This window comes from Hemiscyllium ocellatum, chromosome 18, assembly GCF_020745735.1.
Source record: "Hemiscyllium ocellatum isolate sHemOce1 chromosome 18, sHemOce1.pat.X.cur, whole genome shotgun sequence".
NCBI classification, from domain to species: Eukaryota; Metazoa; Chordata; class Chondrichthyes; order Orectolobiformes; family Hemiscylliidae; genus Hemiscyllium; species Hemiscyllium ocellatum.
Window position 1 is genome coordinate 60,529,683 of NC_083418.1, and position 72,089 is coordinate 60,601,771.

The 72,089-nt window shown below is 41.5% G+C and overlaps 1 protein-coding gene across 2 annotated transcripts; it reads left to right on the top strand.

The window, feature by feature from the left end:
- Window positions 1-4,116: 4,116 nt before the first annotated feature.
- On the top strand, window positions 4,117-23,411 carry slc35c1 (solute carrier family 35 member C1). Of its 2 annotated transcripts, none has more exons than XM_060838574.1 (3): window positions 4,117-4,194; window positions 4,318-4,823; window positions 21,663-23,411. In XM_060838574.1, coding segments are annotated over exons 1-3 (1,068 nt in total). In that variant the 5' UTR covers window positions 4,117-4,192; the 3' UTR covers window positions 22,223-23,411. The 2 variants fall into 2 exon arrangements, with proteins under 2 accessions (XP_060694557.1, XP_060694556.1); XM_060838573.1 differs by having other exon boundaries at window positions 4,124-4,227.
- Window positions 23,412-72,089: the final 48,678 nt, after the last annotated feature.

The window sequence follows — 72,089 nt, forward strand, 5'->3', positions numbered from 1 at the left end:
ATGTAGGTTTGCTTGCTGAGTTGGAAGGTTTGATTTCAGATGTTTCATCACCATACTAAGTAACATCATCAGTGAGTCTCCGGATGAAGCACTGGCGGTATGGCCTGCTTTTTATTTATGTGTTTAGGCTTCCTTGAGATGGTGATTTCATTTCCGATGGTGGTGTCATTTCCTGTTCTTTTCCTCAGGGGGTGGTAAATGGGATCCAAGTCAATGTGCTTGTTGATAGAGTTCCAGTTGGAATACCATGTTTCTAGGAATTCCCGCATATCTCTCTTTTGGCTTGTCCTAGGTTGGATGTCTTGTCCCAGTCGAAGTGGTGTCCTTCCTCATCTGTATGTAAAGATATCAGTGAGAGTGGGTCATGTCCTTTTGTGGCTAGTTGGTGTTCATGTATCCTGGTGGCTAGTTTTCTGCCTGTTTGTCCAATGTAGTGTTTGATACAATTCTTGCAAGGTATTTAGTAAATGACATTAGTTTAGCTTATTGTCTGTGCTTCCAGTTCATTAGCTGGTGTTTTAGTGTGTTGGTGGGTTTGTGGCTACCATGGTGCCAAGAAAACTGTGTAGTCTGGCAGTCATTTCCGAGATATCTTTGATGCGGGAGAGAGTGACTAGGGCTTCTGGACATATTTTGTCTACTTGTTTGAGTTTGTTGCTGTGAAATCAACGGACTGTGTTCATTACGTACCTGTTCTTTTTGAATGCACTGTACAGGTGATTTTCCTCTGCTCTTCATAGTTCCTCTGTGCTCACAAGCCAGGGAACTATAGACCGGTGAGCCTGACCTCAGTGGTGGGCAAGTTGTTGGAGGGAATCTTGAGGGACAGGATGTACATGTATTTGGAAAGGCAAGGACTGATTAGGGATAGTCAACATGGCTTTGTTGTGTGGGAAATCATGTCTCACAAACTTGATTAAGCTTTTTGAAGAAGTAACAAAGAAGATTGATGAGGGCAGAGCAGTAGATGTGATCTATATGGACTTCAATAAGGCGTTCAACAAGGTTCCCCATGGGAGACTGATTAGCAAGGTTAGATCTCATGGCATATAGGGAAAATTAGCCATTTGGATACATAACTGGCTCAAAGGTAGAAGACAGAGGGTGGTGGTGGAGGATTGTTTTTCAACTAGAGGCCTGTGACCAGTGGAGTGCCACAAGGATCGGTGCTGGGTCCTCTACTTTTTCTCATTTACATAAATGATTTGGATGTGAGCATAAGAGGTACAGTTAGTAAGTTTGCAGATGACACCAAAATTGAAGATGTAGTGGACAGCGAAGAGGGATACCTCAGATTACAGCAGGATCTGGACCAGATGGGCCAATGGGCTGAGAAGTGGCAGATGGAGTTTAGTTCAGATAAACGCGAGGTGCTGTATTTTGGGAAAGCAAATCTTAGCAGGACTTATATATTTAATGGTATGGTCCTAGGGAGTGTTGCTGAACAAAGAGACCTTAAAGTGCAGGTTCATAGCTCCTTGAAAGTGGAGTCGCAGGTAGATAGGATAGTGAAGAAGGTGTTTGATATGCTTTCCTTTATTGGTCAGAGTATTGAGTACAGGCGTTGGGAGGTCATGTTATGGCTGCAGAGGACATTGGTTAGGCCACTGTTGGAATATTGCATGCAATTCTGGTCTCCTTCCAATCAGAAAGATGTTGTGAAACTTGAAAGGGTTCAGAAAAGATTTACAAGGATGTTGCCAGGGTTGGAGGATCTGAGCTATAGGGAGAGGCTGAACAGGCTGGGGCTGTGTTCCCTGGAGCGTCAGAGGTTGAGGGGTGACCTTATAGAGGTTTACAAAATTATGAGGGGCATGGATAGGATAAATATGCAAAGTCTTTTCCTTGGGGTTGGGAAATCCAGAACTAAAGGGCATAGATTTAGGGTGAGATGGGAAAGATATAAAAGAGACCGAAAGGGCAACTTTTTCACGCAGAGGGTGCCATGTGTATGGAATGAGCTGCCAGAGGATGTGGTGGAGGCTGGTACAATTGCAACATTTGAGGGGCATTTGGATGTGTATATGAATAGGAAGGGTTTGGAGGGATATGGGCCGGGTACTGGCAGGTGGGACTAGATTGGGTTGGGATATCTGGTCGGCATGGACGGGTTGGACTGACGGGTCTGTTTCCATGCAGTACATCTCTATGACTCTATGACTCTATTAATTAAGGAATATTATAACCCCAAGCCTCCTCTAATTTTGAGATGCTATTGGTTTTGCTCAGCAATGCAAGAACCATGGAAATCCATATCAGGATTTATGACTCAGTTAAGATGATTGACAGAGCAGTGTAACTTTGGTTTAACCCTTAATGAAGCTCATATTCTGTAGGGTCCACCTGGCTGACTTTGTTATAATCAATATACTAGACTGTCCCAAAACAGAAACAGCATTGACACATCTATCCTGTCAAGTTCTAAGAATTTTGGACATTTCAAAAAGGCTGCCTCTCATTTTTCTATACTCAACCTGCTCAACATCTCCTCATAAGACAGTGCCTGTGTACTTCATATCAGCCTTGTCAACCTTCTCTGGGCTGTATTCAATGGCAGTATATCTTCCCTCAGATAAGACTCCCAAAACTGTTTATAGTATTCCAGTCATAATCTGACTCGAACCTGGTATTGATTTTGCAAAACCTTCTTACTTCTGTAATCTATTCCCTTTGAAATAAAGGCCAACCTTCTATTTACCTTTTCAATTACCTGCTGACTTGGATGTTAACTCCAGAAGCCAAATATCTGAAGCCAGGTTGTACTTGTAACTTGTTGCAGTGTGTACAATTTGCAGATGTGTCTTCAGACCCTATTTCACAAGGAACTATGGGCAATATTTAATGGAGGTGATAGTGAAATCTCACCCACTGCCTGGAGAATTGCAAATTCAAAACTCTCTTTGACTGCATGGGGCCAGGACAATTTAGCATATTGATCCAAAATGGCTCAATGGTAGGAACAGGTGATGGTTGAAAGGTATGTTTGTGACTGGAAGCCTTTGTCTGTAGCATACCAAAAGATTTGATACCACTTTCCCTGCAGCTTGTTGTACATTATTTATCTAGACATTAATGTTGGAGATGTGATCAGCAAGTTTGCAGGTGAGATGGAAATTGGTGTGGTAAAAGGCGAGGAGGAAAGCCTTAGACTATCAGATGATATAAATGACATAACGTAAATCCTTCCTTGGAAGTACAAGCATCAGAGATACCTTAGTTCATATGTCTACAGGTCCCTAAGGCAAGGGACAGATAGATCAGGTGTTTAAGAAGGCATATGGGACACTTCCTTTTGTAAGCCAAGGAACAGTTGGAAATATAGTATGTAGGTCTGGTCACCACACTATAGGAAGAGATTCACCAGGCTGCTAACCGGGCTGAAGCGATTCAGTTACGAAGAGAAACGAGAAATGCCGGGGTTATTTTCCGAAGAGCAGAGAAATCCGGATTGGGCGGGGGGGGGTGGTCTGATTGAGGTGTACAAAGTTCCGAGGGGCATTGACACAATATAGGGAGAAATGTTTCCCCTCGGTAGAGAAGACAAAAACTAGTGAGTACAGTTTTAGCGTAAGAAACAAAAGGTTTTCAGGGGATTTGAGGAATATTCTTTCCACCTAAAGAGTTCTAGATATCTGAAAATCACTGAGAAGGGCTCTGGCCCGAAATGTCGAATTTCCTGTTCCTTGGATGCTGCTTAACCTGCTGTGCTTTAACCAGCAACACATTTTCAGATCTGAAAATCACTGCCTGCAAGAGTGGTAGAGACAGAAACCCTCAAGAAAAGTGTTTAGATGAGCACTTGAAACACCACAGCACATAAGACTAGATATTATCTGTTTCTGTTTTTAATTGTATCCAAGCCCTTCATTGTGTCTCCGTACAAAACCAAATATTCTCTAACCTGGGACAATTTTAGTAAATATTTTCTGCGCTCTCCCTAAAGTCAAATGCCAGAAAATGGGGCTCGAATTAATGGACAGAAGGGCCTCTTTCCATGTTGTAAAATTCTATGACTCTAATTGTTGGGCAACGGTCGTCATCCGAAGGCGGTGCTGGAACATGGAACGTTGCTACATCTCCAGTTGCTAAGCGACCGAGGGAATGAATACACGGATGGAACGTTACCCGGAAATGCAGCGTACGCGAGTCCAATAAGCGCCTTGTTATCCGTTTTGCCGGGTTGGCTCTTTGAATGTGTGTTCATTATTTGCCTTCTCTCTTTCATCGGTAAATGTTATTTTAATACTAATTGCAAAGTACTTTAAAAATATTGCATGTTCTTTAATTACATTCATTTCTGTTGCTCACCATGAACAGGACTCCGCTGAGACGCTCGAATATCCTCAAAATGGCGTTGTCCAACTTGGAGCAGGGCAGTTACGAGACTTTTGTAACGAAAGCAGTGAGAATTGCCTGTGTGGTGGCTATGTACTGGTTTACATCGATTACGATGGTCTTCTTAAACAAATACTTGTTGGGCAGCCCGGATCTGAAACTGGACGCGCCGCTATTTGTCACTTTTTTCCAGTGTTTGGTGACAGTGTTACTTTGCTGGCTGCTGAATCTGCTTAGCGCCTTGTGCCCAAGTGTGGTGGAGTTTCCTTCAATTGGGTTCGACCCCAAGATTTCAAGAGGGGTTCTTCCTTTGTCCCTAGTCTTTATCGGAATGATCACTTTCAACAATCTGTGCCTCAAATACGTCGGAGTGGCGTTCTACAATGTTGGGCGTTCTTTGACTACTGTGTTCAATGTCCTGCTGTCCTATGTGATACTGAAACAAACTACATCACTCAGAGCCATATTGTGTTGTGGGGTCATTATAGGTAATGGAGAATATTTTTTACATTCAGCTTTATGGTCGTGATGCAGCCGATAATTGCAGCAGGGGGTTTTATAATACTGCAGTTTATTATTTTTTTGTGCATGCCAGGTAAAAAGGTTTATTTTAAATTCACGGGTGTCACTGCATTTATTGCTGATCACCCAAAAGTAGGTGGTGGTGAGCTGCTGCCTTGAACTGCTGCCAGAGTCCTTGACACATTGGAACATCCACACTGCTACTGGGGAGGGAGTTCTAGGAGTTTGAACCAGTGACACAGTAGGAACGGTGTGTGACTCTCTGAGTTGGGTGGGTAAGGGGTTATTTTGAAGGTAGTGCTGCTTCCACATGACTATTACCTTTGCCCTTCTAGGTGACAACGGTTGCTGATTTAGAAGGTGCTATTGAAAGCATGTTGTTGTTGCAAAGTATCTTGTAAATGGGATGTACTACTGTCATTGCATCGGTGGTGCAGGAAGTGAATGTTAAAAGTGGTGGATGGGATGCCAATCTGCTTATTTCCAGATAATGTCAAGCTATGTGATTGTTGTAGGAGCTAAGCTAATTCAGGCAAGTGGGGAGTATTTCATTACATTCCTGACGTATGTTGTAGATGGGGAGTCAGGAAAAAGTTGCCACTGAATTCCCAGCCTCTGACCTGCTCTTGTCGTCACAGTATTTATATATGTGGGAATGTTGTCAAACATTGACAGTGTCAATGAAGAAAATAGGAGGAAACATGACCCAGGTGAGCAGAATCTTAAAATGATTGAGAGTGAGGAAGAGAGATTGAGGAAGGAAATTTCAGAGCTTAGAACCAGACAACTGTTGACATCATTAAGGAAGTGGGGATCTTTAATCACTTGAGGGATCATTACCACTGTTCTACTGGGAATCTCTTGCTACAGCTGAGTTCCAAGTAGTCCCATCACTTTGGTAGTCCAGTGGGAGACACCATCAATATGTCTTGCTGAGAAATGAGTTTTGAGTGATGAGTACCTTGATGCTGCGCTAGTTGATTGGGGAAAGGGTACCCCTGATATGAGTAGAGACAAAAGCAGAACAGACACTATAAACAGATGAACTGTTGACATTCTTACAACTGAGAAATAAAGACTGCACCCAGATTTCTGCCATTTAAATTTAATGTACAGATGGTGATAAAATGCTGCATACTTTGTAGCAGATTGAAAAGAAAATGTGCACTAAACAATAAAACAATAAATTGAGAAGAAGAGCTGAGACATTTCTGGATTTCAGGTACACAAATTCTTCCAATGTGGCCAGACAAACTGATCAATTGATACAAAATATATAAATGACTGTAATAATTCACAACATCAAATAGCACCGATGAAAAATATTTGACTCAAACACTGTGGCCTTTTTAAAGGATTTTTCGATTAATCCTATGTTCCTTCTTTTACTCCCTAGCCCTGTAGATTTATCCACTTCAAATATATTTCATTTACCTTTTGATATAAATGATCTGTTTCTGTTTTTAAATGTATCAAAATCCAAAACAACTTTGAACATTTCTATCAAAGCTACCTTAAACCTTCTCTACTTCAAAGAGACTAATCAGTCTCTCCACAAAACCAACAAACTTTAACCTGGGGACTATTTTTACAAACATGTTCTGAGCTCTCCTAAACTCATGACATCCTCTAGGGATGTGACTATCAATGGCAAGACTGTCAGGCTTTACAATTACTCTTGATAAGGTGATGGCGAACCACTGCGGGAGTTGTGCTACTAAGGAGGGAGTTTGAGGATTTTCATCCAGAGAACAATGTATTTCCAAGTCAAGATGGTGTGTGAATTGGATAGGATCTTTTAGGTGGCAGTGCATCTGATGCCTTTGTTCATATCGGTGATACAGATCGGGATGGACAGGCATTGGCAAAGGAGCATTGGCAAAGGAACTTTGGCAATTTAGCTGCAGTGCATCTTGTTTATGGCACACACTTTGTAACAGTAGTGGTGGAGGGAGTGAATATTTAAGCTGGTAGAGATGGAGCCTATTAATATGTCTGCTTCAATGCCTAGTAGGACGAGCTTCTTGAACCTTGTTGAAAGTGAACTTGTCCAGGCACATGGAGAGTATTCATCACACCCCTGACTTATCACATAGATGGTAGATGGGCCTTGGGCAGTCAGGAGATAGAGTCATAGAGATGTACAGCACAGAAACAGACCCTTCAGTCCAACCCGTCCATGCCAACCAGATATCCCAACCCAGTCTAGTCCCACCTGCCAGCACCTGGCCCATATCCCTCCAAACCCTTCCTATTCATATACCCAATATTGCAATTATACCAGCCTCCACCACTTCCTCTGGCAGCTCATTCCATACACGTACCACCCTCTGCGTGAAAAAGTTGCCCCTTTGGTCTCTTTTATATCTTTCCCCTCTCATTCTAAACCTATGCCCTCTAGTTCTGGACTCCCCGACCCCAGGGAAAAGACTTTGCATATTTATCCTATCCATGCCCCTCATAATTTCGTAAACCTCTATCAGGTCACCCCTCAGCCTCTGACGCTACAGGGAAAACAGCCCCAGCCTGTTCAGCCTCTCCCTATAGCTCAGATCCTCCAACCCTGGCAACATCCTTGCAAACCTTTTCTGAACCATTTCAAGTTTCACAACATCTTTCCAATAGGAAGGAGACCAGAATTTCATGCAATATTCAAACAGTGGCCTAACCAATGTCCTGTACAGCCACAACATGACCTCCCAACTCCTGTACTCAATACTCTGACCAATAAAGGAAAGCATACCAAACGCCTTCTTCACTATCCTATCTACCTGCGACTCCACTTTCAAGGAGCTATGAACTTGCACTCCAAGGTCTCTTTGTTCAGCAACACTCCCTAGGACCATATCATTAAGTATATAAGTCCTGCTAAGATTTGCTTTCCCAAAATGCAGCACCTCGCATTTATCTGAATTAAACTCCATCTGCCACTTCTCGGCCCACTGGCCCATTTGGTCCAGATCCTGTTGTAATCTGAGGTAACCCTCTTCGCTGTCCACCTCCAATTTTGGTGTCATCTGCAAACTTACTAACTGTACCTCTTATGCTTGCATCCAAATCACTATGTAAATGACAAAAAGTATAGGGCCTAGCACTGATCCTTGTGGCACTCCACTGGTCACAGGCCTCCAGTCTGAAAAACAACCCTCCACCATCACCCTCTGTCTTCTATTTTTGAGCCAGTTCTGTATCTAAATGGCTAGTTCTCCCTGTATTCCATGAGGTCTATCCTTGCTAATCAGTCTCCCATGGGGAACCTTGTTGAACGCCTTCCTGAAGTCCATATGGATCACATCTACTGCTCTGCCCTCATCAATCTTCTTTGATACTTCTTCAAAAAACTCAATCAAGTTTGTGAGACATGATTTCCCATGCACAAAGCCATGTTGACTATCCCGAATCAGTCCGTGCCTTTCCGAATACATGTACATCCTGTCCCCCAGGATTCTCTCCAACAACTTGCCCACCACCGAGGTCAGGTTCACCGGTCTATAGTTCTCTGGCTTGTCTTTACCGCCCTTCTTAAACAGTGGCACCACGTTTGCCAATCTCCAGTCTTCCGGCACCTCACCTGTGACTATCGATGATACAAATATCTCAGCAAGAGGTCCAGCAATCACTTCTCCAGCGTCCCATGGAGTTCTCTGGTACACTTGATCAGGTCCTGGGGATTTATCCACTTTTAACCGTTTCAAGACATCCAGCACTTCCTCCTCTGTAATCTGGACGTTTTGCAAGATGTCACCATCTATTTCCCTACAGTCTATCTTCCATATCCTTTTCCACAGTAAATACTGATGCAAATATTCATTTAGTATCTCCCCCATTTTCTGTGGCTCCACACAAAGGCCGCCTTGCTGATCTTTGAGGAGCCCTATTCTCTCCCTAGTTACCCTTTTGACCTTAATATATTTGTAAAACCCCTTTGGATTCTCCTTAATTCTATTTGCCAAAGCTATCTCATGACCCCATTTTGCCCTCCTGATTTCCCTTTTAAGTATACCCCTACTTTCTTTATACTGTTCTACGGATTCACTTGCTCTACCCTGTCTACACCTGATATAAGCTTCGTTCTTTTTCTTAATCAAACCCTCAATTTATTTAGTCATCCAGCATTTCCTATACCTACCAGCCTTCCCTTTCACACTGACAGGAATATACTTTCTCTGGATTCTTGTTATCTAATTTCTGAAGGATTCCCATTTTCCAGCTGTCCCTTTACCTGCGAACATCTGCCCCCAATCAGCTTTTGAAAGTTCTTGCCTAATACTGTCAAACTTGGCCTTTCTTCAATTTAGAACTTCAACTTTTAGATCTGGTCTATCCTTTTCCATCACTATTTTAAAACAAATAGAATTATGGTCGCTGGCTCCAAAGTGCTCCCCCACTGACACCTCAGTCACCTGCCCTGACTTATTTCTCAAGAGTAGGTCAAGTTTTGCACCTTCTCTAGTAGGTACATCCACATACTGAATCACAAAATTGTCTTGTACACACTTAACAAATTCCTCTCCATCTGAACCTTTAAACACTATGGCAGTCCAAGTTGATGTTTGGAAAGTTAAAATCCCCCACTATAACCACCCTATTATTCTTACAGATAGCTGAGATCTCCTTACAAGTTTGTTTCTCAATTTCCCTCTGACCATTGGGGGTTCTATAATACAATCCCAATAAGGTGATCATCCCTTTTTTATTTCTCAGTTCCACCCAAATAACGTCCTGGATGTATTACCGGGAATATCCTCCCTCAATACAGCTGTAATACTATCCCTTATCAAAAATGCCATTCCCCCTCCTCTCTTGCCCCCCTTTCTATCCTTCCTGTAGCATTTGTATCCTGGAACATTAAGCTGCCAGTCCTGCCCATCCCTGAGCCATGTTTCCGTAATTGCTATGAAATCCCAGTCCCATGTTCCTATCCATGCTCTGAGTTCATCTGCCTTCCCTGTTAGGTCCCTTGCATTGAAATAAATGTAGTTTAATTTATTAGTCCTACCTTGTACCTGTCTGCCCTGACTGTTTGACTCACTTCTGTTCTCAGCTGTACCCGTCTCAGATCGACCTCTTTTCTCTTTATCTCCCTGGGTCCCATCACCCCCCCCCCAACCTTACTAGTTTAAATCCTCCCGAGCAGTTCAAGCAAATTTCCCTGCCAGTATATCAATCCCCTTCCAATTTAGGTACAATCCGTCCTTCTTGTACAGGTCACTTCTACCCCAAAGAGATTCTAATGATCCAAAAATGTGAATCCTTCTCCCATATGCCAGCTCCTCAGCCATGCATTCATCTGCTCTATCCTCCTATTCCTGCCCTCACTAGCTCATAGCACTGGGAATAATCCAGATATTTCTACCCTTGAGGACCTCCTTTTTAAATTTCTGCCTAACTCCCTGTAATCTCCCTTCAAAGTCTCAACCTTTTCCCTTCCAGTGTTGTTGGTTCCAATGTAGACAATGACCTCCTGCTGGCCCCTCTCCCCTGTGAGAACATTCTGCACCCTCTCAGAGACATCCTTGATCCTGGCATCAGGGAAACAACACACCATTCTGCATTTTCTCTGGGGCCACAGAAACGTCCGTCTGTGCCTCTGACTACAGAATCCCCGAACACAGTTGACCTCTTGGAAGCCGAAGTACCCCTCGTTGCATTTGAGCCAGTCTCACTACCAGAAAGTTGGCTGTTCGTGCTACGTTCCCCTGAGAATCCGTCACCCCCTACATTTTCCAAAATGAGTTACTCAGCAGAATTCCAGCCTCTTCCCTGCTCTTATAGCCACAGTATTTATGTGGCTCATCAAATTTGGTTTCTGGTCAACAATGAGATAAATCCAAGAATGCTTGAGAGAAGTGAGAATTGAAATCACTGAAGCGCTGGTCACAATTTTCCCACATGGACTTGTTAAGGACAAATCGAGTTAAACTAACTTGCTTAAGTTTCTTTGAGATAACAAACGATTGGTGAGGGTAATGCAACTGATGTATGGACTTTAGGTTTTGACAAAGTGCTACACAATAAACTTAGCTGACTGACATAAAACAGAGTAGTGGTCAGTAATTATTTCAGCAGGACTCAGCCGGGTTGGTGAAATGAGCAGACAACTAACAAATGAAATGTAATACAGATAACTGAGAAGTGATTAATGTTGGTAGAAAAAAGTGGAGAGATAATGTAAAATAAATGGTGCAGTTCCAAGAAGCAGAGAGATTGGGTGTATCTATACATAAATTGTTGGAGATGACGGGAAAGTTGAGAGAGCAGCGCTACTAAAGCACATGCTGTACTAAGGTTTATCAGAAGGGACTTGGGTTGGAAAAGAAAGGAAGTGTTAAACTTGTTTAAAACACTGATTTGGCATTAACTGGAGTGTTGCATCCACTTCTGGGCACAACACTTTAGGAAGGATATAAAGATGCTTACAGTGAGGGTGTGGAACAGATTTGCAAGAACAATTCTAAGGATGGGGAACTTCCATTACATAAAAAAAAGTTCTGTTTTGTGAAAATGAGAAGATTCAGGGAGATGTGATAGAGATCTTCAAAATCATTTGGGGTCACAATATACAGATAAGTAGAGGCAGGTTTAATCTGGAAGCAATTGTATTATTACCTGATAGAAAGGATGGCAATAACATTCAGTGAATTGCCCTTTCAAAGGATGGCACAGTCACAGTGGGCTAAATGGTTCATTTTGTGCTGTAGTCATTTTACCATAACTCTGAGGATGTAGAAATAATAATGTCATTAAATGTTAGGAGGAAACTACTAAATCCTTGTTGGAGATAATCGTTGTTTACACTTGTGGCATGAATCTTGCTTATAACTTATTAGTCCAAGCTTGAATGTTGTCCAAGTCCTGCTGCATGTGGCCTCAGATTGCTTCAGTGTCTCAGGAGCTGTGAGCGGTAAATGACACTATGCAATCATCAGTGAGCATCCCAACTCCTAACCTTCTGATGGAGGCAAGGTCATTAATGAAGTAGCTGAAGATGGTTGGGTCTAGAACACCACCCTGGGGAACTCCAGCAGTAATGTCCCAGATTGAGACAATAAGTCTCTAATAACCGTGGCCACCTTCCTTTGTGCTAAATATGACTCCAACCAGTGGAGAGATTTCCCCAGTTCCTATTGATTTTAATTTTGCTCAGGCTGTTTGATGCCATATTTGGTTAAATACTTCCTTTGCGTCAAGGACAGTCATTCCCCCTTCAGTGGAATTAATCTCTTTTCTACCATGATCATAAACATGGATAATGAGATCTGTAGTCAAGTGGCCCTGTTGGAATCCAAAACTGAGCGTTGCCAAATAGTGTATTACTGAATAAATACTCTCGAGCAGTGTTATCAACAAGACTGTCCATCGCTTTTACTGATATTTGAGAGTCGACTGACGGGGTTGTAATTGGCTGGGTTGGATTTGTCTTATGTTTTGTTGGACAGGAAACACCTGGACTGCCTTTCACATCGTCAGGTGGACATTAGTTTTACAGCTGTTCTGGACCATTTTGCTGGGGGTATGAATAGTTCTGGAGCCTACGTCTTCAGTACTAAAGCTGGTGAGTTTTGAGGGCCCACAGCATTTCCTGACTCCAGTGCCTTCACCATTTTCTTGATGTAAAGTGAATTGAATTGGCTGAAGTCTGACATCTGTCATGCTAGGAACCTCAGGATAATCATCAACAAATGGTTGCAATTGTTCCACCCTTGTCTTTTGCACTGGTATGCTAAGTTCTCCAAACATTGGAATTGAGAATGGAAATGCTATTGGAGTTCACTGTTCCAGTTAGTTATTTAATTGTCCTCTACTGGCGGAACTGTAGCATCAGATCCATTTATTGTGGGATCACATAGTTCTGTCTGTAGCCTGCTGCTTTTGCTGTTTAGCATGGATGTTCCATGTTGTACCTTTACCAGGTTGACAACTCATTTTTAGGTATGGTTGCTGCTGCTTGTTAAACCAGGGTTGGTTTCCTGGCTTGATGGTAATGATACAGTGAGGGGTGTACAGTGCCATAAGGTCATAGATTGTGGTTTAATACAATTCGAATGTTGCCAGAGATTTTCTGAATCTATCCCATTCAGTTCAACAATAACACGACACGGTAGGATAAATGTATCCTCTCTGCAGATAGTACTTCATCTCCACAGAGATTTTGTATGGTGACATTCCTAGTAAGGCTGTAATGGGTAAATTAATCTGTGACAACTGGTGAGAGTAAGATGATGTAGGCATTTCCTTTGCATTGGGCCTGTGCCAGGTGTTAAGTAAACCAGTCTGGCAGATCTATCCTTCAGGACACAACCTGCTCGGTCAGTACTGATGCTGCCAAGTCTTTCGAGTTGCTGGTTATTTAAGTGCTCAATTGAGTGTAGATTCTGTACCCTCGATGCTTCTTCCAACTCGTATTTAATATGCCAGTTATTGCCGTCCCACAACTGAGCAATTAACAGGAGACTTCATAGAAACACAGGAGGAGACCATTTGACTCCGAGCCCACTTCACCATTCATCACGTTCATGGCTGTTCATCCAACTCAAAAGCCTAATTCCTGCTTATTCCCTAAAACCTCTTGTCCCATCCACCCGAAGCGCTATGTCCAGTCACCCTTTGAATACATTTGTTTTGGCATCATCTAAATTAAACTCCATCTGCCACTTCTCAGCCCATTGGTCCATCTGATCAAGATCTCGTTGTAATCTGAGGTAACCTTCTTCGCTGTCCACTACACTTCTAATTTTGGTGTCATCATCAAACTTACTAACTATACCTCGTATGCTCATATCCAAATCATTTATATAAATGATGAAAAGTAGTGGACCAGCACCAATTCTTGTGGCACTCCACTGGGCACAGGCCTCCAATCTGATAAACAACCCTCCACCATGACCCTTTGTCTTCCACCTTTGAGCCAGCTCTGTACCCAAATGCCTAGTTCTCCCTGTATTACTTGAGATATAACAGCTCCCATTGGGAACCTTGTCAAACACCTTACTGAAGTCCGTATAGATCACATCTACCACTCTACCCTCATCAATCCTCTTTGTTACTTCTTCAAAAAACTCAATCAAGTTTGTGAGACATGAATTCCCAAGCACAAAGCCATGCTGACTGTCCCTAATCAGTCCTTGCCTTTTCAAATCCATGTACATCCTGTTCCTCAGGATTCCCTCCAAAAACTTGCCCATCACCAATATCAGGTTCACTGGTCTATAGTTTCCTGGCTTGTCCTTACCACCCTTCTTAAACAGTAGCACCACGTTAGCCAACCTTCAGTCTTCCGGCACCTCACCTGTGACTATTGATGATACAAATATCTGAGTAAGAGGCCCAGCAATCACTCCTCTAGCTTCCCACAGAGTTCTAGGGTACACTTGATGAGGTCCTGGGGTTTTATCCACTTTATGCATTTCAAGACATCCAGCAATTCCTCCTCTGTAACATGGACATTTTTCAAGATGTCATTATATATTTCCCCACATTCTATATCTTTCATGTCCTTTACCACAGTAAATACTGATGCAAAATACTCGTTTAGTATCTGCCCCTCTCCTGCAACTCCACACAAAGGCCGCCTTGCTGATCTTTCAGGGGCCCTATTCTCTCCCTAGTTACCCTTTTGTAGAAACCCTTTGGATTCTCCTTAATTCTATTTGCCAAAGCTATCTCATGTCCCCTTTTTGCCCTCCTGATTTCCCTCTTAAGCATACTCCTACTGCCTTTATACTCCTCTAAGGATTCACTTGATCTATCCTGTCTATACCTGACATATGCTTCCTTCTTTTTCTTAACCAAACCCTCAATTTCTTTAGTCATCCAGCATTCCCTATACCTACCAGCCTTTCCTTTCACCCTGACAGGAATGTACTTTCTCTGGACTCTTGTTATCTCATTTCTGAAGGATTCCCATTTTCCAGCTGTCCCTTTACCTCCAAGCATCTGTCCCAATCAGCTTTTGAAAGTTCTTGCCCAATACTGTCAAAAGTGGCCTTTCTCCAATTTAGAACTTCAACTTTTAGATCTGGTCTATCCTTTTCCATCACTATTTTAAAACTAATAGAATTATGGTCGCCGGCCCTGAAGTGCTCCCCCACTAACACCTCAGTCACCTGCCCTGCCTTATTTCCCAAGAGTAGGTCAAGTTTTGTACCTTCTCTAGTGCAGTTCTGGTACAGAGCAGGCATTGACACTATAAGCTGTACGTTTTGGACGGTGGTCAGTTTAGTTTTAGCATGAAGGCAACGCAGATAAAGTAATTCCATCGAGACTATTTGTAATCGTAAAACAACAGAGCAGTTGATGCTGTAGAGTTGAACTGAGTTATAATGCCCACTTAAGTGCCTCACCCTGCCACCACTGGTATTTACCCAGCAATGTGTATATGTGGAGGCCTTGCCATGCGGGACCCCAGCTGTTAATCCTGTGCAGTCCAGCCAACAGTCTCCCACAGTGAAGGGCTCAATCAAAAGCACTTTGTTCCTGATCAGAGAACGCAGAATGGCCTGTTGAGTACGGACACCTGACTTCATTGCTGACCACCCTTGTCACCTGGGACCCCAACTATCATCCTGCAATCTCTCAGCAGTCACCTATGTCTGTTGACAGTCCCCACCTGTACCACTTCCTTGTGATGCCACCAATCAGTACAGGGAACACCTATGATTAGTAGCTAATTCTCAGCAAGCAAGATTTTTGCCTCTGGGTTTCTTGATCGTGGGAAAGGCCTGCTGTCAATCTGTCAAGTGTCTGAATGGCATGAGTGTGGGGAGCCTTCCTGAAAAGATGTAATGTACGGCTAAATCCTACTATCCAGATGGTGGGTAAGCATCATTACCTCCATTAAATACCCATCATCTGGGGGGTTTCCTCAGCTGTAGAAACTAGGTAATTTGGGAGAATATGTGTCTCAATATTCTATTCAGTGAGCAAGAAGGAAATTCCTCAATAACTCCTGCAGCATGATTTCTTTCCCTTCATGAGGATCATTACAAATGTTACTTTTCTGAAGTCAGCATGGAGTTCATTTGCCTTTTGTCCATTTGGCTTGGCCTGGACATGGATTCAGATAAAGTTGCTTGTTATGATGGTCAACATATTGTTGGATCTCTTGGGCTTTTCCTTTTCACCATGTCTCCTTTACCTTCTAGTTTTGTCTCAGGTATCAGACTTCAGCTTTTGGAATGTTGCCGCCTTGACTTATGACCTTGGGTTGTTCCGTCTGGCTTGTTTGTGTTTCAGGAAATCTCTCTGTTCAGCATTTTCATTAAACCAGTTCTGGTGATAATGCTTGTACCCAGTGGCCCATTCAAAGGAGTCTAGAACAGCTGACTTTATTTTATCTCGCTGTTCTGGAACTAAGTTGGATGTGTGATTTTTCTAGACTGGTCAAAAGTTGCACTTGGAATTCATCTCTTCATTTGGCCTGCTTTAGGACTGAAATAATTATCATAATTTGTTCTTGAATCTTTGGGTGTTATACTTCCATCTAGCACAAAGACATTGTAAGTCAATGATCTGTCCAACATGTACCAATCCCCCAAATGGATCGAGTGATACAGATACCACTTAATCTTTGATGTGAGCAATGACATAATCCAGGAGGTACAAATGCTTGCTTTCTTCTAGAATGTGTCTATGTGGTTTTATGTTGTCACAACCCACTGGAGTGGCAGTGAAAATCAAGCCCAGCTATTCCCAGAGTTCTCAGAAAATATCTTAATGTAGTTTGCAAAAGTTCTCCAATTTACCCATCAGTTTAGACCCAGGCAGACAGAGAACATGCAGCAGATTTCTCTACTTAACAAGAGTTATTATTTATTATAAATAAATAGATTCTAGCCATTTAAACAACAATGAACTGTAGACACCTACCTCTGTTAGTTAAAACTCTAGTCTTCATCTAAAACTCTCCCCACATAGACAGAAAACATCAGTGTCAAAGGTGAAGGGGGAATAGAAAGGGAAAGACTGTCCAATGAGCCCTACCCACAAGGTTTGCTGAGATGGTCCCTTTGGTTTACTGTTCATTAATTCTTTTTCTTCAGGTTATTTCTTTACTGTTTCGCAGAAGACACAGGTAACTGGTACAAGTTGCAAAGTGTCTCAGTTACTCTTTAAAAGCCACAACTGGTAAAGGAAAATAAAGTGGCTTTCTTCAGGTTCATTTTTACTGGAGAGAGGAAAACACGATGTCCCCTTCTAGAGGTTCAAATGCTTTTGGCCATGTCATTCATACCCACAAGCTGTTCCATTACCAGGAGCCAATCATATAGTTGTTGTCAAGCAGGTGGTCTTTGTCATCAAAAGCTGTTCACAAATCCTCAAACTGAGGGCATTGTCGCTAAATTTACAGATGACACAAAGATAGGTGGAGGGACAAGTAGTGTTGAGGAAGTGGGGAAGCTGTAGAACAACTTGGACAGGATAGGAGAGTGGACAAAAAAGTGGTAGATGGAATAAATACAATGTGGGAAAGTATCAGGTTATACACTTTGGTAGGAAGAAGAGAGAGAAACTGTTTTCTAAATGGGGAAAGGATTCAGAAATCTGAAGCACAAAGAGAGTGAGTTCAAGATTCTTTTAAGTTTGACATGCAATTTCAGTTGGCAGGAAGGCAAATGCAACGCAGCATCCATCTCATGAGGGGTAGAATACAAGAACAGGGATGCAAGGCTAGGTAATATGCTGGTCAGACCATTTTGGAATATTATGAGAAGTTTTGGGCCTCCTGTATAAGGAAGGGTGTGCTGGCCTTGGTGGGGGTCCAGAGGAGATTTGCCGAATGATAAAGGGCTTAACATATGGGGAGCAGTTGAGGAATCTGGGTCAATACTCGATGGACTTTCAAAGGATGAGGCAGGGATCTGATTGAAACTTACAGAATACTGCGAGGTCTGGATAAAGTGGATATGGAGAAGTTGTCTCCACTCATGGGCGAGACTAAAACCTGAGGGCGGGCACAGCCTTATTGTATAGGGGCAACCTTTTAAAGCTGAGATGGGGAATTTCTTCAGCCAGAAAGTGGTGAATCTGTGAAAATGATTGCTACAGAAGGCTGTGGCGGCCAAATCATTGAGAGTATTTAAAACAGAAGTAGATTATTTTACCTAGATTATTAATTAATCTGGGGATTAAAGGTTACTTGGAGAAGGGAGAAAATTGAAGTTGAGAAGCATATTAGCCATAATTGAATGGCAGAGAAGATTAATAGGTCGAATGGTCTAATTCTGCTCACGTATCGTATGGTTTTATGGTCCCAGATGCTGTTGCCCAAAAGACACTTCTGTTCCAACACAGATGTCCAACAACCTTCATGCATCTACCACCTGCATACACATTCTTGATTTAGGGACTGCCCTCTGTTGTCACAGGACTTGGCAAATTAAAAAAATCCCGATGTTTGTGATTAATTGCCCTCGATGCAACAGGCTGTTGGAAGCCTGTATGTGGTTTCGTTTAACCTTGACGTTCTAACCTTGACCCCGCAAAATTGACGGGTTGGTGATTAAATTCCAGTGACATGGCAAGCCACGCTGACCTGGATCCCCTTACACTGCAGACTTCTTCCATCTTTGCAGCCAGTGAGACATGCAGTTTTCCTTTGCTGGGTGTGCTTTTAAGAAATTTTTGGGCTGCACTTTGTCTGGTATCTGCCCTGACTTTGCCATCACGGCATTGCATGGGATCATCTGAGCTTACGAACCACGCCACCACGTCAAGTTGGTGATCCCTGGAGAAGCAGTGAGAAGAGTGGTTTGATACATTGAAGGTCTTATTCAGCCATTTCTGAGGGCAGTTCAGAATCGACCATCATGCTATGATGTCATCTATACGCCAGACCAAATAAAGATGGCAAATTTCATTCCCTGAGGTTTTTAGGACAGTTCAGTAGTTTAAGGATTATTGAGACTAGATTTTTCTTTCAAATTTAAGATCCAGTTGGAGTTAAATTCACCCGGCTGCTGTGGTGTGATTTGAACTCATGTTCAAAGTTTGGGAGAAGATTTGTAGCTCGGGTGCTCGTTGTTGTGGTTCTGTTCGCCGAGCTGGGAGTTTGTGTTGCAAACGTTTCGTCCCCTGTCTAGGTGACATCCTCAGTGCTTGGGAGCCTCCTGTGAAGTGCTTCTGTGATGTTTCCACCGGCATTTATAGAGGCTTGTCTCTGCCGCTTCCGGTTGTCAGTTCTTGTTGTCCGCTGCAGTGGCCTGTATATTGCGTCTGGGTCGATGTGTTTGTTGATAGAATCTGTGGATGAGTGCCATGCCTCTAGGAATTCCCTGGCTGTTCTCTGTTTGGCTTGCCCTATAATAGTAGTGTTATCCCAGTCGAATTCATGTTGCTTGTCATCTGCGTGTGTGGCTACTTAGGATAGCTGGTCGTGTCGTTTCGTGGCTAGTTGAACTCATGTCTCTGGAGCACAAGGCCCCTGGATAACTCATCCATTCTTTACTGAAGACAGTTGGAAAGTATTCCTTTAATACATCGGCCATGATCTTTTGCTTTTCCTTTTTATGATTCTACTGAGTCACCTCTTTCCTTTTTTGTTGTACCTATTTAATGTTTATGAGAGATATTTGCATTCCCTTTTTGTTACTAATTTTATTTACAAATGTACACTCATGACCCTTCCTCTTTTTTGATTTCCTCTTCAGTTCTCATTGTACTTGTCCAATTAAATTGATGTTCGACTGAATGATTGGAACGTTTAATTTTAATCTCCATCCATAATTATCCAGGTAGCTTTAGCTCTTATAGAGTGTTTCCAGTCTGCGTCTGAACTATTTCCTTTTTAAAGGCCCCGCATTACTCATTTGCTGCTTTATCTGTTAGTCTTTGATTCTGATCCACCTGGGCCAGATTCATTTTCAACTCTGTAACATTAGTCCTGCTGTTTGAGTATTTTCACACTTAATTGTTCCTTTTCTATTACTACTGTAAACCTAATGATATTATGATCACTGTTTCCTGGATGAAACATGTTCAACATACCTCCGCCCCATTCCAAACTATAACTAGCACTACTTCCTTCCTCATTGGGTTGGAAACATGCTGAGCAAGAGTTCATTCATGTGGAATCCCTCCCTCCATTTGCCCTTCAAATTATTATTTTCCCAGTCTGTATAGATAACCTGATTCCTCCTTTATCAACAGTTCTTGCATCTTTCAGAAATGTACTTGCAATAGGCTCCTTTCTGGTCTTTACATCGTTTGGTTGTACATACCCAGTAGCATAATAGCTTTCAGATCTTCTTCAACTCCAACTAAATAGATTAAATCTTCATGTGCATTATCCATTTCTAGTGCTGTAACAGTAAATTTGAGCAAAGTGCCAACCATCCAATACAATTTGTATTATTGAAAATATGTTTAAACCTCTAAATAGCCCAACACACGCACACACACTTACACTTGAGGTAAAGGAGGGAGAAATGGATTTATCTGTCTGCAGAGGTTGACTTTTTGAAAAAAATACTTTCTGGTCAAGGGTGGTTATTCTTAAAAGCAAAAGGGATGCAACATAGAATGTTCTGAAGTTTGTTGATCTGGTGTATTCTTACATAAGTAGTCAGTCACAAATCATACATGGCTGACTCATGACCACAGTGACTTTTGTTTAAACCAAGCCAGATGTCCATATTGATCTTGAAATAAATCAATTTTTCTTTAATCCATCAAAATGCAATTCCTCCAAGAAATATTTAATATGAAATGTCTTCATAATGTCCTGCAGTCTGTCCATGATGTCTTTTACTCTGACAGCAAGGTGGGAACAACCCATCAAGATTCATGTTGACTTTTGCAGAAAACCCCTGTCTAAAGCTCTGATCAAACCACAATCATAGCTACATTTCCAAATTGTTTTGTCCCGTGATGTTGCGAAATGCTCTGGACTGCACTCTCCCAAGGTGTTTCTGCACTGAGAACCTATTTGAGAGTGCCATAATCCCAAGGAAACTTCACTTCCTGCATCTTCATACCTTGTTAGATGACCACCCAATTATCATCCTCCTAAAATCTCTGGAGTTACAGGATGGCCTCCTCCTGGAATGTGAACGCCAAGAAATACTTAGTGTCCTGGGGGCCCTGCAGTGACTCCACCCGCTTTTGCTCTGAAACCCTGAGTTTAAGTGAGAACAGCTGTGGAGTATTTCCTGCACGTGTGGCTACAAGCACGCGCTGTATCCTGGAGACCCCACATGTCCAAGAAATTATAGATACAGATCTCGAATAGAAGCAGGGAGTGCAGGAGCAAAGAGACAATGTCAAAACCTATTCAAGTAAATAGCCATTTAGCTTGCCTTACTACAAACAATGCATCAAACATAATGAAAGAAGACAGGAGATACTTTATGAGAGTTATTAGTTAGGAGGAGAGATTGAAATTTTTTCACTAGAGCTGGGAAGGCCCGAACAAAAGGCCCAGAATTCTAAGGAGTCTGGGCATGTCAAATTTCCATTGATGGGTGAATTGGCATTGATGAGGAATTCAAGGCATACCTGCAACTTTTGGGAATGTGAGGGTTAAACAAGAACACAACTTCTCAAATGGAATGCCAGCCCTTTTTTTTTTATCATTTCCTTGTTGCCATAAATGAATAAATGAATTGTTTGAGGCTCCTTACATTTGTTTGAACAAACTGGCTGGAAGTCACAACCAGTTTGAAGGACTCTAACTTGGTGCAGATTCCATTATTGTGTCAAGTACTCCATAACCAAAATGCTTCGTGGTCTAAGTCGTTGAAGCATACTATTATTAAAGAAGTAGATTTTTCTGCTGCTTTATGGATTTTATCATTTCTTTTCTACAGGTGGTTTTTGCCTGGGATTAAATCAGGAAGGTGCAACAGGCAGTCTGTCCTGGGCTGGAGTAATGTTTGGTGTGATTGCCAGTTTGTGTGTGTCCCTGAATGCCATATACACAAAGAAGGTATTGCCAGCTGTAGACGGCAGCATCTGGAAATTAACCTACTACAACAATGTCAACGCCTGTATCCTCTTTATTCCATTAATTACAATCAGTGGGGAACTGAAAACATTGTATCTCTTTGACAAAATAAGCAGCACTAACTTTTGGGGTGTAATGATCTTGGGTGGTATGTTTGGTTTTGCTATTGGATACGTCACAGGACTGCAGATTAAATTCACCAGTCCCTTGACGCACAATGTCTCTGGTACTGCTAAAGCATGTGCACAAACTGTTCTGGCAGTGTTCTACTATGAAGAACTAAAGACCTTTCTCTGGTGGACTAGTAACATACTGGTCCTTTTTGGATCCTTTGCATATACCTGGGTAAAGGGATTAGAGATGAAGAAAGTGCAAGATGAAACGGTGAACAGAAATCGTGAGAAGAATGAAACTGGAGTCTAAAATATGGATATTCGGTTACACTTTGTCTACAGTGGAAGCTTGATTGTCTGCCATAATGGAGGAGAGTCTGGGTGGTCAGAGAATGGAAAGTGGCAAATATTCAAAGTTGCATAATAATCATTTTTTGGAGCACTCCTTCCTCACTTAATGTGAGCTGACCTCTTCCAAATTCTTCTCTCTGCTGCCAATGACCAGAAGTAGACACTAACAGCATCATGTGCTCCATTGGAGCAACCACTTCAACCTCCACAGTGCCAATATTAACAACTTGGAAGAGAATGGAAAGTTGGCTTATTTAACTGTACTGTTGAAATACCACTCATTGAATGGTTGATGATTGTCCTTCAGGAACTGGATTTGTCAGCAGATGCACTAACACACCACTGCTGCTGTACAAGTTCATAATTATTTCTTGAAATCCTTGTGGGTAAAAGGAATTGTACTATGTATTAGAAAAACTCCAGGAAATACTTTTTCATACAAAATATTGTTCATTGGCTATTGGTCTACAGCATTTGTTCATTTAGCGTTTTCAAAAATTGATTGTCTCTGACTGGTACACTCCCAAGGAACTCTTGTAAAAGTTGTAACTGCTTTTCGTCTCATTCAGTGTTTTATGTGGAAAGTCTTCATCCCATACACTGCATATACTCCTCTAATGCCCCCTTAAATGCAGCTATATTATTTGCTTAAGCCACTCCTTGTGATAACAAGTTCTAATTTCTGTTCATAAAGATGTTCCTATTTGATGTCTTGGTAACCTTTTAATACTAATGATGTCTAATTTTGTTCTTTCACATAACTAGAAACAATATGTAACATGTTCAATGTAACATTCGGAGTGTTCTGTGGTGATGGTAGGGGTTTCAATAGCAGTTTAAAAATTGGAAGAGGCACAGGGTGATCAAAACTTCTTTTTATTGTTTGAGATGTATATTTTTAGACATTTGTCAGGATAAAGAGCATCTTAATTATTGAAAATTTTGCCTGAGGTAATTTGATTGTAAAAATTATTTTATTTTTTCACTTTAAATGTAAACACATTGTGGCTGGGTGAAAAGTACTGTTTGACTGTTTTGGGGGTTTTCTGTAAGTACTGTGCAATGGGTCTGAACCTGCCAATTAAAATACTGTATATCTAAAACATCTTTGATACTCTGAAAATAAATAAAATCTTTTTAATCACCAATTTTATACTCATGTGGAAGTTAATTTCAAGCATGTAACAAAATTGTTAATATTGAACTTGACTAAAAGCAATGTATAACTTTACTGTGTTTAATATGCCCTGGTTTGCACTTTTCATATGCAAACATGAAAACAGAATATAAATGAACACGGGAATGCACAAAACAAGCAGATTTACTAAACCTTCTTGCAGTTCTGTTGATCAAACAATAAATCCTACAAAACCAGAAAGGAAATGCCTGTTTTGTCCCAGAACAAAGATAGGTTTTGAACAAATATGTACGTTACTGTCAAGTTTTCAAACACTTTGATTTCAACTACTTGTTTAGTATGATCATCTGCGGGATCCAAAGAAAGGGTCACAGCCAATATTATGACTTGTGGATTTAAGCTGGATCTACAGATAATAATAGGAATCTTAGGAAAATATTTTTGGTATTTATTAGGTTGCAAACACCTAGCCCCCGAACATTAACACAACCCATAAACAGACCATGGCTTAGCAGTATTCCCCCTCGTCTTTCCAACATTAACTTAATTCACATCATGAATGACATTCTTCAACATCACTCCAAAAAGCAAAAATAACTGCATTTAATAGGCTATTTAGTCTTTTTATTGCTCCTGTTTCTGGAAAAGTGAAGGGCACAATTTCCTAGGAGCCAAAACTGTGGATTAGCAGATCCAGCACATCCTTTGTCTTTCCAAAAAAGGGTAGACATCAGCACTTAGTTTTAGCAAATGCTTCAACACTTGTAGCTTCACGGAGTATTGCCATGACCGTGTTTCCAGTTGGAAGCAACCTTAAAGCATGTTTCTGTGCTGTATATCTCCACGACTCTAAAATAAGGCAAGGGGGATGAATCTAGTTTTAATAGCAACAGAAATGTGTTCAAACAAGCTTCTGTAATGCAAATATAAAATGTTTAGTATGGATTGCAATTCAGAGCACCACAATAAGGAATCACACTGGGGCAGGACTTTTGCAGGAAATGCCCTTGGTCAAATTAGATCAAATGATTGCAGCATGCCCCTTTTGTTGTAACTGATTTATTTTAATAGCCCGGTTTACTGTTTGCAGTATGGATTATTGAGATCAATAAACTGGAATTTGAATTGCAGTTTCTGTTTTTGCATTATATTGAGACACACTTGCACAAGGTGAAAGTCTATCTGTGACTTGAAGAGAAATATCAGTTGGGAGATATGTAAAATGGGTTGGGGACTTGCAATTGCTGGGTTTGCACTATTACTAAAACCTACACATATTTGGTTCCAAAGTTCTTTTATCGTTTGAACCAGGAAACTACTATGAGATGCTATGCCGAACCTAAAGCACAAACAGATCATTCTGCTCAATGAGCCAATACCAGCTTTTATGCTGCATTTCAGACAACTCCTATCCTTCCTCACCTAATAATCAGCAATAACCTGTCCTTCATATGTTTATCTGACTTCCTCAACATTTGCCTTACCCTTTTGATACATTCCACATTTGCACCAGCTCTTCAGTTAAAGAGATTTGTTCTGAATTCTCTAATTAGTTTTTGATGACAATCATACCTTTCGACTGTTAGTTTTACTCTTCATAAACATTCAATATTCTGAATAAAGTGGAAGTTTTATGGTGATGTTGGGAAATTTTATTTTGGCAACATGGGTTTAAAGAAGACTGTGATTTGTAGACATGTATTAATAGTATTACCGTAATCACTAATGCAGTGGAGTAAAGTTCATTATCAATTTACAAATATATTCATTATTGATGACACCTGAGGCAGATTTAACTTCAGAAAGGGAGAGGGTAATCTTGGATTGAAACAGGAGAGTTTGCATTTATAATGCGCATTTCACAGCTGAAGAATGTTCCAAAGCACTTCACAACCAACAAATTACTTTATGAAGTACAGTCACTATACTTGGTGTCCAGTTTGCATACTTATAATTCCTCAAATGACAAGATAAACAACTGATTTGGAGGTAAAAGAGGTAGGGGAATGGCATCGCTAATTAGGGATAGGATCACAGTTGCAGAAGAGGAGGTTGTCAAGGAAGGTTTTGACAGAGTCATTATAGGTGGAAGTCAGAAACAGGAAAGATGCAATCACTTTATTGGGAGTTTTCTACTGACCCCCTCCAATAACAACAGAGATGAGGAGGAGCATGTTGGGAGGCAGATTTTGGAAAGGTGCAGAAGTAACAGGGTTGTTATCATTAGATTAGATTAGACTTACAGTGTGGAAACAGGCCCTTCGGCCCAACAAGTCCACACCGACCCGCCGAAGCGCAATCCACCCATACCCCTACATTTACCCCTTACCTAACACTACGGGCAATTTAGCTTGGCCAATTCACCTGACACGCACATCTTTGTGACTGTGGGAGGAAACCGGAGCACCCGGAGGAAACCCACGCAGACACGGGGAGAACGTGCAAACTCCACACAGTCAGTCGCCTGAGTCGGGAATTGAACCCGGGTCTACAGGCGCTGTGAGGCAGCAGTGCTAACCACTGTGCCACCGTGCCGCCCACAAGTCATGGGTGACTTTAACTTCCTTTATATTGATTGAAACCTCCTTAGTTCAAATACTTTGGATGAAGCAGTTTTTGTCAGGTCCTGACTCAATATGTAGATAGGCTGACTAGATGGGAGGCCATATTGGATTTGGTGCTTGGTAACAAACTATGTTAGGTGTCTAGTCTGAGTGGGAGAGCATTTTGGTGATAGTGGTCACAATTCCATGATCTTTACTATACTCATGGAGAGGGGTAGGAGCAGACGGTATGAGAAAGTATTTAATTGGGGAAGTAGGATTTACAATGCTGTTAGATAGGAACTGAGGTGCCTAAATTGGGAACAGAAGGTCTCAGGAAAATGCATGACAGAAATGTGGAGATTGTTTAGGAAGCACTTGCTGATAGTTTTGGACAGATTTGTCAGACTGAGGCAAGGAAGGGATGGCAGGTTGAAAGAACCTTGGGTGACAAGATTTGGAGATGCCGGTGTTGGACTGGGATGTACAAAGTTAAAAATCACACAACACCAGGTTATAGTCCAACAGGTTTAATTGGAAGCACATGCTCCGAAAGCTAGTGTGCTTCCAATTAAACCTGTTTGACTATTACCTGGTGTTGTGTGATTTTTAACTTTGGGTGACAAGGGATGTGGAACATCTCATCAAGGCTTGTTTAAGGTTGAGGAGGCAAGGACTAGACAGGGCTCTAAAAGGTTCCAAGGTAGCCAGGAAGGAACTGAAGAATAATCTTAGGAGAGCTAGAAGGGGACATGAAAAGCTTTAGCGGGCAGGATTAAGGAAAACCCAAAAGCATTCTATACTTATGTAAGGGACAAGAGGGCGGCCAGAGTGAGGGTAGGGCCAGTCAGGCATAGTGGATGGAACTTGCGCCTGGAGTTGGAGGAGGTAGGGGAAGTCGTTAATGAATACATTGTTTCAGTTTTCATTACTAAGAGGGAACTTGACGTTTGTGAGGACAGTATGAAATAGGCTGGAATGGTTGAACAGGTTGATATTAAGAAGGAGGATGTGCTGAAAATTTTGAGAACCATAAGGATAGATAAGTTCCCTGGGCCAGACGGGATATACTCAAGGTTACTGCAGGAAGTGAGGGAAGAGATTGCTGCATCTTTGGCAATGATCTTTGTGTCCTCACTGTCCACTGGAGTAGTGCCAGATTGGAAGGCTGTAAATATTAGTCCTTTGTTCAAGATAGGAAATGGGGATCATCATTTGGAACTACAGATCAATCAGTCTTACATCTGTGGTGGGCAAATTATTGGAGAGGATTTTGAGAGACAGGATTTCTGATTACTTGGAAAATCATAGCTCGATTAGAGATAGTCAGCATAGCTTTGTGAGGGGTATGTCATGCCTCACAAATTTTATTGAATTCTTTGAGAATGTGATAAAACACATTGAGGAAAGTAGAGCAATGGATGTTTGTCCATGGCAGACTCATCCAGAAAGTAAGGAGGCATGGGATAGAGAGAAATTTGACTGTCTGGGTACAGAATAGGCTAGCCCATAGAAGACAGAGGGTGGTCGTAGATGGAAAGTATTCAGCCTGGAGCTTGGTGACCAATGGTTCTGAGACATCTGCTCTGTGTGATTTTTATAAATGACTTGGATGAGGAAGTGGAAGGGTGGGTTAGTAAGTTTGCCAATGACACAAAGGTTAGTGGAGTGGTGGATTGTGTGGAAGGCTGTTGTATGTTGAAACGGGACATTTACAGGATGCAGACCTGGGCTGTGAAGTGGCAGATGGAGTTCAACCTGGAAAAGTATGAAGTGATTCACTTTCGAAGGTCAAATTTGAATGCAGAATACAAGGTTAAACTCAGGATTCTTCGTAGTGTGGAGAAATAGAGAGATCTTGGGGTCCATGTCCATAGATCCATAGATCTCTCAAAGTTGCCACCCAAGTTGATAGGATTGTTAAAAGGCTTATGATGTATTGGCTTTCATTATCAGGGGGTTGAGTTTAAGAGCTGCAAGGTTATGCTGCAGCACTATAAAGCGTTGGTTAGACCATACTTGGAATATTGTATTCAGTTCTGGTTGCTTCATTACAGGAAGGATGAAGAAGCTTTAGAGATGGTGCAGAGGAGATTTACCAGGATGCTGCCTGGACTGGAGGGCATGTCTTATGAAGTAAGGTTTAGGGAGCTAAGGCTTTTCTCATTGGAGAGAAGAAGGATGAGAGGTGACTTGATAGAGGTGTACAAGATGACGAAAGGTATAGATAGAGTGGATAGCCAGAGACCTTTTCCCAGGACGGAAATGGCTATCATGAGGGGACATAATTTTAAGGTGATTGGTGGAGGTTTAGGAGACATGTCATAGGTAGGTTCTTTATACAGAGGGTGGTAGGTGTGTGGAATGCGTTGCCAGTAGTGATAGTAGAGTCAGATACATTAGGGATATTTAAGTGTCTCTTGGATAGGCACATGGAAGATAGTAAAATGAAGGCTACATAGGTTAGTTTGATCTTAGAGTAGGATGCAAGGTCAGCACAACATCGAGGGCCAAAGGGTCTGTACTGAGCTGTATTGTTCTATAATTAATATGTCATGCTGAATATGATTGAGAGATAAATGTTGTCAAGAAACTGGTATGCACGGAACAACTCTGTGTGACCTGATTAAGCAGAGCGGACATTTTATCTGCCTCCTGATAATGTAGCATTCCCTCAGTACTACTTTGGAATGTCAGCCTTAATTAGGGAGGACGTTGACCTAGAAACAATAATGGCTTCATTAGGGCTTGAATTCATAACTCCTGGGGTATGGGTGGGTTTCGCTTCGGCGGGTCAGTGTGGACTTGTTGGGCCGAAGGGCCTGTTTCCACACTGTAAGTCTAATCTAATCTAAACTCCTTCTCTCAGATAACAATGTTGCATGAAACATATGTTGCATCAGTTACTGAACAGTGGCTATTCATATTTTCTGGTTTTCAATTTCCCCCATCAGAGGAAATAGTTTCTCAGTGTCTACCGAACTGCATTATATACAGGACATAATTAATTATTTTGCCGACTATTTCAAGAGATCAATATCACTGCAACAGATCAAAAGAATAATGAACTACTTCGATTTTAAAGAAGTAAAAATCAATCTGCCAGAAGTCTTTATGCTTTCAATACATTTCTAATAGAGAGGGCTAATTTAGTCTGCCCTGTATAAGATGCCAACTGCAAAATATTTATTCACTTGTTTCTTGATTGTTTTAAAAAGAATAAAATAAACTTAAGTAGGATCATACTGAACCAGATTGAGCCAAACTCACCAAACATTATTTTGTTTAATATATTATTATGAAGGAGCCAAACCATGTTTAAATATGTGTTTTACAGTTTGTTTCTGTTTCAAGTAGTTACAACTGGGCGCAGTGCTGCTTAGCTTCAGGATCCTGGTTAAGGAAAAGTGTTGGCAAAGTGTTCCATTTTTGTTCTTCTAGCGCTGATCCGGAACTTTTACTTCTAAGGAGATAACATGGTGTGGATCAAAATTTGAATCGGCTGAAATTCCTTTCCCCTAAGAACTTGTCAAGCAAGGTTCACAAAGTCTGCTTGAGGGCAAATACATTAGCATTTAACAAAACAGGCAAAGAGAAAGGACAAACAGCTTAATGTGTTCTAACCAAAAATTCTTCTACAATTATTATTATATTTAAGGATGAATATTAATGTTCGCTTAATGGGGAGCAAAATGCAAATTATTCATATCTCATGACCATTCGAGACCTTGTAAAATCTCACCAATGATTTATCCTATGATTCTGACAATACCAATTTGAGCTGATAAGTATGAGAAATTATTCACCTCCCCACAACAGTTTCCATGCCAAGTGAAAACAAAATACATTTCACTTGTTGCAACAATTTATATCAGTGAACTGATCATGACTTTGAATCATAGAGTCATAGAGATGTACCGCACAGAAACAGACCCTTTGGTCCAACTTGTCCATGCCGACCAGCTATCCTAACTCAACGCTGTAATGACCTCCCAACTCCTTTACTCAATACTCTGATCAAAATCAGAAAGTATACCAAACGCCTTCTTTACTATCCTATCTACCTGCGACTCCACTGACAAGGAACAATAAACCTGCACTCCAAGGTCTCCTTGTTCAGCAACACTCCCCAGAAATTAAATAAAAGGTCATGTTAAAATCTGCGATACAATTGGTTCAATGCTTAATGAACATGATGGACAACTTAGACTATTCCTAGATGTGAGCTTTTTAAAATCACTCTTGAACTGTTATGTGACATTTTTGTGCAGCCAGTTGGAGATTCATGGAGTTGTATGACACCAGAAATACAGAACAACTGTAACTGGCGATTAGCTTGATTGTGACATTCTGATTGAAGGCTAAATGACTCAACCTTGCAAGCACAAATTTTACTCTCTGGTAGGATAGTTAATTATCCTTGACATTTAAGTAAGCAAACATTTACAATATAACCAGCAGCTGTTCCAGTGCTGTCCTAACTCCAGAGGAAATGCACTGGAAATTAGGTCAGGAAACAGTATTTTGTCAGACTTATTTTTTGCTCTTGGTCCACAGCCTTCAAATATGAAAGGGCAGGAACACTCAATAACACGGATTCCTGTCTTTTCAATCTTTGAAGTGACTGTACAGAACTCATGACCCCATGGTAGAGTGGACTTCTGGTTTTGAATTAGGCAAGGTCCTGATGTTGGATTTTCCCAAATAGAAATACTAAAGCATTTTTTATAATTATGTAACTGGATACGCCCAATGATTATTTTGAATAACTAGTTATTCTCCTCCAAAAGCAAAACAATTTATTGAGAACAGTTTTTTTTTAATATTCAGAAGAAATTGCACTAAAGCTGTTTAACAATGAGCCAGGTTCTATGCAAATATAACATCAAGTTGGTTATCAGAAATAAAATGTGTCAATGCCATATCTATATAAATTAATATGAGCTGGCTCCTGTGGTGCAATGGTAGTGTCCTCACCACTGGACCTGAAGGCTCCTGGTTCACCTGCATCAGAGGAGTATCATAACATGCCTTAATCATATTGATTAAAAACACCTCCAAAGAAGGGGCATTGTGTAGTGTCCCTATCTTTGAGCCAGAAGATCTGGGTTCAAATCCCACATGTTTCAGGGATGACGGATGACAAACTTGAACAGGTTGATTAGAAAATATTCATAAATAGCAAGGAGCTATTTTGGTATTTGGATAAATATTCATCATGTTCTCTGCTGTTCTTTGAATAGTGATGTGGGATCTTTTACATCCACCATCAGGACAAATAGTTTAACATTTCACTGGAGGCAAAGCATCATCCACTGTACTTTATTGTAATGATGTTTTCAAATAGATCTTTATACTGAAGTCTCTCATTGAGACTTAGGTAGCTTTTTGAGTGCAAGCACCTTGATTTGAACCACAGTTGACACCTGAAAACAAATACACTGGTAATCTAGTTTTCATAATCACCCCAAAAACATTTCCCCGCCCCACTCAACAATCAGAGTTGTTGGACATGTATATTGTGGCTCAAAGCTGTGAATAGTGATGTTAGTCGCTCCAAGGTTCTTGTATCAAGCTGTAATAGCCTGAGATGTTCCAGCAATTTATGAGCCCAGTGCAGAGGAGAGCAAGGCCTGAGGTGACATCAGTGAGGTAGGCCCAGCAACAAAACATGGCGCCTGAGAATAGACAACTTCATCATTGGCTGGGACCGGTAGTAGGAGGGCATCACGGCACCACAGACCATGGTGATAGTCTTTGACATTGGTGTGCCCGGCATGGGTGGTGACAAAGGTGAATCAGCCCAGCGCCAAATGATCGCGCCCGAGGATCAGTGACTGTGATGTAAGTTGGGTCTGGCGAGGCAGTGGTGGTTCTGTGTCTGCTCAGAACCTATACATAGATGGACTTCTCTTCTAAGCCAAATCTTTTCATTGTCTCTTATTCTGAAACTATCAAAATGATGCCTGATTAAGTCGACAAATGAAAACTTTTCATTGTGTTTTGTTGTATTTAATTGTAAAATACATGTGACAATAAATCACTCATGCAATTTCTGTTTTGTAATAGGTTTGACAGTCTCCATTGTTCACAATTGGCTTAGACATCTTGTTTAGAACTCCTTTCTGTTGGTTTGGCTGCAATGTTTACAAGGCTGGAGGTGAAGAGTGCACTTTTATCTTAGTAATTGCTGGAAACTTTGGCAAGCAGTCAACCTGCTCATTCCATGTTCAATAGCAGAGAGAGTCCATTTTAAGAAAAATGATTTAAACAATATGCTATCGTTTTTCCAAGAGATAAGTTAGGATCTATCTCTTCCTGCCCTCTGGACATTGAGAAGATGATGGTAGCTGTCTTCTTGAACAATTGTAGTCTTGTGTTGTAACAAAAACCATAGTGCAATTCAGGAGAGAGTTCCAGAATTTTTACTTATGACAGTAAAGGAATGGCGACATGGTTCAAAATTAGGATGGCGCGTGGCTTGGAGGGGAAGTTTCTGGTGGAGGTGTTCCCATACATCTACCCCATTGGATATGGAAGAGGCTGTCCAATGAGCTTTGGTGACCTTCCCTACTTATTAAATGTTGTCCTGATTTGAAGATGCCTGTGTTGGACTGGGGTGTACAAAGTTAAAAATCACACAACACCAGGTTATAGTCCAACAGGTTTAATTGGAATCACACTAGCTTTCGGAGCGACGCCCTTCACAACCACCTGATGAAGGAGTGTCACTCCGAAAGCTAGTGTGCTTCCAATTAAACCTGTTGGACTATAACCTGGTGTTGTGTGATTTTTAACTTTATTAAATGTTGCGTTTTCATAACCAGCTTGATATTATGTTTGCACAGAAACTGGCTCATGTTGTTCAACATATTTAGTGCAATTTCTTCTGGTTATATAGTTTTAAAAAAAACTATTCTCAATGACGAGCTACTTTGCTTTGATCCCCTGGGAGGAGAGTAACCAGTTCTTTTTAAAAAAAACACGAGCTTTTACATGTAAAAGCACCTGGGAGCGATGTACTTTGTGATCGGCAGAGCGTCCATCAGATTGCAAGGAATCAGGTTTTATCCTATTTACTGGTAGGTCCGGTTGCTCTCAGCTGGAGTTAAAATGGTCTGTGGCTCAATACACTGGTTTCGCAACTCCAGGCCAACCCAGCCTTGCAGCGCTCCCTTTCGGGGGCTGACCCTATCAGATATGTTTACATCATGTATCCGGGGTTTGCAGGATCTTCAAACATCCGGATCAATAAATTGAGTTCTGTGGTTTTTTAAAAAAAAATTAATGGTTTGCCCATTCCTAATCAAAAGCAAGAACAGATGTTTCCATTTCTGGGAGTGAGAAAGGGTCAATGATCGACGTATTTTGAATAAAGAGGCCCATGACCAGTCTGAGTTAAAGTAGGAAGTCGTCAGATTTTGAGATTGAACGTTGCCTTTTGTTTGGTTTTCCAGGTGAGATGCGGGGTGGATGGTGCAAGTAGCAAAAGTTTGTTTAATTTCCTCCCGAATTCCATGTCCGTTGTGCCAGTGAATTGTTTTTAGTGTTTGAGTGAATTTGGATTGGAGTGCCCGGGGATGGAGATCTGCGGTACATTCCTGCAGTTAGTAACAAGGGAACTGAAAGGAATGTCTGTCTTTCAGTCAGCACTGGTCTTTCAGGTAACGTCCCGGATAGGGCTCGGCACTCTTACAACGAGACAGTTTAAAAAAAAATTGTCCTGGGAGATACAGCATTTTAACAGTCGCTATTCCGTGGCTCAAATGCCAATAGAAATAAAAAAAACGAGAAACATTTCAACAATATTTTATTTTTTAAAACAAAAATGATGTTAATTGAATGATACTTTTTCACAATGAAAATGGGGGGAGGAGGGGTGGGGATGCCAATTGTAAAATTAGCCACGATTTTTCTGTTCCTTATTTCTTGGGTACCTAGAAAAGTGAGCCCTAAATGTCTGAAGCATTCTTTTAAAAATTAACTCGTAGGATAAACCAAACATTCATTATCATTTTATGTTTAAATATTAATTTAGTCTGACAGCTCACTTCCATAACATAAAGAAGTGGCATTGCTTCCTACCTTAAATTTTGTTGCTCATGAGTTTACCTGCAAACATTAAAACAATCTTTTCAACACGATAGATTGTATTGGTTAAGCATCCTGCTTTTGAGAGGACATAATACAGTCATTGTTGGATCCTCCAGTTGATACAAGCCCCACTGAATGGTAATGGCTTGTTACATAATGGACAGCAAAAGAAGTGAAACTTAGTCAGTTATAATCATTTGGAATGTACTACCTGAAAAAAACTGATGGCACCTGTGGGAAATGGGCCAGATCTTCCACTGGGAGGAGAAAGTGAGGACTGCAGATGCTGGAGATCAGAGCTGAAAATGTGTTGCTGGAAAAGCGCAGCAGGTCAGGCAGCATCACAGATCTTCCACTCCCCAGATCATCAGGAGATCAGATTTATGACCCAAGATGCAAGTTAGGAGCCCGCCAAAATACTGATGCCATAACTCCCTGGGAATTTCCCAAGAAGTTTGAACTTCCAAAGGGCAATCCTACTTTTCCCAGAAGCCCTATGCAAAAATATCCCACTCTGAGCTAGAATCAGTTACTTAAGGTGTTTCACTTATATTCCTAGATAGTTACCCTGGATAAATTAAGACAGATAAATTCTAGTCTACCTCCTGAATAACTGTACAATTGACCATTTACTTCCGTGCCCTGCTCTCACTATTCCATCAGTATTTGACTGAGCTAATGTTACAAATGCTGGTCTTTGGCACTCTTGCCCCAGTGATCTGTAGATGCTGCTCAGTTTTCAAATATATAAGACTAAATTTTAAAGTGGTAATTTTTTGGGCACTCTATGAAAGTGTGTTCAGAGAGAGGATATGATGCGTAAGTTCAGCAATGATCTTATTAAATGGCTTAAAATTGGCATGGCTTGCCTCCAGCTCTTATTTCTTACGTTTTTGACAGAGATCAGGAGTTTTCTTTGCAGATCAATTGGCTCCCATCTCTTTAGGTTTCACCTCCAGTGCCAAGATCTGGATAGCAATCTGAAGAAACTTAACCCCTGGCTTTTTGTTATTTGATGGCAACCAGCTGGTATGTTTCCAAAATTATTTAAGGTAAATTTAGATTTAATGCAGTTAGGTTTGTGCTTTCACTCTGTAAGGAGGCTGAAAGTCAGTCTAGGACCTGCCAGTTGATTCATCGGCCTAGCCTAGCTACCGTTTTGCACTACAGGAAACTCTGGGAGCAACCACCACATACCCAAATCCCATGTAACTATATATATTATTGCAGTGTAATGTTTTCATTTTTCTGCACCAGGAATATAATATGACACAACTCACTTTTGAATAAGATTCTGAGTCTTTTGGAAAGGCAAGGGATGTAGCCATAATGAAGTTGGTGAAGAAAGCCAGGAAAGAAATTATTGCCCAAATCTCATATATCCTGCATAATGTTTACTGATAAATTCATTTTGTTTTGATTTTTAAATCAAATGGACTATTTTTATTTGATGGTTCTATAATGTGTAAAGTAAGTCATGTAAAGCAAGAGATTTTTTTGTGTGTGTAGTGCCCTTGTTGCTATTAATACATAATGAATTAAGAAAGAGGAACAGAAAAATGTCTTTTGTGCCTGGTCTGCCATTCAGTAAGATAGTACTGAGTTTTGACCTTAACTCCACCTGCCTACTTAATCTTAGAAACCTTTGATTCCCTCAGTGTCTTACAACCTATCGATCTTAGTCCTGAATATACTCAACACCTCAGCTTCCAAAGATCCACAGCCCCCAAACAAAGATACTTCTCAGCTCAGTCCTAAGTGGCTAACTACTTTGGGACTGTGGGCCCCCGAGCTCTAAACTATCCAGGGGGTAGAGAGAGTGTGTATACTTTAAAGAATAAAATAAAGGTGTTATACTGTAGTAGTTTTTGATTTTCAGACATAGTCATAGTCATAGAGATGTACAGCATGGAAACAGACCCTTCGGTCCAACCCGTCCATGCTGACCAGATATCCCAACCCAATCTAGTCCCACCTGCCAGCACCCGCCCCATATCCCTCCAAATCCTTCCTATTCATATACCCATCCAAATGCCTCTTAAATGTTGTAATTGTACCAGCCTCCACCACATCGTCTGGCAGTTCATTTCATACACGTACCATCCTCTGCGTGAGAAAGTTGCCCTTTAGGTCTCTTTTATATCTTTCCCCTCTCACCCTAAACCCTCTAGTTCCGGACTCCCTGGCTCCCGGGAAGAGACTTTATCTATTTATCCTATCTATGCCCCTCATAATTTTGTAAACCTCTATAAGGTCACCAGTTAGCCTCTGACGCTCAAGGGAAAACAGCCCCAGCCTGTTCAGCCTCTCCCTGTAGCTCAGATCTTCCAACCCTGGCAACATCCTTGTAACTCTTTTCTGAACCCTTTCAAGTTTCACAACATCTTTCCAATAGGAAGGAGACCAGAATTCCATGCAATATGTGGATGGCATGGTGGCACAGTGGTTAGCACTGCTGCCTCACAGCGCCAGAGACCCGAGTTCAATTCCAGATTCAGGTGTGGAGTTTGCACATTCTCCCCGTGTCTGCGTGGGTTTCCTCCGGGTGCTTCGGTTTCCTCCACAGTCCAAAGATGTGCAGGTCAGGTGAATTGGCCATGCTAAATTGCCCGTCGTGTTAGGTAAAGGGGTAATGTAGGGGAATGGGTGGGTTGCGCTTTGGCGGGTTGGTGCGGACTTGTTGGGCTAAAGGGCCTGTTTCCACACTGTGGAATCTAATCTAATCTTCCAACAGTGGCTTAACCAATGTCCTGTACAGCCGCAACATGACCTCCCAACTCCTGTACTCAATACTCTGGCCAATAAAGGAGAGCATACCAAATGCCTTCTTCACTATCCTGTCTACCTGCGACTCCACTTTCAAGGAGCTATGAACTTGCACTCCAAGGTCTCTTTGTTCAGCAACACACCCTAGGACCTTACCATTAAGTATATAAGACTTGCTTCCCAAAATGCAGCACCTCGCATTTATCTGAATTAAACTCCAACTGCCACTTCTCAGCCCATTGGCCCATCTGGTCCAGATCTGTTGTAATCTGAGGTAACCCTCTTCGCTGTCAACTACACCTCCAATTTCGGTGTCATCTGTAAACTTACTAACTGTACCTCTTATGCTCACGTCCAAATCATTCAAGTAAATGACAAAAAGTAGAGGACCCAGCACCGATCCTTGTGGTACTCCACTGAACTTAAATTCTTAAACTGCTTGGGGAGACTTAGACTTGATTACTGAAGGTATCTTATGTATTCTAATTGTAAAAAAATGGTGTGTGTATGTTGCAGAGTTAAACTTTTAGTATTTTTGGATTAAAGGAAGGAAGGTCTCACTGCAGTACATGTGTTCTGGCAGACCAGTTGGAATAAATCTGCCCAGTCATCATACTAAACCTGTACCAGCTGAAGGAAATTAAATAAATGTGACACTCAGCTGATACTAACACAGAAAAAAGACAGGGAGCTGTTCAATACCTCCCGTGTTTGTGTTTCTTCACTGTGCTCAGTAAGCTTAAATATTTGTGAATTTTTTGAATGATGTGTAATTATTGTTTGTCAGTGTAAAAATTGTTCTTCCCTCATTATAAAAAATGTCTGCAATGTATTTGCAGAATAATTGAGGCATATGGGAACAAACCCCACTTACGTACAAATGCTTTTAAACAATCATTGGCGACTGGAATTATCCAAATATCCTGCAAATACAATAATACTGAAATAGCTGGAAAAGTGCACAAGGGCTATCGCAGAGGACCATGATGAGATGTACGGAATGCCATTGCTGGAAGATCTTGGTAAATAACGAAAACATTTATAATGCAACTTCCTCCTTTTTCATGGAGTGATCTTTTGCTGACCTATTAGAATGCTGTGGTTCAGTGGTTAGTAGATGTCATATCCAGCTTTCTTTTGACAACTTGTCATTAATCTGTGACCTCAACCACACAGGAAGGAAAAGACAGAAGAGTAATGGAAATATCACCATCTGGAAGATCTCATTCAAGTCACTCATCACCCTGACTTGGAACTATATTGCTGATCCTTTATTGGACTGGATCAAAATTGTAGAACTCCCTTCCACACAGCAGTGCAGGTGTCCCTACACCACGTGGACTGCAACAATTCATGAAGGTTGTTTACCATCAACACCACCTTCAAGGGCAATCAGGAATAGGCTAGCTTTGGTAAGGTCATTTGCATTTTATTACATACCCTAAATCAGCTTGGATTCAAGAATCATTTCATGGATCTGAGCAGAAAAATCTAGGCTGGCATTCCTACAACACATCTAGAAAAATCTAGGCTGGTACTGAGGGAGTGTTACATTGTATGAAATGCCATCTTTCAGATAAGATATTAAATTTATATTGTGTCCTTTCCCAGCTGGACATAAATGCTCTAACATTTGATAAAGAGCAGGGAGGTTATGACATGAAGGGGAAAGTTGACTACTAATAGTCCATGGTTTTAATATAGCACCAGATGGAGCATTACTGAATGACATGGCTCCACATTTCAGGTAAACATATTTTATCAAGGCAAAGACTTGCATTTATACAGCATCTCTTACCATCATAGGGCATCCTTGAAAGTGCTTCACAGCCAATGTTTTAATGTGCAGAAAAGCTTCCCTTGCTGCTGGAAATAAGTGGGCAGAATAGGAAACATCTATGGAAACAGAAAGATAATGTTTCAGGTCAACGAAACTTTCCTTTCTGATCACTGTTTGCAGTGGTCTGTTAAGTTTGGCTAGGTAACACGTGCAGTCCTGAATGTAGCTGGATGAACATTGGCTAGTAACTACATTCAAGGCAGCTCAGTTCATGAATACAGGTTCACAAAAGGTACCCGGATCCTTATTTGCTCAGGCAAAGAACTTGATGTGCATTGAAAGCACGGATCATGGATGCCTTTATTTTGTCAACACCGGCATGCATACTTTGAGGCATTAAACCAATGTCCTGTCTGTCTGTTCAGATAGTTAAAAGATTATTACCAGTAAGAGAAAGATATAGGTGAGGAGTTCTCCCATATACTAGTCAAGCTGAAAACCTCAAAAGCCACCAAATTAGAGTAACTAGTCAATAACATTTTGGGCACAACTTGTTTACAATGTGTCTTCTGAGCATCTGTGATCACATTTCATTATTGAAGAGATTTGTTGGGATGCGAAAAGTACAAGATACATGCAAGTTAAAAATGATTTGAGACATTTAATTACATTAAAGTCAAGATTCAAACATCAAGTGTTGGAAGTTTTTGTGTATTATTTGCACACCCAATTCATAAGTATGTTTACAACACATCTAATGCTGTTAGCATTATTTTCTCCCTCCTTGTTAACTTATTTTCTTTATCTTTTTTCCCCTCTTTTTGGTTGAAGTGAGGGAGAAGTGATTAAATGCAATAGGAACTAAATGGGTTAACGTGGGTGCGGGTTAAAGGTGGCTGGAGAGATATGCACACTAATTTTTAAAAGACCGTCTCCAAGGTGAGTAGGAGGAGATATTCTAGAATGATAAGAGGGGTGGAGAAACTAAATAATTTGGGCTGGTTCTTTTCACCGAGAACATTGATTAGCTTTGAAAGGTAGGACTTGCAGGATGCTAGTGTAAACAAGGAACAAGTTATTTCTAGTAGAAAGATTAATAACTAGAAGACATAGACCGAAGGTAATCAGCAAAAGATCTCGAGGTGATATGTGGTAATACTTTATTTTACAGTATGAGTTGTAATGCGGAATGCAGTGTCTGAAAGGGTGATGACAGTAAATTCAACAATAATGGTCAAGAGAAATAGATAAACCTTAGCATTTTAATTTAATAATCCTCAACTGCACATGCCTACCTGTTCCCCATAACCCTCAATTCACTTATTGATTTAAAAATTGCCTACTTCATCCTTTAACATATTTAAATGACTCAGCCCCAACAACCGTCTGTGGTAAAGAATTTGAAAGATTCACACCCTCAGCAATGGTTTTAACTATGTGACCCCTTATTCTCAGATTATTCCCTATGGTCCTAATCTCTCTCAAGTGGAAACAACTTTTCTCCATCTATCCTAAAAGGCTCCCTAAGAATCTCGTTTGTTACATAAGGTTGCCTTTCACTTTTCTAAATTCCAACAAGGACAGACTCAACCTACTCAACCTCTCGTCATAAGACAGTCCCTCTATGCCTGGTATCAACCCCATGAATCTTCCCTGGGTTGCCTCCAATGCCAGTATATCTTTCCTTAGATAAAGGGTTTTGAATCCACTGTATGAAACTATGCTGACTATGCTTGATAATATTTATTTTGAAATGCTCCATCACATCTTTCCATTTTTAAGTGTAAAAAATTGTGTTACATCACCAGTTTTCTAATCCGTTGGGACCTTTCCAGTGTGTAAGGGATTTGGTAAGATTAATAGCAACTATCTCCACTTACTTTATATCCTAGAAACATACTGTCAGGTTCAGGGGACATCAATCTTTAACACCCTAACACGCTTTCCTCTCAAGATTGTAGTTATTTCCTTTCATCCTTTTGTCCCTTGATTTAGTAATTTTGTAATGCTTTTAGTTTCTTTTACAGAGAAGACTGATGCAAAGTTTTTAATCAACTTCTCTGCCATTTTCTGCTTCCCCATTATTTCTTCCTCAACCTTATCCCTAGGGGCCTATCTTTCCTTTGGCTTCTCCTGATGTTTTTTGTATATTTAAAGAAGCTCTTGTCCATCTTGATATTACTTGTAACTTTACCTTAAAAGTTTATTTTCTCTCACTGTTATTTTTTGGTTGCCTTTAGTTGGTTTTTTTAAAAACTTTCCCAATCCTCTGACGTACCATGACTTGTTGCCACATGGTATCCTTGATCTTTCAATTTCATTGTATTGCCTGGATAACCATAGTTGGTTTGTGACCTTCCTAGAATCCTTCTTCCTCACTAGAATATCTTTGCCTTAAACCATGAACTATTAAAATGTCTGTCATTGTTCTTCAATTATCTTTGCTGTTAAAACTTCTTTCCAAGTCAACTATAGCCAGCAACATCCTCATTCTTTTGTGAACATCCTTATTTCAGTTTAGCACAGTTGATTTCAACCCAAGAACCTCCCTAATTCTACTATGGTATGGTCACTGTTTTCTAAGGGAGTTTTACTCTGATTATTTATTTAACCTGCCTCATTATCCATCACCAGATCTAAAATAACTTAACCACTGACTCGATCTACAACATTGTATGAGGAAATCATCCTGAATACTGAGTTCTTCCTCATTGTTTCCTTTCAAGGTTAGAGTGGTGCTGGAAAAGCACAGCAGGTCAGGCAGCAGGAAAATCAACGTTTCGGGCAGGACCCCTTCATCAGGAAAGAGGGTTCTCATGAAACGTCAATTTTCCTGCTCCTCAGATGCTGCCTGACATGCTGTGCTTTTCCACTCTAATCTTGACTCTGATCTCCAGCATCTGTAGTGCTCACTTTCGCTTTGTTGTTTCCTTTGTCAATCCAGCGTTGATGCAACTACCTGAGGTTAACAATTTTCTGAAGCATCACTGGACTTGAAGAGTTAACTCTGCTTTATCTCGTAACACCAGGTTATAGTCCAACAGGTTTAATTGGAAGCACACTAGCTTTCAGAGCGTCGCTCCTTCATCAGGTGGTTGTGGAGGACACAATTGTAAGACACAGAATTTATAGCAAAAATTTACAGTGTGATGTAACTGAAATTATACATTGAAAAATACCTTGATTGTTTGTTGAGTCTTTCATCTGTTTGAATACCCTGGTAGTTTCACTTCTTTCATGTGTAAATCACAAAACTTTTTTTCAAAAGTTACATTCTCAGGTTAACTGTAACAATTGGTGTTAGCCAGACAATATATCGAAGGTGTTAGCCCCCTGTGTTCTCTGTCTGTGCCATAATGTTTAGACTGATTCTAATCTAAAAAGGGAGATAACAGAGTCTTACATGGATTCATGCAGTTTTTGAGCAAAGTACAATGTAACTCTGCAAGTACAAATTCACCCCACAAATGTCAAAGTATATGTGTGCATGTGGGTGTGTGTGTGTTTGTGTGTGTGTCTGTCTGTGTCTGTGAGTGTGAGAAAGATTGTATATGTGTGTATATGTGAGTGTAGAGTATCTTAAGTCTGTGAGGGGGTGCATGTGTGAGGGTGTTGTTAAGAAAGAACTGAAATCATTTTGAAGATGACTTTTTGTGCAGTAGGGGATTCCACTCTAATATCTCAATCATCAAGACTTTCTTTAGAATATTGAGCCGCTGGTCTGGCTTCCTATGTCTCAGCTAGTAGCATTTTTTGTTTCCTTATCTGTCTGATTAAACTGGCTATTCTCATTGTGGTGCTTCAGTACATACATCAAGTTCTTTCCAACTCACAAACTCTTTTACTTTGACAATGTTTTGCAATTTATCTTCTAATTTGTTTGCAGCCACTAAAACTTTATGATCATAAGGCCTTTTATTTCTCTTGAGTATTCTCAGCCTGTTACATAATCCTTGCACTTGTTAAACTCCAAGCTGTACTCCTTTCCTATCTCATTCAGGACTACTGCAATAAAATTGTCCTCTGCTATAACTCAAATTCATTTTGCATGTTTATGATCTTCTTTCTAGGTTTTAAGTTTAAAAATGTGTTGCTGGAAAAGCGCAGCAGGTCAGGCAGCATCAAAGGAGAAGGACGGTGGCACAGTGGTTAGCACTGCTGCCTCACAGTGCCAGAGACCCGGGTTCAATTCCCGCCTCAGGCGACTGACTGTGTGGAGTTTGCATATTCTCCCCATGTCTGCGTGGGTTTCCTCCAGGTGCTACGGTTTCCTCTCACAGTCCAAAGATGTGCAGGTTATTTTGGCACCAGGTTTGTTGCCCTCTGGAGAAAGTAGCCAGGTCCTGTCTGAGCATTACTTGTAAGTTAGTTAGTTAGCCCTTCATTTTCCATAATCTGATCCTCATAACATTCACAAACTGCATCATCACTTTCTAAGACTTGATCAGATACTGAAAGTATACACTGTGCAACTTACATTAGGGGTGCATTCTAACAAAAAAAATGAAAGAACTGCACGGGACTTGAAACATTAACTCTGATTTCTCTCGCTGAGCTGGAAGATTCGATTTCAGATGGCTGGTTGTGTTGTCCCAGCTGAAGTGGTGTCTTTCCTCATCTGTATGTAAAGATACTAGTGAGAGTGAGTCATGAAGCAGTCAACCCAACATCCACAAACAAAGCTGCATTTGAACATTATTTCAACGTGCCATCACACACTCCTTTACCGCCCTTCTTAAACAGTGGCACCAAATTTGCCAACCTCCAGTTTTCTGGCACCTCACCTGTGACTATCGAGGATACAAATACCTCAGCAAGAGGCCCAGCAATCACTTCTCTAGCTTCCCACAGAGTTCTCGGGTACACCTGATCAGGTCCTGGGGATTTATCCACCTTTAACTGTTTCAAGACATCCAGCACTTCCTCCTCTGTAATCTGGCCATTTTGCAAGATGTCATCATCTATTTCCCTCCAGTCTATGTCTTCCATATCCTTTTCCACAGTAAATACAGATGCAAAATATTCATTTAGTATCTTCCCCATTTTCTGTGGCTCCACACAAAGGCCGCCTTGCTGATCTTTGAGGGACTCTATTCTCTCCCTAGTTACCCTTTTGTCCTTAATATATTTGTAAAAACCCCTTGGATTCTCCTTAACCCTATTTAGCAAAGCTATCTCATGTCCCCTTTTTGTCATCCTGATTTCCCTCTTAATTATACTCCTACTTCCTTTATACTCTTCTAAGGATTCACTTGATCTATCCTGCCTATATGTGACATATGCTTCCTTCTTTTTCTTAACCAAACCCTCAATTTCTTTAGTCATCCAGCATTCCCTATACCTACCAGCCTTCCCTTTCACCCTGACAGGAATATACTTTCTCTGGATTCTTGTTATCTCATTTCTGATAATCATTTCTGACATCTCCACTCCCACTCTTTTGATTGTTCAGTGCTCTGAAAAGCTATAAGCTGCCTCTGTACTAAAAGGCAGTGCCAGTCAGACAGCTTGATAGACTGTAATGTAGCATTGAAAAGTCCGTGTACTAAAATGTAATGCAAGTCACATACGCTGGCAGCATCTAGGTAACCATAACATGAGTTAGCATTAAGAAATGAAACAAACGTCATAAGAGACACATCATGCATAAATGCATAAGATGAATGTGTTTCTGTATGCAAAGCAGAAACATGGGAATTCTGCGTGTCCACTGAGCTCTGAATCCTGAGGATCTGAAATGGTGCATGAGGTGGTCTGAAACTGGGCTTTGCCAATGCCAACTTGCTTAGACAAAGGGTGGAAGAGGATCGTGCTCATGGTACATTCAGGGACAATGTGATGAAAACAGAATTAGATAAATATCCAGAGAAGCAAGAGGTAGGGTACTACTGCCAGTACATAAAGTGTGGCACTGGAAAAGCACTGCAGGTCAGGTCTGATGAAAGGCTTATGCCTGAAATGTCAATTCTCCTCCTCGGATGCTGCCTGACCTGCTGGGTTTTTCCTGCACCACACTTTTCAACTCTGACCTCCAGCATCTGCAGTCTTCACTTTCTCCTGCTATTACCAGCTCTGACTTTTATTGTGTTGGTATTGACACTGTCTAGTTTCTCAGGGAAGGAGAGCAGAATTGCAAACTGCTTAAAAATAAGATGAGTTGGACTATCAATTAGGTGCAAATTCACGAGCATACATGAGAGTGAGAGTGAGGTGCTGAAAAGATCACAAGAGGCAGGATTGATATTCATCAGGAAGTTCAGGCTTTCACAACCAATCAGTTGAGCTTTTTGGCCACAGAAAGAGCACATCAGACATGATGGTTGACGCACCAGTGACCACCTTCGTAAAAGAATTTCCAAGTCCAAGGAATATTTGGAATTATAAAGTTGCATGTTCAGGGTTATAACTTTTTTATAATCCTCTACATCATAAGAAATCTGTTAGCCTCTTTCAAACTCTCTCACATGGTGGAATTAATTTTCTCAGTGCACGTGGAGTGTATATTTGATGACAGTAGCACAATACAGTAGCAGAACATCAAACAGTATTACCATTAGCCAGGCTTGTCATTCCTGAAGAAGGGCTTATGCCCGAAATGTCAAATCTCCTGTTCCTTGGATGCTGCCTAACCTGCTGCTCTTTTCCAGCAACACATTTTCAGCTCAGTCTTTATGGACATGCCAAGTTTCCTTAGTCTTCTGAGGAAGTATAGGCGTTATTGTGTTTTCTTGACCATCGCCTCAACATGAGTAGACCAGGACAGATGGTTGGTGATCGTCACTCCTAGGACACTCTAGACCATCTCCACCACAGCTGCATTGATGAAGATAAGGGTGTGTCTTCCATCTTGCTTCCTGAAACCAACAGAGACCTCTTTCATTTTGCTCACTTTGAGGGAAGAGATTGTTATCTTTTTACCAATTAAAATTGAAGTATTTTCTTCCAGTCTGAAAATCAACCTGGAATAAAATTCTGATCAGAGGTTGCCTTGGTTTGTTACCTTGAAATTTCGTACTTAAGAGTGATCTGTTGATGATGATTTAATGTAACTTATAGGATGAAAAAAGAGAAACTATTTCCTCTGCTCAGAGAATCCTAAATTTAGGCAGGTATACCACACCCAGGCCATTCAGGGATATTATCAATAATCAATTCTTTTCACAGAGGATAAATGTAGAACTTACACCCACAAAATAGTATTGAGTCAAGGGGTCAATTGAAGATTTCAGAATTAAGAATGATGAATTTTGAATTCGGCCTTCTAATGGCTATAAAATCAGGCAGGACAAATGGAGTTAAGATTGAAATGGTAGAAGAAACTCGAGGTGTTGAATATCCTATTTCACATTCTACTTCCTGAACTGGGTTGAAGGCTCTTTGTATTGTATTTCTGATGCCAACACCTAGGACTGGATTAATGTAGTGTGGCAGAGTCATGATCGTGAAATTGAAAGTGTGCAATGCACCTACTTCCATTGTTATGGCCACAGGCAGCTGGTCAGATAGTGGTTGATGTGTTGGACTATTGTCTAATTATTGTCTGGCCAGTGGGCGGTTTATTAAATTGCTGATTTAGTGTGTTCTATGGTGATGGGGTCAAGCCATGAATCAGAAAATGGTTTCAGCAGTGTGGAAAACATCCTTTGGGCAGTATCTGATATTTGGCTGCCCACAACCTGTGAAGAAAGGCAATATTGGTCGCAAAGGAGTGAGGAAGGTGTGAGGCAGAACATATGGTGATTTTTGTGGCAGCTGTATTTCCTGCTTCCTCTGATAATAAAGGAGAAAATATCACCAGATCACACTGACCAGGTCAAGGGACCCATTCCCATAGCATTGGCTGCCAGGAGCGACCCATGGTTTGATGGTCCATGGTTTGATGATGATTCCCTGTGTGCCTTCCAATAGGCTGAGAGTGGACAGCAGGATGTTCTGATAGCCCAGGAATAAGAGATCTCTCTACCAGAGCATGCAAATGGATAGAGATGGCAGTTCAAATCTGCTGATGTCAGGACCTGGCTGCAGCACCACAACAGGCTGAATGATCTTCTCTGTTCTACAAATGTAAGTGACAAAATGTAATTCCCAATGTGAATGTACTGTGTGGTATGTGAGCAGGACGCAGGAAATAGGTCATTGGGCAGCAGCCTTAGTGTATGTTGTGGGCCTCAGGTCCAGGAGAGCACAGATCTCTGCTCTCTGCAGATGTCAGAGAGAGGCTTGGACACCAGCAAGATTAAAGAGGGAGAGAAAATTGTTTCACACGAGTCGGATGTATTTCTCCTGTTGACCAGTGCAGTCAGGGAGATGCTTTGAAAGTGCTGCTGATAAGCTGATAAGAAAGGTAGCAAAAAATCTTGTAAAAATAGTTTACTGAAAGGAAGCTGAATCAAGTAGGGCCCTGAGAAACATTGGGGTATTTCCATGGCCTTAAAGGGGCCCTTTCTCAATTGCACTGTTGCTCCAACTCTGCCACTGCAGGGTTCACCTATCTGACCACCAAATTCTGCTTGCAGGGACACTGTTCTTTAAAGAAAATCTCACCAACCCATAGACACCACCTCAACGCAGAGTTGCTGTCTCCTTCTCCCTGCAGCCTCGGCTGTGTTTAGTGGCACTGTCACTGTTGTTGAGCTGTTGGCCCTTTGATTATGACCACTTCATTTGCTGCCATCTGTAAAATCCCCTTGGCGCTCCTATTGTCTTTCAGAAGAGCCTCAGGGCACACATTTGTTCTAAGTGACAGGTCCCATCACATGCCAGGAATCAAAAGGAAATCAAAGCATTAAAGAAGACCATTCAATTCATCATGCCACTGCTGGCTCTTTGTAAGAGCTGAATAATTAGTCTCACTTTCCTGTCCTTTCTCCATAGCTCTGCAAATTATAATTTTCCAAATACGGAGATCAAATTCTCTGTTGAAAGTTATTTGAATCTCCCTTTCCTCCTCCCTTTCAGACGGTACATCCAGATCATCCTGCAAAGAAAACAACTCCTTGTTTATTCCAATAATGAATGCAGTATCCCGCTGGGCTGCAATTTTTTTTCTCAATGTTTCACAGGGAGAGCATTGTATTTTAATAAATTTGCTCTCTTTCCTTACTGACCCATCGAAAGACTTAATGATGTGTTGCAGCTTTTTAATTAATGGCCCACTGGGAACGATAGCTTTCTTTGATTTCTAAAGCATGACTAATTAGAGTTAGCTGTTAAAGAGATCATTGAGATATTAATTTAATAGTCCATATATTTAGGTACGAGTGGAACATCTAAAAGGAGAGATCTTTCTTTCCATGCTCTTGAAATGACTTGGTGTTAGATCCATGCAGAGCTGAAAATGTGTTGCTGGAAAAGCGCAGCAGGTCAGGCAGCATCCAAGGAACAGGAAATTCGACGTTTCGGGCATAAGCCCTTCTTCAGGAATTAGATCCATGCAGCTTTCTCCAAACATTTGAGAGGCACTTACTCAATCTGACCCCTGCAGTGAGATGTGGGGCATGAGGCCAAGGGACGTGTCTACAGTAATGAGAACAAAGAAAATTTACAGCCCAGGAACAGGCCCTTCGGCCCTACAAGCCTGAGCTGATCTAAATCCACTTTCTAAACCTATTGCCCAATTCCTAAGGATCTGTATCCCTGTGCCCCCCACCTACTCATGTATCAGTCCAGACGCATCTTAAATGAATCTACCATGTCTGCCTCTACTACCTCTGCTGGCAACGCATTCCAGGCACCTACCACCCTCTGTGTAAAGTACATTCCGCATGTATCCCCCTTAAACATTTCTTCTCTCACCTTGAACGCGTGACCTCTCATTACTGAATCCTTCATCCTGGAAAAAAGCTTATCTGTATCCATCCTGTCTATACCCTTCATGATTTTGTAAACCTCAGTCAGGTTTCCCCTTGGTCTCCCTTTGTCTAATGAAAAAATCCTAACCTAGTCAACCTCTCTTCATAGCTAGCACCTTCCATACAAGGCAACATCTTCGTAAACCTTCTCTACACCCTCCCCAAAGCGTCCACATCCTTTTGGTAATGTGGCCACCAGAACTGTACACAGTATTCTAAATGCGGCCAAACCAAAGTCTTGTACAATTTTAACATGATCTGCCAGCTCTTATACTCAATGCCCATCTGATGAAGAAAAAGCATACCATGTATTTCCTGTATTCTTTGACAGTCCCCAATGCTTTCTGTGACTCCACCAATCTTTGTGTCATCTGCAAACTTACTGATTAGACCAACAATACCCTCTTCCAGATCATTATGTTTATCACAAGCAACAGTGACCCCAGCACTGATCCCTGTGGAACACCACTAGTCACCTTTCTCCATTTTGAGAAATTCCCTTCAACTACTACTGTCAGTCTCCTGTTGCTCAACCAGTGCTTTATCCACCTAGCTAGAACACCCTGCACACCATGTGACTTCACTTTCTCCATTAGTTTACCATGGGGAACCACAGCCCTTCCTTCATCTATCAACTTGGTCACTTCCTCAAAAAACTCTATTAAGTTGCTAAGGCATGATCTCCGCACAAAACCATGTTGCCTATCATAGATAAGCCAATTCTCTTCTCCAGCAACTTTCCCACCACTGATGTCAGGCTCACTGGTCTGTAGTTACCTGGAATATTCCTACTACCCTTCTTGTACAGGGGGACAACATTAACAACTCTCCAGTCCTCTGGCACCTCACCTATGTTTAAGGATATTGCAAAGATATCTGTCAGAGGCCCAGCTATTTCCCCTCTTGCCTCACTCAGCAACCTGGGATAGATCCCATTTGGTCCTGGGATTTGTCCACCTTCATATCCTTTAGCATACCCAACACATCCTCCCTCCTTATGTCAATGTGATCCAGAGTAAGCAAACTTCTATCTCTAATCTCAACATTCATCATGTCCCTCTCCTCAGTGAACGCTGATGCAAAGTAATCATTGAGAATGTCACCCATTTTCTCAGGTTCGACACACAATCTTCCTTCCTTATCTTTTCGTGGACCAACCCTTTCTCTAGTTACCCTCTTGCTTCTTATATATGAATAAAAGGCCTTGGGATTCTCCATAATTCTGCTCACTAAAGTTATTTCATGACCCCTTTTAGTCTGCTTGATTCCTTGTTTAAGATTGGTCCTAATCTCCCAATATTCCTCCAAGGCCTCTTCTGTTCTTAGCTTCCTGGACCTTATATATACTTCCCTTTTTCTCTTGGCTAGTCGCACGATTTCTCTATAATCCACAGTCCACGATTCTTGCCTTTCCTATCCCTTGTTTTCAAAGGGACATGCCTATCCTGCAATATCTTCAACCTATCTTTGAAAGCCTCTCATCAAATGTGGACTTCCCTTCAAATAGCTGCCCCCAATCTATATTCCTGCCAAATTTTGATATAATTGGCCGACCCAGTTTAGTATACTTCCCTTAGGACCACTCATATCTTTGTCTGCAAGTACATGTATTCTAAAACTTACTGAATTGTGGTCACTATTCCCAAAGAAATCCCCCACCGCAACTTTTACCACCTGGCCTGGCTCATTCCTCAACACCAGATGCAATACGGCCCCTTCTCTAGTTGGACTATTGACATACTGCTCTAGAAAACTCTCCTGGACACTCCTCACAAGTTCTGCCCCATCCAGAACCTCTGACACTAATTATATCCCAGTCAATGTTGAGAAAATTAAAATCTCCCATCATCACCACCACCCTGTTGTCTCTACATCTTTCCATAGTCTGTTTACCTATTTGTTCTTCTACTTCACGCTTACTGTTGGGAGGCCTGTAATACAGCCCCAACAATGTAACTGCACCCTTCTTATCTCTCAGCTCTACCCATAATGCCTCACTGCTCAAGCCGTCCATAATGTCCTCCTTTATCACAGCCGTGATATCAACTCTGACCAGCAATGTAACTCCTCCCCACTTTTACTTCCCTGCCTGCCCTGTCTGAACTATCTATATCTTGGAACATTTAGTTGCCAATCATGCCCTTCTCTCAACCAAGTCTCTGTGATCACAGTAACGTCACACTTCCAGACAGGCTCCATTTCTGATAAAGGGCTTTTCTCCGAAACATCGATTTTCCTGCTCCTCGGATGCTGCCTGACCTGCTGTGCTTTTCCAGCACCACTCTAAACTAAACTCTGGTTTCCAGCATCTGCAGTCCTCACTTTCACCTCATACTCCCAGACACCAATCTAAGCCCTAAGTTCGTCTGCCTTACCCACAATATTCCTTGTATTAAAGTATGTGCACTTCAGACCACCAGTTCCTTTGCGTTCATCTGCTCCCTGCCTACTCTTCTCCTTGGTAATGCTAACTTCATGATCCTTACAGTCTCTAGTTTCCACCTCACTATCTTCTTTTCTGGTTCCCAGCCCCCTGAACATCAACCAGGTTGGCAGAGTAAAGCAGATGGGCTAAATAGATACTTCCTGCTTTCACGTTTTGTGTTAATACCTCTACAATCCCCACTTTGAATCAGAAGATTGCAGGTTCAAGTCTTACTCCAGACAATTCAAAATCTAGAGTAGGAACTCCCAATGCAATGCTGAGGAAGTGCTGCACTGTCATAGGTACCTTCATTCGGATAAGATGTTAAACCCTGGCCCCCTCTTTAAATGGATGCAAATGATCGTATTTTGCTCTTTGAGGAAGAGAATGTGGTTTTTCCCAGTTTCTTGTGTAAACAGTCCAACCAGGGAGGGGGTTATATTGGAGTAAAAAATGAGGTCTGCAGATGCTGGAGATCACAGGGCTTATGCTCGAAACGTCGAATTCTCTATTCCTGAGATGCTGCCTGGCCTGCTGTGCTTTGACCAGCAACACATTTTCGGAGGGGGTTATATTGGACCTGGTTTTAGGAAATGAGCCCAGTCAGGTGAATGAAGGTTCGGGGCGGGGTTGGGGGTGGGGTGGGGTGAAGGGTAGCATTTTGGGAGTAAAACTTAATACTGTGAGTTTTAAGATACTCATGGGTAGGGATATCAGCAGTCTTCAAGTGAAGGTGTTAAACTGAGGGAAGGCAGACTACAACAATATTAGGTAGGAACTGGGGAATTTTGATTGGAATTTTGTTGAGGATACAACTACATCAAATATATGGGAAGAGTTCAGGAGTGGCATATTCCTTTGAGAATGAAGGATAGGTATGGCAAGCTACATGAACTTTGGATGACCAGGGATGTTATGACCTTGATCAGAAAGATAAAGGATGCATACATTAGGTCAAGGAGGATGTGAACTGATAAAGCCCTTCAAGTATATAAAGAAAGTAGGAAATAATTTAAACAATGAACTAGAAGGGCTAAAGGGAATCATGAAAAGTCATCAGCAAACAGGATTAAGGAGAATGGCAGGCCTTTTTTTATATATAAAAAGCAAGAAGGTAGTCAGGGAAAAGGTTGGCCCACTGAAGGATACAGGAGGGAATCTATGTGTGGAGCCAGTAGAGGTAGGTGAGGCCCTAAATGAATATTTTGTGTCACTATTCACCAAAGGTGGAGGATGATCTCCGGGAAGGGAATGTTGAGTCTCCAAACCAAGTTGCTATTAAAAAGGAAGAGGTGTTGTGCATCTTAAAAAGTATTAAGGTAGATAAGTCCCCAGATCCTGATGGAATATAACCCAGAGTATTGAGGGAGGCAAGAGAATAAATTGCTGGAACATTGACAGGCATTTTTGTATCCTCTTTAGCCAGAGGTGAGGTCTCAGAGGACTGGGGAATAGCCAATGTTGTCCCATTGTTTAAGAAGGGTAGCAGGGATAATCCTTGAAATTACAGACCTGTAAGCCTCATGTCAGTGGTAGGGAAATTATTGGAAAAGATTCTCAGAGACAAGATCTTTACATGTTTAGAAACAAATGGACTTATTAACGATTGACAGCATAGTTTGTACAGGTGAGGTCATGCCTTACTAACTCGATTGAGTTTTGAGGAGTTGATGAAGATGATTGATGAGGCAGTCTACATGACTTCAGTAAAACCTTTGACAAGGTCCCTCATGGCAGACATGGCAAAAGATGGTATCAGGGCTGAGCTGGCAAGATGAATACAGAACTGGCCTAGTCATAGGAGATAGAGGGTAGTGGTGAAAGGATACTTTTTCGAATGGAGGGCTGTGACTAGTGGTGTTCTGTAGGGAACAGTGCTGGGACCTCTGCTGTTCATGTTGACATTAATGATTTGGAGGAAACTGGTCTAATTAGTAAGTTTGCGAGCGATACAAAGACTGGTGGAGTTGTGCATAGTGAGAAGGATTGTCAGAGGATACAGTAGGACATAGATCAGTTAGAGGCATGGGCACAAAAATGACAGATAGAATTTAATCCAGACAATCCTTTTTACATTCCTTTTTAGTTTTACAGTAGTTAAGATGGCAGCTAGGGCAGGCCAGTATGTTCCTCCTGTATGATGTGGCAGCTCAGGGAGATTTCCATTGTCCCTAATGACTACATGTGTGAGAAGTGCACCCAGCTGTGGCTCCTGGGAGACCATGTTAAGGAGCTGGAGCTGAAGCTGGAACTGAATACACTCAAGATCACCCGGGATGCTGAGTGCTTCATAGATAAGAGTTTTAGTGAGGTGGTCACACCTAAGGTGCTGGCGGAGAGTAGCTGAGTGACCACCAGGAAAGACTCAGGGAATAGGCGGCGAGTGTAGGAATCCCCTGTGGCCATTCCTCTTGAAAACAAGAGCTCATTTCTAATATAATTGTCATTGATTTCTTCAATAAATCAGTCATGTAACTTCTTCAATCAAAACTAACTCTGGAACGAACAGTCCAAATCGCAGTGGATGCAGAGTTAAGAAAACTATCCAAGATTCATTTAAAAGCAAATACTCAATTTAGTGCAAAACATTCTAGAGACTGTTGATAACTTAAAGCACTTGAGAGCATTTGACCACAGCAGACACACCTCTTACCTGAACAATATACCATATGCCACAACTTCAGTATGCAATTCTAAACAACCAAATGCTGCAGTATCTTGTCTCAGATTTGCTATCTCCAAATCTGTAAAGGTAATACCATTGAGCAGCAATGTATTCTTGAAGACGTGTTACAGTCTAAAGAACACATCAAGGAGGAACACTGGACCCAAAACATTGGTTCTGCTTTCTCTCCATAGATGCTGCCAGATCTGCTGAGTTTCTCCAGCAATTTCTGTTTTTGTTTCTGATTTCTAGCATTTGCAGTTCATTTTTTTTTGAAAGACAGGGGTTGTTTTCCTAGGAGCAGGGGAAACTGAGGGATGGGTGGGGGCATATAAAATATGAGGGGCATAGACAGAAAGAAGCCTCTCCCCTTGGTGAAGGCATCAATGACCAGGAGGGTCATAGATTTAAGAGAGAGGGTAGGAGATTTGGAGGGGATATGAAGAAAGTTTTTTTTCACCCAGAAGGTAGTGGGAGACAGAAGCACTCTTAATATTTAAGGTGTATTTAGATGTACATTTGCGATGTCAAAGCATACAAGGCTATTGGCCCTGTGCTGGAAATCGAGATTAGAATAGTTAGGTGGATTTTGATTGTGCCAACTTGATGGGCTGATAGCCCTCTGTAATGCAGGAGAATCGATGTTTCGGGCATGAGCCCTGCAACGTCGATTCTCCTGCTCCTTGGATGCTGCCTGACCTGCTGCACTTTTCCAGCAACACATTTTCAGCTCTGATCTCCAGCATCTGCAGTCCTCACTTTCTCCTAGCCCTCCGTAATGCTTGAGTTTAACCTTACAGTGCATTTCAGGAATCTATATTATAGAAGGGATGTGATTACACTGGAGAAGGTGCAGAGAAAATTTACCATGACGTTGCCTGGGCTGGAGAGTTTTAGTTATATAGAGAGATTGGATAGACTGGGATTGTTTTCCTTTTTCTGAGGTGCAGGTTAGACTTGAATGCTAAATCAAGGCTAACCCCAGTGCAATACTGAATTTAGAGGTGATAACAAAGAGAAAATATAATGGAGTCTGTATCACACCATCAACCCATCGAAGAAGATCATTTTTATTTCAAAGTAAGTGCAGGATGAAAATGCAGACAGAATTTAAGTGTTTTTCACTCAGCAAATGAATCCATTTCATAAAAGAACACTAGAGGGCACTCAGAGTATGTGTCACACGTTCTTGATGCTTTATAAAAACTTGGCATTTTGATTTGGACTTGCACAGAATTAAGTAACAGATGTTGCTGCCATGTGTCACATTGGAATACTTCATATACATTTTACAATTTCAAATGCTAAATTTAGGCTGTAAATGGACTAAATGTGTAGCATGTTAATGCTTGTATATTATCTGATTGCAGATATATTTAAAATGCATACTCGGCATTTTTTGAAGTGTGACAGTTTCCCATTGGTATTGCTCTGTTAATTTAACAGCTCCTATAAACTGTAAACACAGCTATGCTTCAGTCACTTGGGCTGCATGACTGAAACTCTCATTAATTCACAAGCAAGGCTGCGTTGAGTACCTTTTTCACAATAATCATCAGTAAAATCTGTCAAATATATGAAAATATCTTGCTCTATGTGCAATTTTAACAAATCTTTTCCATTATAAATACCTATGCACTCGCATATAATGGAAACTGTGATGCAAAAATTGCTAGCCTGTAATTACGTTCTTCCCCCATAATGGAATAAGAAAAATAAGGGAATACTGTGTGGATTTAAAATAGGGATTAAATTAGACTTGTGTACTGGGCTCTAATGATCTCCTGCCTTTTCACTACTTCAGTCAAAGACTACTTTTCACCTCTCATGCATAGACCAATCGGAAAGCAGCTAGTAACATCTGAAACATTTTAAATCAGTTTATTCTTTGATTCAGCATTTTCCATGATAAATTCCCACATTTACATTTATAGTGGAATCTGCCAATGTAAACATTCCCTGCTGTATTTACCCACTTCTGCTGGTGATGGTGCTGGATCATCACCTCTGAGGGAAAGGGTATTATTAGAGCTTGACAAGTTTCATACAATCAATTTCCAAACTTGAGCATGGGCATTCATAATGAAAATAAATATAAGTCAGAACTGTATGTATAACACAAAATAAAGATTTGGTTATCTTTGAGCAAGCTAGTATGATGACACTCATGCCATATTGTTCAGTTTATTAAACTGCTGATCGACAGTTTGTAAAGGAGGATACCCAAAGACAATCTTTACTCAGTTTTGGATTTATTCACAAAGTGAAAAATCACAAAATGTGTTGTTTCTGATTGTACAACCCACCAACAGCATCTATAAGTGTCTATTTATTCTCTTTTGAGTAAATGGTAAGCAAATAAATAGATTAGCTAGTTAACAATCTCTCTCAAAGGGGTACTGTAAATAAAATAAAAATTGCAAAATAAATTAAAGTCTGGAGGTGGTGATGCACTGCATGCTGCTGTTGCACCCACTGATTGCAGAAGACCTCAAGGGTGCAAATGGACATCATGTGTTCCAGTTTATTGAAATTGGGATCCCTTTAAAATTGTGCTCTCCTCATATTTTATTGTTAGCATTTTGTTTGTAGAATGAGACCTCATTTAACTGTGTTACTAGCTTTTTACAGCCGTAAACAAAGTATTCATTGGGCATCATTATCAATGCAGTGTTTTGAAAAATAAAAAAAATTGTATTCTTAATGAAACTTCACATAGAGGTGGGCAAGAGGCAATGGTCATCCTTGCATCATGAGTCGCTGTTCACGGTCTTTGGCTGAGGAGTTTGAACAGGTGATTGATGCAGCATAACTGGTCACTCTGAAAAGTAAGATTTTAAGAAAATCATTCACAGTGTGGAAGCTCAGCCTTGAGCTCCTGGGCTTCTTCTGAACGCCTGTCCAAGAACAGAGAACCACCACTTGATTGACACATTTCAACAGCACTGTTTTTATTCAAGATTGTCAGTATACATGTATACAAACAATCCTGGGAGAGAAAAGCCACCTTAGACCGGGTACTAAAGGATGGATTCTCTCACCGTTGATGGGGAAAGTTGTTACATTTATACATAACTTCGCACGCAATACAGAGTCCCGTATCATTAAGCTATCGCACAGTGTAAAATTAAACAAAGCATACTTTATTGGAAGCTTACACATCAAAAGTGCTGTAAATCTAATACACACACAGATACCAACAGCCATCTGGTTAAGCTCTTAACACTATCTCTAAAATCTGACATAGCCCTCATTATTCTTACTCCGCTTTTCAAGGTAACATTCAGATATCAAAAATTGCTCTAAACTAAACATGTATTCATTAGTACAGCTCTAAAACAATGAGGGTCCAGTATTCCTCTGATGGTTGCCCTTTGATCTGGTGCTATGTACTATCTCATCCTCTGACCTGGGAGGATTGTTTATACAGCTAGGCTGGCTTCTTACAAATTGCTATGTTAGCAATTAGTTTCGCTTAGCCTGTCGCTTAGGATGCCGGGAAATACAGCCAATATGCCGGGGCCATTTTAGTTAACATTTCTGAGCTCCATTTTCTATATGGTCACTATATCTATTTCCAACTTATCAACAGGACAAGGGTGTCACTGGCTAGACCTATATTTATTGCCCATTTCTAATTGCCCAGAGAGCAGTTAAGTGTCAACCACATTGCTGTGGGGCTGGACTCACATGTAGTCCAGACCTGGTAAGGACAGCAGATTCCCTTCTTTAAAGAACATGAGTGAACTAGATGGGTTTTTCCTGACAATCAACAATTGTTTCATGGTTATCATTAGACTGTTAATTCCAGATATTTATTGAATTCAAATTCCATGACGGGAAATTCAAATCTACCATGATGGGATTCAAACCCAGGCCCCCAGAACATTGCCTGAGTCTTTGCATTAACAAGTCAGCCATAATATTACTAGGCCTTCCCAGTATATTAAGATATATTAAGATTAGATATTAACAGGGATAGGTTGGGAGAAAGGAGTGAGACGATCCAGAGAAATGAGCCACTATTCTCTTGGGAGAACAGTAGGACTTCCCTACAATAGTGAAAGCCATGATGTGGAGACACCAGTGTTGGACTGGGGTGGACAAGATCAGAATCACACAACACCAGGTTATAGTCCAGCAGGTTCATTTAAAATCAGAAACTTTCAGAGCGCTGCTTCTTTGTCAGGTGAGGTTCAGGGTTTTGAAAGCTTGTTATTTTAAATAAACCTGTTGGTCTATAACCTAGGGTCGTGTTGTTTCTGATTTTGTCTACATTAGTGGAAGACAAGGACTGTTTCCATCAAGGATTACACGAAGTGAGGGATGGTCACTCTACCATGTCAAAAACTGCAGGGCCTGCTCCCCCATTCCACTTGATTGCTTCAAGATTGATAAAGCTTTCTCATCTGTGGTGGTTGTATGCCTCCTTTGTCATATCTAAACTGCTCCATTTTAACAATGTCAATTAACTATCAAAAAATTGCTACAAGTTGTTGACAACTTATATTAGGTAACTGTGATTACAAATTCCTCAAAATCAACATTCTCCAGGAGCATCTAGATATGGATATAGCTACAGAAAAAAGGTAGACTGTTGGCTTGGATGACATCCTTGACTGTCACTGACACGACCTGGCCCAAGAAGCAGGCCTAAATGAAGGTATTCGGATCTGCCCAGAGCAGCACCTGTTGGATAATGTGGAAGGCTGCAGAAATTATAGGAAGTCTGGGAATCTGCAAACTGACTTGGAGTCATAGCGTCATAGAGCTGTACAGCATGGAAACAGACCCTTCAGTCCAACTCATCCATGCTGACCAGATATCCCGACGCAGTCGAGTCCCACCTGCCAGCACCCGGCCCATATCCCTCCAAATTCTTCCTATTCATACACCCATCCAGATGCCTTTCAAATGTTGCAATTGTACCAGCCTCCACCGCTTCCTCTGGCAGCTTGTTCCGCCCTTTTTGCATGGGACTCCTGTGTACAACAACCATATACGGTATATACAAGTAATCCTCCAAGGAATGTCCCCCATCTATAGCTTTGGCTTTCCTTTGTTCATTAACACACTTCATTTCATTGAACAATCTTTACCCAAAGATTACACTTGACTGCCTATGTAGAGTGTCAGAGAACGTTGCACAGATTCCTTTAAGGGGAAGCTAGATAAGGACATGAGGGAGAAAGGATTAGGTGAATATGCTGATAGGGTTAGGTGAAGTATGAGTAGAGCTGAAAATGTGTTGCTGGAAAAGCGCAGCAGGTCAGGCAGCATCCAAGGAGCAGGCGAATTGACGTTTCGGGCATGAGCCCTTCTTAAGTATGAGTAGGTCATTGTCAAAAATGGGAAAAGACGTGTTTGATTGAATGGTCTGTAAATTCTATGTAGTCTTTGATTGAAAGTCACATGGAGCGGGCCAGGCCTCTGATATTTGCTGTATGACAGTGAGGGATCAGGACACCTGGAAATACCAGGAACATGGATGTCTGGTCATAGCTGTCAGTAGGACTGCATTGTTATTGTTCTCACTCTGTTTCCTGCCTGGCAACCAGACAAACTGAGAGACTGCTCTACAGTTTGGCCAGGAAGGAATGGTGAGGAGGTGGGTTTAGGGATATTGGGAAGGGGGTTGGGGAGTTGTGTTTGGGGCTATCACCAGCTATCAATCCCAGTCCTATTAAGATACAATCTGTCCAGCTTGTATATGACCTGGACTGCTTCCATTGCCTCAGAAATCTGTTGCTCTCCCTCCTTCAGCCATGTGTTCAGTCAATTGGTCCTTCTGTTTTTATGCTTACTAGTGGATAGCCGATATTCTTGCACACTCATCACTTGAGGCTTATAGGTGGTGTAATGCTTAAAGGGACCAGAAAGTGATCAGTTTATAACAGAATATGAGCATCTGTGCTACTATAATAGTTTCTATTACTTTCTACTCCTGATGAAGGGCTTTTGCCCGAAACGTTGATTTTCCTGTTCCTCGGATGCTGCCTGACCTGCTGTGCTTTTCCAACACCACTCAAATCCAGAATCTAGTTTCCAGCATCTGCAGTCCTTGTTTTTACCTACTATAATAGTTACTAGTTATTGTGGTTGGTCTAGTTCAGAAGGTGACCAATGTTGAAAGAGGCATTACCAATCATGACAATTAATGAGAGGTGTTCTTCTCTTGTTTCAGGTGGTGATATACTATATTTATCAACTGGCTGTTTTATTCAAATATCTATCTTGAAACCTCCAAAATCTCTTTGCCTTCCTCTCTCTGCACAACAGTAAAATAAAAGGAAGAATAGGGAAGGGAGAAAATGCTTTAAGAGCTTTAAGTTTTAAGAGCTTTTGATTTTTCAAATGTTGTAATTTTTAGAGGCCATTTTTATTGCAATTAAAATAACATTACTGGCAGAATCCATTTCTGACATTTGACAGTACTCATATGGAGTATAGAAGATTCCAGCTGCAAATGTGTTGCTGGTCAAAGCACAGCAGGCCAGGCAGCATCTCAGGAATAGAGAATTCGACGTTTCGAGCATAAGCCCTTCATCAGGAAAGAAGATTCCAGTTGTGTTGTATTTCTCCTGAATAGTGAACAGCTTAAAAAAAAAGCACACAATCCTTTGGGTTGCTAGCAGTACAAGATTAATGGAAGAGCGCTTTTTAAGAAAATTGTTTGTCCAAGAGCTTTTTGGGAGTTGGAAAAAAGGGGAAGAGAAGGTGCAACATTTATATCTGTCATTTTGTGTCATGATGTAATGCAATGTGATTTGTGCCACATTATTGTCCTCTTGGGAACAAGTGAAAAGAATGTCAAAAAGACAGTGCCCCTTTACAATGGAAAAAGAAACAGTTTCTGATAATCAGATTGTTGTTTGCTGATATTACAGAACTCCATACAGAACAAGGGCCTGTGGGGAAGGCAGGAAAGACTGGCATTCATATCATGGAGCACAGAATCACTTAAAAGTGTTTCCGATACAGCAATTTATGTTGGAGTATGGTGCCTAATAGGCAAAAGACCTAATGAGTTCTGAAGAAGAGTCATTCTGAACTTGATACACTAACTCTGTTTCTCTCTCCACAGATGCTGCCAGACCTAGTTGAATTTCTCCAGCACTTCTGTTTTTATTTTGTTCAAAGAACCAGTTAATTTATGTACAGCAAGAGTTCAAAAACATCGATAAGAGGAATGGCTAATTATTTTATTGGATACGGAATGTGGACATCACTGACTTGGCCAACATTTATTGCCCATCCTAATTGCCATGGTGAAGGTGGTGGTGAGCTGCTTGATTGAAGTGCTGCAGTCTTTGGCGTGTAAGGACAACCACAATGCTGTTAGAGATGGAATTCTCGGAGTTTGGCCCAGCAATATTCTTCCAAGTCAGGATGGTGTTTGGCATGGAAGGGAACTTGGAAGTGGTGGTTCCCATGTATCTGCCCTCTTTGCTGTTCTAGGTGGGAATGGTTGTGTGTTTGGAAGATGCTGTCGCAGGATGTTTGGTAACATACATCAATGCATCTTGTAGATACTGCACATTGCAGCCACAGTGTGTTAGGTTTGGAGGAAGTGAATGTTGACAGTAAAGTTGCTAATCAAGTTGGCTACTGTGTCCTGAATGGTGTTGACTTCCTGAGTTTTGTTGGAGCTGCGTCCACCCAGGTAAGTGGAAAATAATCCATCACACTCCTGATTTGTGTCTTACAAATGGTGGCCATTTGGTGAATTCATTTGAGGGAAGAATGTTGATCAAATTCTAGGAGGACTCCCTGCACTTCATCAAATAGCCTTATAGATCTCAAATATTCATCTGAAAAGATTTGGGTAGACCTGCCCCCACACCGATCTCCGTCACCACGTCTAACCCCGCCCCCACGCCGATCTCCGTCCCCGCCCCTGCACCTAACCCCGCCCCCACTCCCAGCTCCAGTCCCACAGCAGGTCCTAGCTCCCAGCCCTGCCGTGTCTTCAGCATCCCTCCAGACCTCCCCCTCTCTGAGGATGAAAGATCAGTCCTCAGCAGAGGCCTCACCTTCATTCCCCTACGTCCTTGGATTAACGAGTTCAACACGCGGCAAGACATTGAACAATTCTTCCACCGCCTTCGCCTCCGTGCCTACTTTTTCAACCAAGACTCTCACCCACCCTCTGATGACCCCTTCTCCCGCCTCCAACACACCCCATCCACCTGGACACCCCGTGCTGGCCTCTTACCTGCCCTCGATCTCTTTATAGCCAACTGCCGCCGCGACATTAACCGACTCAACCTGTCCACCCCTCTCACCCACTCCAACCTCTCACCCTTGGAACGTGCAGCCCTCCACTCCCTCCGCTCCAACCCCAACCTCACCATCAAACCGGCAGACAAGGGAGGCGCAGTAGTAGTTTGGCGCACCAACCTTTATACCGCTGAGGCCAAATGCCAGCTCGCGGACACCTCCTCCTACTGCCCCCTTGACCATGACCCCACCTCCCACCACCAAACCATCATCTCCCAGACCATCCATAACCTCATCACCTCAGGGGATCTCCCATCCACCGCCTCCAACCTCATAGTCCCACAACCCCGCACCGCCCTTTTCTACCTCCTGCCCAAAATCCACAAACCTGACTACCCCGGCCGACCCATTGTCTCAACCTACTCCTGCCCCACCGAACTCATCTCCGCATACCTCGACACGGTTCTGTCCCGCTTAGTCCAAGAACTCCCCACCTATGTTCGGGACACCACCCACGCTCTCCACCTCCTCCATGATTTTCGCTTCCCCGGTCCCCAACGCCTTATCTTCACGATGGACATCCAGTCCCTGTACACCTCCATCCCCCATCACGAAGGACTCAAAGCCCTCCGCTTCTTCCTCTCCCGCCGTACCAATCAGTACCCTTCCACTGACACCCTTCTTCGACTGACTGAACTGGTCCTCACCCTGAACAACTTCTCTTTCCAATCCTCCCACTTCCTCCAAACTAAAGGAGTTGCCATGGGCACCCACACGGGCCCCAGCTATGCCTGTCTCTTTGTAGGATATGTGGAACAGTCCATCTTCCGCAACTACACTGGCACCACCCCCCATCTTTTCCTCCGCTACATTGATGACTGTATCGGCGCTGCCTCGTGCTCCCACAAGGAGGTTGAACAGTTCATCCACTTTACCAACACCTTCCACCCCGACCTCAAATTCACCTGGACCGTCTCAGACTCCTCCCTCCCCTTCCTAGACCTTTCCATTTCTATCTCGGGCGACCGAATCAACACAGACATCTACGTTAAACCGACTGACTCCCACAGCTACCTAGACTACACCTCCTCCCACCCTGCCCCCTGTAAAAATGCCATCCTATATTCCCAATTCCTTCATCTCCGCCGCATCTGCTCCCAGGAGGACCAGTTCCAATACTGTACAGTCCAGATGGCCTCCTTCTTCAAGGACTGCAGATTCCCCCCAGACATGATCGACGATGCCCTCCACCGCATCTCCTCCACTTCCCGCTCCTCCGCCCTTGAGCCACGCCCCTCCAACTGCCACCAGGACAGAACCCCACTGCTTCTCACCTACCACCTCACCACCTCCATATACAGCGTATCATCCGCCGTCATTTCCATCACCTCCAAACGGACCCCGCCACCAGGGATATATTTCCCTCCCCTCCCCTATCAGCGTTCCGAAAAGACTACTCCCTCCGTGACTCCCTCGTCAGGTCCACACCCCCACCAACCCAACCTCCACTCCCGGCAACTTCCCCTGCAACCGCAGGAAATGCAAAACTTGCGCCCACACCTCCTCCCTTACTTCTCTCCAAAGCCCCAAGGGATCCTTCCATATCCACCACGAATTCACCTGCACCTCTGCACACATCATCTATTGCATCCGCTGCACCCGATGTGGCCTCCTCTATATTGGGGAGACGGGCCACCTACTTGCGGAACGCTTCAGGGGACACCTCTGGGACGCCCGGACCAACCAACCCAACCACCCCGTGGCTCAACACTTTAACTCCCCCTCCCACTCCACGAAGGACATGCAGGTCCTTGGACTCTTCCATCGCCAGAACATAACAACACGACGGTTGGAGGAAGAGCACCTCATCTTCCGCCTGGGAACCCTTCAACCACAAGGGATGAACTCAAGATTTCTCCAGTTTCCTCATTTCCCCTCCCCCCACCTTGTCTCAGTCGATTCCCTCGAACTCAGCACCGCCCTCCTAACCTGCAATCTTCTTCCTGACCTCTCCGCCCCCACCCCCACTCAGGCCTATCACCCTCACCTTGACCTCCTTCCACCTATCACAGCTCCATCGCCCCTCCCCCAAGTCCCTCCTCCCTACCTTTTATCTTAGCCTGCTGAACACACTTTCCTCATTCCTGATGAAGGGCTTATGCCCGAAACATTGAATTTCCTGTTCCTTGGATGCTGCCTGACCTGCTGCGCTTTTCCAGCAACACATTTCCAGCTCTAGATAACATCTTACCCAAATGATGGCAACTGCAGCACTCCCTCATACAGCATTGAGGTATCATATTGGTTTATGTCCTCAACTGTAACTTGAAAGTAGAACCTTGTGAATCGGAGGTGAAAATACCACTGGAACCAAGCTGCCTATCTGTGTTTTTCCTTCTAGTCTATGGTTTCAAACCCTCCATGATTGGCCTGGAATCTCTAGTCCTGAAGAAGGGTTACACCCGAAATGTCAACATCTCCATCTTCTGATGCTGCCTGGCTTGCTGTGTTCTTCCAACCTTCTGCCTGTCTATTCCGGAATTTCTAGTCATTCAAGTTTCATCTTCAGGACATTGCTGCAAGCATCTTAGGCGAGAAAATATATTGTCTATAGAAGGAATAGTATTTTTTGTGTTCTTAGAACATTTTTGTTCTTTACTTAAACGATGTTCATTAAATGAAAAATTAAGAGGTGAAACCTAAATCCCAAAAAAAGGTCTGTTGGGAATCTGCAATCTTATAGAGAAAATAACATTGGAAGAGCAGAATGTTGCATAGGATGCAATTCCTGTGCTAAAGGCTTATATTGTAGATTATCATTTTTACCAGTGTCTTTGAATTCATGAAAACTACATTAGCTTCAAGTTTCACTTAGCTTTTCTGAATATTTTTAGCCATAAATTGGCATTTTGCTTCTTGGCCCCCATCACTCCTTTTATGATTCACATCTAACCTTTGCTGACTGCACACCCCCAACTCCTTCTGCAAACTCTAATTGTAAGAAATTTCCCAATGGATTAAAATATAGCATTGAGTTTGATGTTTAATGAGGTGTGCGTTTATTTTCCCAGCAAAGGTCAGTATTGATTTGCCTTTGCATGCAAGAATATATTATACTTAGGCCACATTATCAGAATTCTAAATCTCATGCAATGCAATTTCATAATGTTCTTTTTACATATGGAACACATAGCCAGTAATGGGATCTGGAATAGTGTTGAAAAAGATTTGGTGGGCATTTTCAAGGATTATATTCCAGTTACTGAGGGATAGTTTTTTTTAAAGGCTGAAATTCCTAATCTTGTGCTTTTAGCTGAGCCCAATTGAAAACACTTGTCAGAAATGCTATGTAGCATTTTACGACTAGTTGGATGAATGACCAGAAAGTCCTGGCAGCATGTACTCAGCTTTTCAACACCTACCTTCAGCAGAAATCCCCACCTAAGAACGCAAGGTTAAAAAATCGATTGCATTACTCTTTGTACTGCATCCACCCGAGGCCACATATCAAAGGGGGACCTAGGCACAAGTGAATGGAAGGGGTGGGGTTTGGACAGGAGCATGTTCCGGCAAAGGCACAGGTTTGTAATTTGCCAGTTCATGGGATGTGATCATCGCTGGCTACTCTCAGGATTTATTGTCCACTCTAAGTGTCCTTGAGAAAGTGAGCCACTTTCTTGATGATAAGAAATGAAATACAGAAACTTTACTACACAAGACCCTAATGGGACCTTTATTAGGAAATTGTATGTTCTCTGACGAAACAGTTCCATTAATTAATTTCCACTTGTAGCGAATGCAACTTTTCAGTGGATTTCTGGAGTGGAAAAATTCTCTCCTGTAGTCTGTGATGAAACATAGAACATAGAACAGTACAGCACTGAGCAGGCCCTATCGCCCTCGGTGTTGCGCAGACTTCTGAACTAATCTAGCCCATCCCCCTACACTATCCCACCATCATCATCCATGTTCTTATCCAAAGATTGTTTAAATCTCACGAATGTGGCTGAGTTAACTACATTGACAGGCAGGGCTTTCCACACCCTTACTATGCTCTGAGGAAAGAACCTGTCACTGACATCTGTCTTAAATCTATGACCCCTCAATTTGTAGTTATGCCCCCTCATACAAGCTGACATCATCATCCTAGCAAAAAGACTTTCACTGTCTACCCTATCTAATCCTCTGATCATCTTGTATGTCTCTATCAAATCCCCTCTTAACCTTCTTCTTTCCAATGAGAACAGACCCAAGACTCTCAGCCTTTCCTCATAAGACCTTCCCTCCAGACCTTTTCCAATGCTTCCAATTCCTTCCTGTCAGGAAAAGCTCCTGCACACACTGGACAAAATCTGATCCATCTGACATACTAGATTTATAGCATTTCCAATCAATGTTGGGGAAGTTAAAGTCTCCCATAATGACCACCATGTTCCTTTCACTCCTACCTGATGCTCTCTTCTACATCCCTGGAACTCTGTGGAGGCCTATAAAAAACTTCCTACAGTGTGACCTCTCCTTTCCTGTTTCTAACCCCAGCCCATACCACCTCAGTAGGTGAGACCTCGTCAAAGGTTCCTTCAGCCACCGTTATACTGTCCTTAACTAACAAGGCCACACCTCCCCCTCTTTTACTGCCTTCTCTGTTCTTAATGAAAGATCTAAACCCTGGAAACTGTAACATCCATTCCTGACCCTGTTCTATCCATGTCTCCGAAATGGCCACAACATCGAAACCTCCAGGAACACATTCAACCAGAGTTGACAACCTTCTTGATGCTTGGAGTAATCCTTTTTTAAGTCATACATGGTTTGTGAGTCATTGATTATCTCAATATTTATTGCCAATCCATAACTGCCCTTGAGAAGATGGTGACTTCTTGAACTGATACAGTCCTTGGCGTGCAGGTACATCGGTAGTGCTATTAGGAAAATAATTTCAAGATTTCACTCAGTAACAGTGAAGGATCAGTGATAGTTTTGTATTCTGTAATTCTATGATTCTATGAAATTCTTTGCTATGTGAATTGATCTCTGAAATTCACTGGATAAGTGTCTTCAAATCAGCAAGTGCTGGTCTCAGAAATTGTGAGGGGGATCTCTGTCCAGTTCTCCTATCTCTGTTCAGTACACCAACCTTTGTACCTTGCCATCACATATACATTCATGACATTGATTCTTGTTTAATGAGCAGGAATTATCCACTATAGGTCTTTCTTTTATTCTGCCTGCAGGAATCCATATATACTCTCCAGTCTGCTCCCAAGGCTGATGCAGGCCTGAGGATTTACAAGTTCCTCTCCAGTCATTTCTGCTGACAGTGCTGAAGGTTCCTGCCTGCCTCATCGTTTTGGCTTGTAAGATGTTGTCTTACACGTGTTGTAACCCCTTTTTATAAACTCTTATTTAATTTCCACTCAAGATCAAGAACAGCAATGAATGCATTATGACTTAGGTGAATTAATCATTTTTAAGCAAACTTTGATCCAAGAGGTAATCCTGAAAGCATCAAAAGTAGAAACAGTTTTAGCTGAATTAGTTTTTCATGAACCTGCGGCATCTTTAGGTAAACAAAATGCGACACCAGCCATGCAGCATTGATGTCCCTTTTCAGTCAAAATGTAATGAATCTGTCCTTGTTAAGTTAGTTCAAACCATCTTATTATCTGGTACAGTTTATGAGGTTATAATTTATCTTCAATGTAACATCTTTGATACCAAAGAAGAACACAGTGGTGGAAACAAACTTATAAAATCAATATTGTATTCATGAAATTAAGGGGCTGTGAAATTAAAATTTTGAATTTGGAGACATACTGTTGTATTCTGTTGCTTCACAATTATTGAAAGAAGGAATAATTTAGGAACAAATGGAGTCTTCAAGTACGACTTCATATTTTGGTTGAACTGTTTGATCTACATTATAAATGCTTTTATTCATTTGTATTATTATGAAGACAATGCTGGAACATAGGTAACAGAATTGCTACACAGCTCCTTAAGCTTCTTCCATCAGTCATGAAGAAGACACTTCTTATTCAGCAAGTTGTTTGATCTGTAATGTGTTACTGGGAGGGGTGGCAATAGCAACTTCCAAAAAGAAATTAGATAAATACTTCAAGCTAATGTATTTGCAGGGCTATCAAGAAAGAGCAGAATGGTGGGTATAACTACACTGTTCTTTCTAAGAGCTGGCACAAGTGTGATGAGCCAGATAGCTACCTTCTGTTCTGTATCATTCTATAACTCTGTCAGTTAGGTCATGGCTGATCGGCATCTTAATTCTATTTATCTGCCTTGGTCCAATATTACTCAATAGCTTTGTCTAACAAAATCTACCAATGACAGCTTTGAAGTTTTCAATTGGCCCTCTATCTGAAAGGGTTTTCTGGGGAAATTCAGACCTCCATTGCCCTTTGTGTGCAGAAATGCCAGCTGCTGTCATCCTTGGATGGTGCCAAGCTCTAATGTTAAAATGATATTCCCTAGTTCTGGACTCGCCACACCAGGGGTAATAGATTCCCTCATTATCCTATCATAATCCTTTAATTATCTTGATGCCTCAATTAGATCATCCTGAATCTTCTACATCCAAATTTAAACTCTGCAACCTGTCCTCATATTTTATCCATTTCTGCACCTGTGTTATTCTGGTGAATCTATGGTACATTCCTTCCAAGATCTTCCTGTGGTGTAGTACTTACAACTGTCCACAATATTCCACATGCAGCCTAAACAGAACTTTGAACTGTTGAATGACTTCCACTGCTTTGTATTCCAGTCCCTTTTGTGAAAAGGCTTTGGTTCCATCAGCCTTTAAGAAAAGTTTGCCTGTCCACCAGTTTTTATATGGACTCCTAAATCCCTTTGTTGGTCCACAGATCCTATATTTTCACCATTTCAAATCTATTTTTATTTGAGTTAAAGAGGTGGAGGGAGCTTAAACAACAAGACCCACATGAAGCACGGTACGATGCTTAAGGGAACATAGGGGAGTATAATATTCCATAACTGGGACAGGTTTTGAAGGAGTAAGGATATTTGATAATCTACATGCTCATGATCTGCAGCCATAAGTACTGACTGAGAGAAAAAGTGAGCTCGAAACAATATTAACAGACCAAGGCAGTACTAACAGGGAGAAACAAATAAAAGTGAGGGTCAAGAGTTAATTCACTGTTTAGGATCACCTTTCCTCCATTTTCAATACTGCCCATTAACTCGCACTGTAAAAATCAGCACCACTGTTTAACAAATGCCAACAAAGTTTTAACTGTATTGAAATTAAAAATGTGTATATTCCCACTGAAACCTAGTCACATTTGCAGCTCAAAAATTAATTTAACAAAAAAATTAAATCTGGCCCACTCCCAGGACTTCCATGATTAATTTCATTGTACACTGTGAACTGTAATATTGTATTTGTTCCTTTAAATAGACATTTTTCTTACTAAACAGCTAGTCTCTTCATTAATTTTCTGACAAATCATGTTTTATATTTTATTACATTAATAATCCAATTACAATTGTCTTAAACTAAATAGCTGGTACTTTTATTATAGTAGTAAATATAGGAATGCGTCAGCGGGTTTTGAGAAGATTTGTAGGTCAGGTTGAGGTTCTGGGTTCTGGGTGTAGGTTTGCTCACTGAGCAGGAAGGTTCATTTCTGGGTTCATCACCATACTAGGTAACATCATCAGTGAGCCTCCGGATGAAGCACTGATGAAGCAAGAACTGTAACAAACTCTACATTGGACAAACAGGCAGAAAACTAGTCACCAGGATACATGAACATCAACTAGCCACAAAAAGTCATGACTCTCACTAGTACGGATGAGGAAGGTTACCACTTCGGCTAGAAAAACATTCATCCTTGGATAAGCCGAACAGAGACATGCACGGGAATTTCTAGAAGCATGGCATTCCAACTGGAACTCTATTAACAAACACATTGACTTGGATCCCATTTACCACCCCCTGAGAAAAAAATGGGAAACGACATCACTACAGGAAATGACGTCACCATAGGAAATGGCATCACCAGCCCAATGAAACCCAAACACATAAATAGAAAGTCGCCATATTACCAGTACTTCATCTGGGGGCTCACTGATGACGTTACGTACAATGGTGATGAAACGTCTTAAAATGAACTTTCCAGCTCAATTAGCAAACCTATAACCATAAGTATGTGTATAATATTAATCATATCATCAGCACATTACAATGATTTTTGCTTTACATTTTCCTTCAAAACTTATTTCATTAAAAAGCCACATCCTCGTTTTAAGTATATGTTTCCGTTTAGCCAAAATTCCAAAACAAAACAAATGTTACATTGGCAGGAGAGACATGTCGAAACATTTCATCTTACATTCATTGGGACAAACACAAGACTGTCAAGTTTCAAATAGACACAACAATTTATACTGCAGAAGAAAAGGATAAGGGGAGTCTGGTTTGTAAGTCAGTTCTGATTGGCTTAGATATTGCCATGGAGACAGTATTGTGGCACTATAGGTTTTCCAACTCCTAAGTAAATCAAAGTAAATCAAAATGGTGCAAGGTTGGGACATATTGTTTGCAGAGAACAGGTCCCAGTGTCATTTCAAGTGATTGTAAATGAGTCACATTATGAGCTGAACTAATCAACTTAAATTGGTGACGGTGTATCGGTTAGCACATAAATGTGACACCTAGTTCATCCTGTTTAAATCAATTTTTTTAGAATTTCTGTGAGCAACATGATGAGAAAGACATTAGTTAGCCAGTCCATTTGTCTGTCTATCTAGACCATCAAACTAATTGGTAGATCTACTTTCCTTTCTCTATCTAACTTTGTCTTTGTCAACTTGCAGTGTTATGGCAGTCACTGGCAGGGAAATTACATGGATTTTTAAACAAGGAACATTATTTATTCCCATGTATTTTACTGGAAATATTCTACTACTTTGCACATGCCATACTCATGTTAAAAAAAGGATTTCAGTTTTGCAAAACATTAAGACCAATTAGAATACTTAATATTTCACACATTTGTAAGAGTCTAATGAGTGTTGGGGTGCTTTTGCCAATCTGGAGTTGAAATTGTTATGAATCCAGATTACTGATGACAAAAAATGCTATGGAAGTTTCTTTTGAATAAGAGATATACAAGAAATAACACAGGCCGCTTCAGTAATTCTGGTAACCAAAAACCCAGTTTTTCTTTACAGGTAAATTCAGAAACATTTAGAACAGGCATCTAGAAGGTTTGGAATTGAAGCCTTGTCGCTCTCTAAGGGCCAGATGTTAGAGTCTGGTTTCAGCAGTGATGCTTCTCCTGTGTTATTTCCACAAAGCATGCAAGATTTTATAATATAGGGGTGCAAAAGCTTGTTCCTGTGATGGTGGTAGATGGGTCAGCAAGGTTAGATCACATGAAATACAGGGAGAACTAGCCAGTTGGTTACAAAACTGGCTCGAAGGTAGAAGACAGTGGGTGGTGGTGGAGGGTTGCCTTTCAGACTGGTGGTCCATGACCAGTGATGTGCCACAAGGATTGATGCTGGATCCACTGCTTTTTGCCATTTATATAAATAGGAGGTATACTAAGTACGTTTGCAAATGACACCAAAATTGGAGGTGTAGTGGACAGCGAAGGAAGTTACCTCAGATGACAATGGGATCTTGATCGGATCGGCCAATAGGTCGAGGAGTGGCAGATGGAGTTTAACTTAGATAAAAGTGAGGTGCTGCATTTTGGAAAGGCAAACTAGGTCAGGACTTATACACTTAATCGTAAGGTCCTGAGGAGTGTTGCTGAACAAAGAGACCTTGGAGTGTGGGTTCTTAGCTCCTTGAAAGTGGAGTCAAGGTAGATAGGATAGTGAAGAAAGCAGTTGGTAAGCTTTCCTTTATTGGTCAGAGTATTGAGTAAAAGAGTTGGAAGGTTATGTTGCAGCTGTACAGGACATTGTTAGGCCATTTTTGGAATGTAACACGCAATTTTTGTCTCCCTCCTATAGGAAGGATGTTATGCAACTTGGAAGGGTTCAGAAAATATTTACAAGCAGGTTGCCATGGTTGGAGGATTTGAGCCAAAGGGGGTCACTGAACAGGCTGGGGCTGTTTTCCCTGGAGTGTCGGAGGCTGAGGGGTGACCTTATGGGGGTTTATAAAATCATGAGGGGCATGGATAGGGTAAATAGACAAGATCTTTTCCTTGGGATGGGGTTGTCCAGAACTAGGTTTAGGGTAAAGGGGACCTAAGGGGCAACATTTTCATGCAGAAGATGGTGCATGTATGGAATGAACTGCCAAAGGAAGTAGTGGAGGCTAGTACAATTACAACATTTAAAAGG

Excerpts from the sequence above, each read along its gene's own strand:
- slc35c1 (XM_060838573.1), top strand. The coding sequence starts at position 4,193 with ATGTGTGTTCATTATTTGCCTTCTCTCTTTCATCG. Across the intron at positions 4,228-4,317 it reads TTGCCTTCTCTCTTTCATCG|GACTCCGCTGAGACGCTCGA; the intron begins GTAAATGTTATT and ends CACCATGAACAG. Across the intron at positions 4,824-21,662 it reads GTGTTGTGGGGTCATTATAG|GTGGTTTTTGCCTGGGATTA; the intron begins GTAATGGAGAAT and ends TCTTTTCTACAG.